This window comes from Patiria miniata, unplaced genomic scaffold, assembly GCF_015706575.1.
Source record: "Patiria miniata isolate m_02_andy unplaced genomic scaffold, ASM1570657v1 HiC_scaffold_24, whole genome shotgun sequence".
Lineage (NCBI taxonomy): Eukaryota > Metazoa > Echinodermata > Asteroidea > Valvatida > Asterinidae > Patiria > Patiria miniata.
The window spans coordinates 17,402,472-17,473,343 of NW_024037063.1; the positions used below are offsets into that span (position 1 = coordinate 17,402,472).

A 70,872-nucleotide genomic window follows, 5' to 3' on the forward strand; every position below is an offset into this window, starting at 1 on the left:
TGATGGGATCCCATCTGAGGTGTTAAAGAACTGTGACCTGGATGGCATCCTGCTGAACATTTGCAACACAGCGCTGATGAAGGGCGATAAGCGGGAACAGTGGTCCCTTTTGAACATAAATCCTGTTCCGAAATCCGGCTCGCTTACCACAAACCGACACTTACCGTGGCATCAGTCTGATCTGTATCTCAGCCAAGCTCTATAATCGGATGATCCTCAACCGGAAAATGGTGGCAATCGACCCCAAGCTGAGATACAACCAGAACAGTTTTCGCGAGAAGCTGTCGCACAGATCCAGGCCGTTCGGAGAATAATAGAGGAGGTAAAGAAGAACAACCTACCAACTATCTTGACCTTCATCGATTTCAAGAAAGCATTCGATTCTATTCATTGGGGGGGAAATGATCAAGATACTAAAGGCATACGAAATCCTACGGAAGCCCGTTAGGGCCGGGTACCTCTTTCTCTTTTACGTCGGAGCGTTTCTTTTTCACGGTGCCACAACTTATTAACTCGCGGCCGTCACTTAATTATGTCGCCGCCGCGACATAATAACTCGCGGCCGCCATTTAATTAAGTCGCGGCCGCAACATAATTAAGTCGCGGTCGCGAGTTACATGATATGAAAGCGAGGCCAGCTGCCATGAAAAAGAAATGCTCTGCCGTGAAGGAGAACGAGGTACCTGGCCCTAACGGGCTTCCGTAGCATCCCGTCTTCAATCCATCGAGCCATTGAGGCCACCTAACAGCACCATGGCAAGAGTGATCACCCCAGATGGTGAGACCGAAGTGTTCGAGCTACAGGCTGGGGTCCTGCAATTAAGGTGACACGTTGGCAGCCTTCATCTTCGTCATGGTACTTGATTACGCCCTCCGGCAAGCAGTTGGAGACCATGAGGAGCTTGGCTTCACCATAACACCAAGGAAGTCAAAGAGGGTTGGTCCATTTATACTATCTGATCTGGACTTTGCCGACGACATCGCTCTGCTATCTGACGAAATCAGAGATACCCAGGCCTACCTTGTCAAGAGTAGAAACTGAGACTAGTGAAACAAAGTCGGGCGGCACCTCAAAGCCAATAAGACAGAGTAGATGTCCTACAACGTAGGACCGTGAGCCACTCAAGACCATCAAAGGTTCCCCACTCAAACGAGTTTCCGACTTAAAGCACGTCGGATCACCAATGGTGAGCTCGGAAAAGGACATCAATGTGAGTAGAGGTCTTGCCTGGAGAGAACTCAACGTCATTAACAACATCTGGAACTCCAACCTCTCCAGGGGACTTAAAAAGAGAATCTTCTTAGTAGCAATCGAGACAATCCTCCTTAACGAGTGTGAAACTTGGACCCTCACTACGTCCATGGCCAAGTCTCTCGATGGCTGTTACACCAGGATGCTCCAGATGGCCTTCAATGTCAACTGGACACAGAGGGTGACCAACAAGCAACTCCATGGTGGGCGATCGACCTTCCTAAGTTGAGCAACAAGATAGCATGGAGACGGATGCGACTGGCCGGGCACTGCCTGCGACACCCAGAGTTTCCCGCCAGCAAAGTCCTCATCCGGCAACCAACCCATGGGAGGATGAATCGTAGGCGCCCGCACAAAACCTGATCCTAGTCCTGATCTTATACATGTATATCATGTCCGTCATACATGAACATGTCCGTCATCATAGGACATTTTTTCTCCCGCTTTTCGACCTTTATGTTCAGGCCTATTTATCGTTTGCAGCAATTAGAATTTAATATTTCTTTCACATGTTTTAAGTTATTTCGACAGCAACAAACTACAGCGGATCTGTCCAGGTGCATTCCATGGAGTAAAAGAAATCTACAGCCTGTAAGTTATTCATTCTAGTACAGTTGTATATCCCGCGAGCACAAGTGGAACATAGCCTTGACCAAGGCTATCAGTTTGTTCCCATACGAGCTTGTTCCCGCTACCGCACACCGCGCGCGCCGCGACACAATCACTAGTTGTACTATACCGTTAGCCTCAACGACCCTTGCGTGTGATTTGTGTGCATGTACGTACGCCCCACACACACTTCTGCAAACAGCCGTACAGTAAGTCGAGGCAGAAGATAGCCTTGACGCAACCGTAGCGAATTCTTATGTGTTTCTTTATAGTTTCGACCGAAATCGGCCGAACATTTCTGATGCGCATATATTACACGATATCCAATCAAAGCCCGTAAACTTTGACCCGCGACATACATATTCATGATCCCGCAAATTACTACACCACGTACATGTACCGTGTACATGTATGTTCACTCAAACCATGGTATGTCCAGGTATTTTAAACCCATTTTAAACAATTTCTCCAGTTTTATTACAAACAAATGAGATATGCCGCTATATGAGTGAACAATTGTTCAAAATGATACTATTTCCAATGTATTGAGAATTTTAAGTTCAAGACAGTCCGCCGACGTTTTGTCGGTGCAACAGCGTTCAGTATCTCGCCGCTACCTGCCCGTGCTATTCTGACAGCGAATTTAGGGAACAGGTCAACTCGGACCCAGGCCAAATCGTACCCATTTAATCGAATGCAGGTTAACTCGTATCTATAAGCACCCGTATGAATTAACTGCAAGAAACGAGCTATTGACTTTGGGATGGAAATATACGAAACTGTCAAGTACATGGTGAAAAAAAAACTCTCCCTGAATTCGTACCATGTGCAACATACATCTCATACGTACGACACATGTATTTTAATGCGTACGTATGAATCATATGTCGTACCTACGACATACGTACGACATGTAAGTCGTAGATGTAAATCGCATGAGATACAAGTCGTTCTCACAAGATATGTTGTATGTACGACATAATCGACAAACAAGTCGAACATACCACTGGTTACAATTCATATTTTGTACACACGAGATATTAAGTCGTACTTACATACGACTTTGTCGTATGCGCGACATATATCGTACCCTGTCGACTCGACTTAGGCACGACATATATGTCGTACCGGCACATGTCGACATTATGTCATATGTTTGATATGTCATACCCTGTCGACATATATGTCGTACCCTGTCGATGATATTAGTCGTACCCTGTACGAAATATGTCGTACCCTGTCGATATATTAGTCGTACATACAACATATAACTTATAAGTTGTTCATACAAGTTAAAATCAGTCTTACAGAATAAGTTTGCTGAAGGTGAGATATTTTTTCCCATATCCCCTTGACAGCTTAGAAGAAATCCCCCCCCCCCAAAAAAGTCAACGGTAGATATACTGAATAGTGTGAGCGCTTTAAAGTTTTTTGCCGCTGAACGTGAAAGCGCAGCGTGTCTCACTGAATGGCGCCAGCCGGGCCGGTGCCTACAGTGGACGGCCCCCAACGTGGCCTCTGTGCATGGTGACATCGTTTTTGCCGGCGTGCGGTTTTGTACCGTTTGCCGTTTTTTGAAGGTCTAATTTTTCATCCTTTTCATTTCATTTACGACCCAAATTATGTGTAACTTTAAAAATATTATTCTACTATTATTTAAGATTTTAAGGGGGTGTTTTACAATAATTATTGTTTCCACAGGCCGTCTGGTTGGGTTTATAAACCTTTCGTCGTATTATGCAATTAATAAATATTCATTTTTTTGTCAGCCGTTATCCAATGAGAGAAGACTATTTACCATAGCGCGTACTAATTATCATATTCAGCATACACGGTTGCGTCAAGGCTATCTTCCGCCTCGACTTACTGTACGGCTGTTTGCGGAAGAGAGTGTGGGGCGTACGTACATGCACACAAAGCACACGCAAGGGTCGTTAGGGCTAACGGTATAGTACAACATTGTGTTGCTGCGCGCGCGGTGTGCGGTAGCGGGAACAAGCATTTTGAAGATTGCACGCCGGGCGCCCCCATAATGCGCTCGCGTGCTTTGCATGTACGAAACAAAAGATTAGGATTCAAAAGTCGCGATGCCTGTACGATATGGATTATGTCAGCCGCGTTTTTCGCTAAAAAAAACCCTGTATCTGTGGTGGTAAAGGCACGAAAGGGGTACGTACATTTAATACAAATCTTTGCTAATTAACAAAACGTCCAAACGTTGTGCTTGAAAGGATTGATTCTTCAAAATCACAACTTTTAACATTTTAAAGACGGCGTCGGCACGTAAAACGGATAAACTGCAGCCCTAATTATAATGTACCGTATTTTGGCACATTTATATTACACAATTCCAGGGGTGCGTTTTGGCGGTCATAACCAAGAATTGGTTCGGTGGTTTCTCTTTGGTTAATTGTTTTTAGGATTTGAGTACTACATGATCATGCGTAATTTTAACCCAATTAAAATTGCTGAAGAAATTCACCGACAAGAAACAACCGAACCATTTCTTGGTTATGACCGCCAAAACGCACCCCAGGGGTTACGATCGCGCAAGGCATGATGGGAAACAACATGGCGCTGCAAGATCATACCCACGGGGCACGAGGTTGAGAGCGGTCATTCCATAGAGATCATAGGCACAGTATACATTGAGTGGTTTACCGTAAGAGTGCTAAATGCAACTAGGGTTTAAACGACTGGAAAACGGTTGCTACCCCCAATCCACCATACAACTAAAAGAATTCTCAAAGTGCATTAAACGAAAACGTTCGGAAGGACATTATGTCGGACGTCCTTCAAACATTCAACATGACGGAACAAGTTTGAAAATATTATATCAAAATGCGTTTTTAGACCCTTTAGATACAAATAAGGTGTTTAAGAGAACATGTTTAGAAAGTGTGATTGTTTTTTAAAATCTCCTTACATAATGCACGCTTTGATGAAACCCATTCCAATCTCTACTCCGGCTTCGTCGTCGAACACATAAACTGGTTCCCGTACGTAGTATGTGCATCTAATATATTTTTTTTAAATGACTCGAGACTTAACTTAAGAAAATTGACTTGGGACTTGACTTGACTTGACTTGTGAACAATTGACTCGAGAATTCACCTGACTTGGAAAAAAAAAAGTGGACTTGAGACTTGACTTGACTTGCTAAAATTTGACTTGGACTTGACTGGACTTGGGAAAAAAATGACTTGGTTACAACTCTGACGCGCACCCCCACACTCATTAAAGTCACGGGTCATAGTACTGGCCAGGAACCCGGGTCACATTAAGATCCATTCAACCATTCATTCATTCACTCATTCTTTCTTTCTTCCTTTTGCAGAAGACTTGAAGGAAACCAGCTTACTTTTCTCCCAAATAACATGTTTGAAAATTCGACAAAAGTCGGAATGTTGTAAGTGTACTTCCATTCCCCCTTTTTAAAACAAAAAAAAGAGTTTATTTTATCGGATCTAGGCTGTTGTTAGAATATGGCTATTGCTTCAGACTATCAGAGACAAAAAAGTGTGCGAATTCTCTGAAATACCCAAAACACAATGAATTTCGATTCGGCTTTGTTTAATATCAATAGTAACATTATGATGCACATAGCAATACATCTGGGATAGCACATAACATAGCCCATTTTGGGATCCATAAAACATAATAAAAAAAAATATACAACACATAAAATATATCAATAACACCTAAAACACCAGAAAGAAAATAAAAATATATTGGCAAAAAACATTGTTGATAATAATTTTTGATCATCGATTTTAGTAAACTTTCGCAGAACAAAATCGACTCACGAGGCCTTCCAGAGGATGCGTTTCACAACATAACAGTGTATACTCTGTAAGTGTATCAACGTATCAGATATTTTTTAAAATAAAGACTCTAATGAGGTATGTTTTCCAGATATTCTGAAAAGCAAAGTAACTGTCGGCATTATGACGATGATGCTTACGTTACATTGACATTGCAAAACAAGTGTTGTTTATGATTTGACGAATTTCTTTGCAACGCGAGTGGACGGCATTGGAAACTTTTCAACGAAAATGTTGTTTAACGTGTGAATGATGTTTTTTAAATACTCGCCTGTGTAAAATAAAGTAAATCAGCTTTTACTCTATCCTTTATTGAATGCTCTGAATGATTTAGAGCAGGGTTCAATAATGTTATGCTGACGACAGTTTCTTACTTTTAGTTATTTATGTTTGCTTTTAGGGATTTGTCGTCCAATCAACTGACTTATATTCCAACTGGACTTTTCCGGTCGCAGACTGTGCTCCGATATCTCTACTTACAGCGGAACCAAATCAGTGTCCTGCATGATAAGGTGTTTGCGGGACTTCGCTCGCTGAAAGAACTGTAAGTCAAGTTCGTTCTTCAATATACCTTATGCACAAGGAAGCCGTTTTTGATCGGGTTCCCTGAATATATTGTATAGATTGTAAACTGTTGAATACGATGATGCCAGACTATAGTTATGCGTTCCAAGCCTCACTTTTTTGAAATGTGGTTTAAAACACTAAGGTATGGTTAATCACAAATTCTAAATGATTAATCTTAGCAGACTGGTATTTAATTCATGTCATTGCTTTCATTTATATTCGCAAGTTCCAAAAATGAAGATTTTACCTGGCTAATACCTTACCTATACGTCGCTGTATGCCGTGACGTCACTATCGGCTCGTTGCTATAGCAACTGTTCCCGTCGAGACAGTTCCTGTGGCGATTGTTTTTGTTCATTCCTGAATAAACCCCGTCATCTGATTGTTGATCACGTCACTGACTACATGCTATTTGTCCCAATCCACGACCCAGCTGCGCCGCAAAAATAGAAGTTCTACTACGCTCAGTTCGCGGCAAAGAAATGTTCTACTGCCCGGTCACACTACTGGTGGCACAGACCAAACAGATGACGAGAATTTATTCAGGTGTTGTTTTGAAACAAAAAGTTTGAAACAAGTGCAAAAGAAAAAGACTAAATTCGTATGAAATGTTCGGCTTTGCCTCATTGAACATCCATGTGTCGTCCCATCTGATTCGCCATGTTGAATGGTACATCCACCTGTCATCCTTACCAAAATTCTTGCAAATAAAACATCAAATACACAATATACATTCATTTACTATCGCTGTATCGAAACATGACACAGAAAGAAATGATACTATCCAGGAGTTATTACGAGGTTGGCAGTTTCGAGGGAATCATTGCAAGGTGCGTACACACTTACTTTGTGTTTTCCAAGGGATCTGAACTAGGGATCTGGATCATAGGAGTTTACGGTATTGTTTTTTTTTCATAAATGAACACATTCTCATCAAAACACCGAATCATTCCTGAATGGCTTCACCGCCTATGGGAAAAAATGCGGTCTGCTCTGGCAAGTGTAACGTACAGGTGTATTAGGTATCAGGTATTCGTAATGTTTAAATTGTTTTGCATATGCGTCCACTGCCTTTTCGTATCCAACTGTTTGAACCTAGCTTTAAATAGAAAATTACATAAAATAAACAAAATTGTTGGCGAAGGGCAAAAATCCAATATCAAAAAGCTTGATAGCTTTTAAACTTCGACTTGACTAGTTGGGCCCAATTTCATAGCACTGCTTAACAGCTGATTTTCTGCTAACCGAGCCGCCATCTATTTCATAGACACCGTAAAAAGTAAGAACAGCAGAAGCACGCTTAACGCCTGAGGAACGTTAAATCAGTGACGCAACAATAGAAACCTCCACGGGCGCGCAACCGCTAGCTCATCCGCGCCATGAATTTCTGCTACAGTAAGCACAACTTGTTCTGCCTACTGTTAAGCAGTTCTATGAACTTGGGCCCAGTAGGCCTATTCAACATTTAAATTCCAATATTTTCCATTTTAGGATGATATTTGACAACCCAATCACCGAGTTAGTGGACTGGCTCTTTTATGAGACCAAACTGACACACCTGTGAGTATACACATCTTGTCATCTTGACATCTAAACATCGGGAATCGTTATTTGTAGATCAAACTTGAAAAAGCAAAGCTTTGAAATATTTTCAAATAGACGATACACATGGGTATACAGAAACACAGACACACACGTTTGTTTATGGTGTGAATTTAGGATTTTCTTTTGTTCTTATTCCCTTTTCCTTTGTTTGTACCTTAGCTTTTTCGCAACAGCTCTCATTGGTTTTGTACACGTTTATTAGTCGATGTCGTCCTCGATTTGGTCCCTTTCATCGATTCACCGATGATGTTGCACGTGTGTGTCCTCGATTTACACCATAAACAAACTTAAAGCTTCATTTATCTTGAACACCAGTGTTTTTCCCAATGCACTACATTCTACACAAATTAATTAAAGTAATTCTTGATTATTTGAATATTAGGTACATATTCCAGACTCAACTTTTGTCGATAGGGGAGCGGCCATTTGCGACAATGAACCACACTCTGCAACATGTGTGAGTATTAAAGCTCCAACCTTCCAACCTTACGATGTCAATCGGGCAGATAAATATTTTCTGAGACATTCCCTGATTAGAAAGACATTAAATTGAAGTATGTATTACTTTTTTTTTCAGATCAATGTACGACAGTCACTTGAAGAACGTTTCCAATTCTGTCTGGCAGGATCTGGGTAACTCCTGTTACGTGTAAGTCAATTTCAAGTTTCTGCTCAAGGAAAGACAGTCTTGGAAAAATATAACTTTCTCCTTGCTCGATTACCTTAGTATGACGTCTTCAGAACTATAGACACCCACTAGTTCCTAGCAAGACAAACAATTGGTAGATTCAAAACAACTTTAGGTCAAAGGTCCACCGGACTAAATAATGATCGTATTAATAGAAGTTTAAGTTAGGCTGTTGGGTTTAATCGGGCGTTTTGATAGATTTTTAAGATGTATTTATTTCTTTCAGCAAACAGCAAATAATCACCACCTACAGGCCGAGTAAAAACATTCAACAAATAATTATTACAACACAAATTTAAGATAAAAATACAATTTATATTGTTTCAAAAAACGCCCAAGTGGGCGCCTTTGCCTGCCCAACTTTTTAGCCTCTTATGACCTCATCTAAAGTCAAAAAATGCTTCCATTAACAAGTTGTCATATAAACGTGTGCAAAACACAAATAAACACTTAAGAATGCATTGGTCCATGAAGCAGCCGTTACATGCGGCTCAAAAGTAAACATAAAACAGTATTAAAACCAGACACTCGAGAAGCCGTACAGATGCAATCGGCACGTCCCGTTTCGACAGATCGTATTCCTGTTTTTATTCTCTTCAGAGCAATCGAGAACATTTTGGAGTTTGCACCAGTCACAAACAGAAATGACCTCAAAATGTGAGTATTACAATTAGGAACAGCTTTTGTTTTTGATAAGATATATTTCCCCACTTTTTTTCCAATATGTTTTGTATACGTTTTCATTCTGAAAATTCTTTAGGACTACAATTAATCCAATCACTTTGTATAATTAAAACATTCATTTATATAACTGTCATCCGAAGATGTTTGCCGAAAAATTATGTCATCATGACATCATCAGGAATCATGTAACAAATTAAAAATTTCTTTTTTTTACAGTCTTATAGAACTATTGAACCGATTGATCTCAAAGTTTGTAGATATATCGAAAGGAAGCTGTTTTAGATCAGCATTGATTTGACGCAAAATTTGACATGAAATATTTTTTCAATCCGATTCACTTCAAACTGCAACACAAACTTCAACACATACTTAGACCAAATTCTGAAGTTGTATGCTGAATCATGACGTCGTGTTGACGTCATCAGAAGCCACGTTAAGTTACATTTTTGGCATGCAATATCTCCTGACTTACATGTGTTATATGTCAAAATTGAAGTCTCTTCATGATGACGTCATCACAAAGTAATATATGAATAATTACCTGTTAACATTTGTTTCAAGATATCTACTTAACAAAACAACATTTTTTCAAAAACCTGTCTGATGTATGGTTGGTATGTCATACTAATATTGGGACTTTTGTGTTTCGTTATCATGACGTCAATTTGAAGGACATATGCTTTGTCATCAGATTGTCATGAAACTTGCTGGGTACTTGACATAACCTGTCTTTGTAGTAGCAAGTATAAAGTGCTGTCAGGATGACGTCATCCTTTGATTTTTGTTAAATTAAATTTAGATTTTTTTTTCAACAAGCAATGTTCGGCGTTATTTCAAGTCCAATCCTTTATTAATCATTAATTTACATTTACTTCTCTTCATTCATGTTAAAGTAACACGTGGTTAGTCAACTTGAAAGGCGATCTATTTGTGAGATTAAATATACTTCCCTTTTCAGAAGCAGTCCATTTCAACGTAGTGTCATAATACTGGAGTGAATTGTACATGTACTTCTGTGGTTTCATTTGCCGGTTTTGCAAGAAAATGCGTCTAGTATTTGTTTATATGTCTATGCTCCAATCTGGTCACTCAAAAACTGATAATGATGTAGTGATTAGAAATAGTTTATTTGCTTTGCCCATAAGGTCAAATGAGGGCGCTGTTTAAGTTAACTGGTCAAACTTCCGCGAATTTGTTGAGGGGTTATGAGGATATAGAAATAGTACGTTCATCAGCCAAGTAAGGGGATATTTTGACGATAATAGATAACTAAGGGGTTCTATCTCTCATGAAGTGCTGTATTCTCAGAAGTAAATGTCTGTTATTGTAAAATATGTGAATGTAGGATAGAGCAGATGATGTTTTTATCGTGTGCGCCTTAATACTAAACAACTGTTTACGTAAGCGGGTTTGGCGGGCACTGTCTCCGAGGTCTGCGTTTCTGACAGCTGCAGAAAGCTTGCTTTAGCAACTATTATCAGACCAATTTAGCCTGACAGCCGATGGCTGGGATGTACATTTAGACATCAGAGGAAGGAGAGACAGCCCTGGAGCCCGTGCACTGGCTGGTATGGAACAAATTGAATTATTTTCATGTTATTTTGGGGGTTTTACTATCAATGAAAGTGTAATTTCCAAGACGCCGACCGGGTCAGAGGTCACATGTCATACATGTATGTTAATGTGGGAAGGCCGTTGTATTTGCAATGGAGTTCTTTGTATCTGGGTTGGACTATGTAATTTTCTAGGGTTAATTTATTACTTGTACACACATGTATTGTGATTAATGGGATACGTGCACATGTATGTGAAGTTATGTGAGTTTATATTGATTTATTTTTAATGTATTTGATTACTAGGTTTTTTGTGATGAATGGGAGCATAGACGACTAATAAATTTGATGTGATCGAATCATCACCCCTGAACCTTGACTCCACACCGAGTTTCACTACAAAATTGGTAACACGGATGGGGTGCTGAGTGCTGACTTAATGACCTGACTGACTGAACGGGTGGACGGTGACCTGAGCCTAGCGTAGGAGAACTGCGGGGAATTACATGCGTTTGCTGGGGAGGCAACGTGGACGGATGCCGTAACAGTACCACTACCAGGGAGTCTGCAAGGGAACTACAGACAGTGGTTGCGGTAGGCAGTTTGGAGTCATACGCATGGACTGTGTCATGTTTACTCGTACAGTTTAAATGTAAATCAGTAGTTACATTGTAGATTAGGTTGCCAGCAGTAAGTGGTCGTGATAACTGAAGAAACAAAAACAAAAGCCAGCCAGTGCATTATCGGTTGAAAATATTGGGTAATCTGCCAGTTAATTGGACCTAGTTTAATTTAGCCGTGTTGATTGTAGAAATATTTTAGGCTGACCTTGGATTTTCCTTGTGGGGTTTTGTGTACCGCGTTTCTTGTGCTATGGCTGAGGCGGAGGCTGGCCTGGTTGAGCGCCTTGTTGCAGGCCTGACTGAGGCCATCAAGTCAAATCATAAGCCAACCACACAACGAGCGATTAAATTAGCTAGGTTTAATGGCCGTCCAAGTAGGGCAGGGGATCCTACCATTCTTGAGTGGATTGATGAGGTTGATATATATTGTCAACAATGCCATATCCCTGACAAAGAAAAAGCGCAGGTTGTCTATAATCACTTAGGGGGGTTGGCCCGGGATGAGGTTAAGTGTAACCCGTCAGTGAAAGGCGATTATAAGGCCTTGATGAGGCTACTTAACAGACAATTTGGGGCAGATGAAACTGTACAATCGTTGCAAAAGTCACTGTATGAGCGTCATCAACTGGAAGATGAGTCCCTCATGGACTATTCACGGTCTCTTATTAGGCTTTATGATCGTATAATCGAGGCTGGGAGTGAGGGAGAAAAAGAAGGATTGAAGGGACTTAAGGATAAAGTCCTCATTAATCAGTTTGTAGCTGGGGCCAAGAACCAAAGCATGCGCTTAGAGCTACGACGTCTTGAGTTGGCCACACCAGGGCAAAGTTTCAGTGCGCTGCGAGATGCTGCTTTAGACCTATTCAGGGATATCGATAGGCCAAAGGTCAAACGAAGCCAGGTACGCCAAGTGGGCGTGGCACCGTTTGATGATCCTGATGAGGAAAATCAGGGGGGTTTGAATTGTGCTAATGATGTAGTTGAGGTATCAGTGGAGGGCGTGGCCGTTCGTACTCCTAGTGGGGGGCAGTTTCAAAAAGTGATGCAACAGCAAACAGAAATGATGAAGTGCATTAGGGATCAACAGGAACAGATTCTAAAACAACAAGAACAGCTCACAACCTTGATGGAACATGTGATCAAAGGGTCAGATCCAAAACCATTTAATGTTGGTCAAGGGGGACGGCGCGTGGTGTGTTTCAGATGCAAGCGCCCTGGGCATATCAAGGCTAATTGTAGATTCGGTGGTAGTGGCCAAAGTTTGACAGCTAGCAGTAAGTCCTCTGGGGGACAGGGGCAATCGGATGGTGTGGGGTCACCATGTGATAAATCCACGGTTAGTGGTGAGTTAAACACAAGTCCTCCATCACTGTAGGCCAAGTGATGGAGGGAGTCTCTGAAATGGCCTCACCTGGGGACAATGTGCATTGTGAAAGGGGAGAATTGTCTGAGCATTCGGTAAATGAACTTCTTACTCGCCTGGTACATAAAAGCCCTTCAGTTAATGTGACTTTGGCTGGAGTTCCGGTAACTTGTATACTAGATACAGGAGCTGAAACCTCCCTTATGAGCTCATCTTTTTTTAGCAAACATTTGTCGGATAAGATGAGTGGGCCCGAACCAGTGGGCCGGTACCTGCGGGTATATGGGGTAGGTCACTTAGAGCTGCCTGTGGAGGGATATGTGGAGGTCCCAATGGTGGTGCATAACCACACAGTAATGGCACATTTCCTAGTTGTGAGAGACCCATCACAGTGTGGGGTGGGGGGCCGGAAGAGCCCGGTACTAATCGGTTGTAATGTACTAGAACTGTTGAGGGGCATAGCGATTGACTCAAAAGTGCAAGATGCAGAAGCTTTGAGTGTTGCTCTGCAGTGGTACCGTCTCGCAAGAGAACCACGTGATCAAGATCGACACAAATTTAATAAGGGATCAAAGAAACCGGTGTCTGTGCGCACTCGTGGGCAACAAATGACTGTCCCTCCCAGGCAGGTGCAAACCATTAAATGCCAGATTAGAGCCCCAGTTGAGGATTTCAGAGACAAAATGATTCTTGTGGATAGTCATTTGACAGAGAGTGGAGAAATAAATGAGGGGAGCGAAGGAACAACAAACGTTTCCCCAACCCTTAGGGTATACAATTCTTGTGGGATTACTGATGGTCGCTTTGTAAATATTCTAGTTGCTAATCTTGGGACCCAGGCATTGGTTATTCCTCCCCACACAAAGTTGGCACAAGCTACTGTGGTATCCTCTGAACAAATTGGGCTGGAGGAAGAGATAAGTGCATTACAGGTATCTGTGCATGAAGTTTTGGTTGAAGACGTAGGTAGTGACCATGTTGAGGTTGGGCCCACGCCCAAGTCTGATGTGTCAGTGGACACATCAGAACCTTCCTCACAAGAGACTTTTGTGTTTAGGGATGGAACCCAATACCAGTTACCCCCAGGATTAACCTTTGCTTCTTGTAGTTTGGATGAAAATCAGAAAGAGCAGTTGGTGCGGCTAGTGCAGAAACATGACACAAAATTCTCTAAACACCAGTATGATGTAGGCTGTTGTGATACGATACCTCATGTAATTCGTACTGTAGACAACATACCCATTGGCCAGCCTTACCGTAGGATTCCACCCAGGGATTTGCAGGAAGTGAGGGAATTCCTGCAACGACTACTAGATCAGGGCATCATAAAGCGCAGTGCGAGCCCATATGCGAGCCCGATTGTACTTGTTCGAAAAAAAGATGGGAGCCTGCGATTATGCATTGATTACAGGCGCTTAAATGCAAAAACGGTGCGCGATTCGTTCCCCCTCCCCCGCATAGAAGAGTCCCTGGAGGCACTCCAAGGTGCCAAGTATTTCTCCTCCATGGATTTGGCTCATGGCTACCACCAGGTAGTTATGGATCCCAAGTGCGTGGAGAAGACTGCATTCAGGGTACCTTTCGGACTGTTCGAGTTTACCCGTATGCCATTCGGGCTAGTCAATGCCCCTGGAACGTTCCAACGAGTGATGGAGATGTGTCTTGGGGACATGAACTTGTCAGAGCTCCTCATTTACTTGGATGATATACTTGTGTACTCGTCCACTTTTGAAGAGCACCTTCAAAGGTTGGACAAGGTGTTCACACGCATTGGGGAGTTTGGGTTGAAAATAAAGGGCAAGAAATGTCAGTTTCTCCAGGATCATGTTTCATTTTTGGGCCATGTGGTAAACAGCCAGGGAATATTGGTGGACAATGACAAAATCCAAAAGATTAGGGACTGGCCTGTGCCACAGAATGCAGAGCAGTTGCGATCCTTTTTGGGGCTTGCAGGGTACTATAGGAGATTCGTCCTAAACTTCTCCCGTTTGGCAGCACCGCTACATGCAATAATACCTCCAGTTCAGTGTAAAGGGAAAGTGCGGAAAAGTGTCCGAAAGTTTGAGTGGAGCACTGAAGCACAGGGAGCCTTTGACTCGCTCAAGTTGGCCCTCACTCAGGCCCCAGTGCTTGCATATCCAGATTTCTCACGTGCATTTGTTCTCGAAGTTGATGCTTCTCTACAGGGTTTGGGTGCATGTTTGGCACAAGACGATTTAGAAGGAAAAAGACACCCTGTTGCATATGCCAGCCGTGGTCTGAGGGGGGCGGAGGCTAATTACCCAGACTATAGCTCATTCAAATTAGAATTACTGGCTCTAAAGTGGGCTGTCGTGGATAAGTTTAGGGACCATCTCTTGGGGGTGCCCTTTACCATACTCACAGACAATAATCCACTCGCACATCTGCAAACCGCCAAGTTAGGGGCAAGTGAATTGCGCTGGGTGGCGCAATTAGCTGCATTCAATTTCGATGTGAAGTTTCGCTCGGGTCGTAGTAACCGGTGCGCGGACGCGCTTAGTCGCTATCCTAGTCAGAGCACTGCAGAGGTAGAGACAGTCATGCAGAGCAAGGTCCACTCTTGTGCAGTTCCAGTCCATGTTGCTGCAAATGCAGCCACTGTTACGCAGTCTGGTGGAGACGCTCCTCCAGGAACTGCTGGTCCCCCAGGGTTGTTTCCGTCGTGGTCATCGGAACAAATGGCATCCCTCCAAAGGGATGACCCAGAGCTGGGGTTGGTGTGGGAACTGTGGGACAAAAGGTGGACCCCGGGAGAGGTAATGCCTTGTGAGTTTACTACTTCACCAGAGTTGAAACTGTGGCTTGGACAGTGGCCTAGGTTTGTTGAAAGGAATGGTGTTCTGTGCCGGAGGGTGATGGACCCTGTACTTGGGGAGATTTTCCAAATTCTCCTACCCAAATGTCTGCAGCTTAGGATAATGAAAGGTTGTCATGATGGCTGGGGTCACCAAGGGGTGACCCGTACCTGCTCTTTACTGAGGAGGAGAGTGTACTGGCCTCGAATGACGGCAGATGTCCGTCGTCATGTAAGCCGCTGCAGACTGTGTATAATTGCTAAGGCTTCACAGCCGCAACCTAGAGTCCCAATGAGGCATCTAATGGCATTCCGACCACTCGAAATATTGGCGGTGGATTTTGTCAAAGTGGACAGGGGCCGTGGGGGCTACGAAGACATCCTCATCATGACGGATGTTTATACCAAGTTTTCACAGGCTGCACCCTGTAGGGACCAGTTGGCTGTTACTGTAGCGAAAGTCCTTAGGGACCAGTGGTTCACCAAATTTGGGATACCCAGTAGACTTCACAGCGATCAGGGACGCAATTTTGAGGGAGAAATCGTGAGGGAATTATGTTCATTGTACGGGATTAGAAAATCCCGTACCACACCCTATCATCCGGAGGGAAACGCGCAAGCAGAGCGTTTTAATCGTACACTGTTCGGATTGATTAAATCCCTCGATGAGCAAGACAGGCACAAATGGCCTGACCTTGTTTCCCATTTAGTTTTTGTATATAATGCTACCCCCCATACAGCAACTGGCATTGAACCGTATACCCTGATGTTCGGAAGAGAACCACTGATCCCTCTGGATCAAATGTTGGGCAGAACTGACTCAGATTGGGGACAAGAATTTGTTAGGGAGCAATCTCAGATGTTGAACCGTGCCTCGGAAATTGTGGGGGATAAAGTTGCTAAGAGGGCAAGTCAAAACAAGGCAGCATATGATGCTAGGGGGCGCACAGCAGTGAAACCAGTTGTACCAGGCTCGCAGGTACTCATGCGCAGATGTGCATTTGGGGGCCGTCACAAAATTCAAAATAAATACGAGAGCGATCCGTATATCGTGGTATGGGTAAATCAGCAAGGGGATGTGTGTTCCATTCGACCGGCTAAGGGAGGCGAACAGAAGACAGTAAATAGGAAATATTTACTACTAGACCCTTTAGCAGAACCGGAGTCTGACAGTGGGGAAGAGTCCGAGGAGGATTCATTATGTGATGTTGTGTCTGACACGGGTTGCTTGCCAGGCCGGCCTCCAGCTAATGGCTCTAGGGAAGTAGGGAGTGGAAAAGTAGGGGAGCCAGCTCAAGTCACTGGCTCAAGCTCTTCTGTTCCACTAAGAAGATCCGAAAGGGTGACAAAGGGGGTACACCGAAACCCATGTCGACTTCCCCGGTCAGCATTGCTTTGAATTTGATAGAATCTTGTGTTTACTGTGAGGTGACGACATCAGTTGGTGGATGGGTGTCGCTGGGGGTCTGGAACGTTTTGGGAGAAGGCTGGGGTATCCGGTTCTCTTAAGACCGACCAGATCCAGCGCTGCTCATTCGTACGATGTCGTCGCAGCTTTATTTTCACTATGTCAGATGACAGAGTTAAGTTAGTTAACTGGTATATTTCCTATATGTAGGGGTCCAGGTTGGCTCTCCTTTTTATTCATGTTGTATTTACTATGAGTTTTGTGCTATTTGGACATAGTTTTGTTAAACGCCTTAATAAAAGGAGAGGATCTTTTTATGTAGCTTTGTCAGGTGGAACGTACGAGATTAAGTGTCTGGGGGAAGGGGGTCTCACTATAGACCGAATAGAGAAAAACCCTCGACGATATTTGAGACCACTTGGTATGATATCACCAAAGGTGCTGGTCCTCGACTTAGGAACTAATGATCTCTGTGCAAGAGAAAATCAACCTGGGATGGTGCATGCCTCCTTATGCAATCTTATTAACGAATTTCCTAGGTGGAATATCAAACCTGAGGCTATTGTATTTTTGCCTGTGCTGGCCCGCACTGGGGCCATGCGAAGCTCACAAGTCTCACTTGATGAATTTAATGCAAGGGTTGAAGCATTTAACAGGTTGTTGGAGGGTTCCACATTTGTAGAAGATAGATGGTGGGTGTGGAAACACCGGGCCTTAAAGAACCCTGAGTACATCCTGGATGGTGTGCATCTGAACCCTGCAGGCATGGCTCACTATGAGAGAACCCTCAGACAGTTGATCAAGTTTTTTGAATTCAGGATTCTGTGATTATAGTAACTTGTTTGACGTTGCTAGGAGTGACGATGTGTTTGTCCTAACTCAAAGTATTGCTATAAAAGTTCAGTTAAGATTTTGGAAAGAAGGGTATATTTATATTGTATATGAGACCCGTCACGACGGAGGGCCGTTTAAGTTATACCCTGCCAAAATTAACATTTTTGTGCTTTAATGAAAGAAAATGTAATGAGCGTTAAAATGATGGGTCAGACAGCTCAATAGATAGTATGGTTTTAGAGTTATAACAATGTATGTAAACAGAGCCAGATTGGTCGCATTATGTTTTCTTGTTAACTGATCCCATTTTATTGCTGTTTTTAAAAAAGTGTTTTCCTAAATTGATCTCCAGGAGTAGATCATCAAAAGAAGGGGAGAGATGTAGTGATTAGAAATAGTTTATTTGCTTTGCCCATAAGGTCAAATGAGGGCGCTGTTTAAGTTAACTGGTCAAACTTCCGCGAATTTGTTGAGGGGTTATGAGGATATAGAAATAGTACGTTCATCAGCCAAGTAAGGGGATATTTTGACGATAATAGATAACTAAGGGGTTCTATCTCTCATGAAGTGCTGTATTCTCAGAAGTAAATGTCTGTTATTGTAAAATATGTGAATGTAGGATAGAGCAGATGATGTTTTTATCGTGTGCGCCTTAATACTAAACAACTGTTTACGTAAGCGGGTTTGGCGGGCACTGTCTCCGAGGTCTGCGTTTCTGACAGCTGCAGAAAGCTTGCTTTAGCAACTATTATCAGACCAATTTAGCCTGACAGCCGATGGCTGGGATGTACATTTAGACATCAGAGGAAGGAGAGACAGCCCTGGAGCCCGTGCACTGGCTGGTATGGAACAAATTGAATTATTTTCATGTTATTTTGGGGGTTTTACTATCAATGAAAGTGTAATTTCCAAGACGCCGACCGGGTCAGAGGTCACATGTCATACATGTATGTTAATGTGGGAAGGCCGTTGTATTTGCAATGGAGTTCTTTGTATCTGGGTTGGACTATGTAATTTTCTAGGGTTAATTTATTACTTGTACACACATGTATTGTGATTAATGGGATACGTGCACATGTATGTGAAGTTATGTGAGTTTATATTGATTTATTTTTAATGTATTTGATTACTAGGTTTTTTGTGATGAATGGGAGCATAGACGACTAATAAATTTGATGTGATCGAATCATCACCCCTGAACCTTGACTCCACACCGAGTTTCACTACAATGATGCTAACCGACTCTTTTTACCGTTGCTTTCTCAGCGAATTGGTTGGTGATGGATTCGCCCAGCCAATACTGGTGGCGAGAGACATGTCCTTGATATTAAGCAAGTCGGGATTTAGGTGTGGCGAAACTGCTAATCAGTATAGGTGCACGCCCTGTCCACAGGGCACGTACGGAGCCTTTTGGAGTGAAAACAATTGTTTTGACTGCCCGCCAGGTAAAACAGCCCATTATTATGACAGACAAGCTCAAAATAAAAAATTCTATTAAAACACGGCATCAAGGAGACTGCAAATTTTCTGATCCTTGTAAGCCATAGAAGAAAATGGGGAAAGTCATTGCAGCGCATTGTGTTAAGACCTACCAAGTCCAAGTATAGACAAAAGCAGTGGTGTAAATCCATGCCGGCGAGTGGCGGTATTGGGGAAGACTGAAAGTAAAAGATCACGCGGCAAGCTTCCGGACCCCGTACACGGCCCGCCTATGAGCATGTACCACTGGGCTGCCCTTTCACCTGCTGTGATTTATAATCGTAATCATCCCCAAAACATTCATGTTGGAATTTTATCTTGGTATTCCTCAAGGAAAAATGTTAAGAAATAACATCGAGATCGCTTAAAACGAATTTTACTTACCACCTTTCACATCCGAAATTTTCGTTCCTAGGTCTCCAGTACTTGCGTGAGAACGAAAATGTATAAGGACTAGAAGATTTACCTACTTACAGCTGATGGGTTCTAGATTAGTCGGGCTGGTTTGAATGCAGTCCTTATCAACAGTGATAACCTTGGTCGAGGCGTTCGTCATTATTCGTCCCTACGCGGTGTTACGATCGGCGGCATATCCTTGTTATGCAGTGCATTATTCAGCGCAAACAGCGGCCTCATGCGGCTACTATTTAATGCAAATTATATGGATCCAGACGAACGCCTTGTTCCAATCGACCATATGAGGTTTTGGGGTTGTTGCTCATTATGTTAATAGCCTAAGCTGACCTTAAAAAGTCGTTTTCTTATTGGTCGATTGTTGCGTGGTGGAAACTTGCATATATACTGTTGAGACATGTACTGTTTAAACATTGTGTGTCGATGTCTCACATTACACACAGCGTTAATGCACAAAAACATGTGGTTTCTCACATGTTCGCAAAGGGCAAACAGCTGCAAATAATTTGATGACGTCGAGATTTACCAAGGTGTGATTGCAAACTCCACATATTAGACCCGCCTACACTTATCTGTATTCGCGTATTAGATCTTGCAATGGAAATCTAACGCAAAATAAAGAAGAAAAAAAAAAAGCTTTCGCGGATGATTGGACCAAGGCGTTCGTCGGGATCCAAATGATTTGCATCAAAAAGTGGCCGCATAAGGTCACTGTTTGCGCTGTATTTTTAATACACTTCAAAACGATATGCCGCCTAGCGTTTACCGCTGACCGTTTACCGTTGACTGTTTTCTATACCGTTGACCAAGACTACAGCATTGATTGTATATGTTCTTGTAAATGGTAATAAGTCCTTCAAATTTATTCCAAACAATTGTAATTTCAAGACATTTTAATCTCCATTTTAACTTTCACTTTTCACCGAATGACCACTACACAATTATTTGATAAAATGTCATCTTTGAACAAAGGCCTTTTTCGAGGGCGAATTTCGTTAAAGTAATCAATGTACCTAAAATAATTGCAAATTTTATAGTTTTTTTGCACGCAAATGTTTTCTATTCGAAGGCTGAGGATCCGGAAGCCAGCTAGCAGGTGGTGGAATTTCAGGCTCTATTTCCCAGTCATGTAAAAAAAGGAGGGGCAGGGCATCTTGACACCCCATGGAACTAGGGCGGGGGGGGGGGGGGGAGGGAGGGGTCATGATACAACATGCACACCTTCAATGCAAACAGGCACGTGTACAATACGTCGGGATGGGGCGCTGTTCGTTTTCGTTTTTAGTGTTATTTAATACATTTCGCCGGTTGGAAAGTTAGAAAATGTTTTGTGTCCTCACCACAAACAAATATGGGGGTGGAGGATCCAATGGCCCATCCCGGTTAAAATATTACTTTGTGGTTTATCCCCATTGTGTTTCTGTCATATCGCTTAATCGATTTTGTCTCGAATTTTCGTTTTGTCCCGGCAATTCAGGCGGCTTTTACCAAACCAAGGCGGGGCAAGTGATTGACTCACCTCAAGCTATCAACTGTCAACGATGCAACAATGGCACCTATGTCACGCCCCAGGCGCACCCTGGTATCAGTCCTACGAATTGCACGGTGTGTCCTACGGGTACCAATAAGAGCCTTCACGCTGGCTTCCGCGCCTGTCCATGTCTGGATGGTTTCTACCGTACTGACCGGTTCGGTGAATGCCATCCGTGTCCAACCGAAGGAGTCAACTGCTCAGAAGAGTACCAACACCTCCTGCCTGGCTTCTGGTGGACCTGGGAATGGGGTTTATCGGATGACAACTACATTTCCTACGAGCGATTTGTCAAAAATGTGTGCACTGAAGATTCCAGATATGACAACACAAGCAATTTCCGATTTGGGGGTGTGTTACCCAAAGTGCATAAATGTCCTCGCAATGAGTCGTGCGTGAATGCTGTTCTGGGTGGTATCAATGCAACATGCAAGGAAGGCTATACGGGGTGGCTTTGCTCCCAATGCAGTCCGTACTATTACTCGTGGTTGGATCAATGCTTCGAGTGTCCCAAATGGTGGTGGTTCTTGTTTGAAGTCATTGCTGTATGCGTGGCTATTGCTCTGATTGTCATCATCATAGCTTGGCAGGCGCGCAAGGTCCGAAGAAACGGTCGGTCTGCCGTCAGCCTGCTGCTTGCTCGAGGGAAGATCCTACTGGGTTTTTACCAGGTCATGGGGGAGATAATCTCAGCGCTGGATGAAATTGCATGGCCGAAGACATTAACAAGTGTTGGTTCTTTCTTTAGACTGTTGGAAGTGGACATCGTGCGGATGTTTATCAGTCCCAGATGTTATGTCCCCAACTTCACGTATCCTAATATTTACATTGAGTTCTTGGCAGGTATCATTTTTGTGGCGTTTGTTCTTCTTGGTGGCTGGTGTTTTTACAGCTCCAAGATGTGTTACCTGAAAGCAAAGACAATTCCGCGTGCGGAACAAAACGCTCTTATGTTGCAGACCAAGCAGAGGTGTTACTTGTTTGTGGTGATACTGCTCTTTATTTCCTACCCCAGCCTGTCTAGTGTTATTCTCACATTATTGCCCTCTGGGTGTCACGTCTTCTACGTGGATGAAAACAACACCCTCAATGTGACCAGACTTCGAGCCGATTACTCGATCGATTGCAAAGAGCAGCGGCATGTTCAGTTCAACTACTTAGCTGAGGCCTCCCTCTTCTACGTTGTTGGGTTTCCCTTAGTGTTGTTTCTCCTCTTGTGGTGGAACATCAGAAAACGGAAAAAGACCAGGGCTGTCAGTGGTAGACAGGAAAGTGAGGATCAGCCTTTGCTCGATGCGGGTAGTCGATGTCGTTTGGATGCCGGTCGTGTCGCCAGTTACATAAACAACGTGCCTGATGAGACAGATGACGAACTTTTCCTACACTCGGAACCATGCCATGCTGAATTCAATTGGGAGAGTTTCTTGTGCGAGAATTACAAGCCAAATTTCTGGTACTGGGAAATTCTGGAGCTGGCCCGCAAGATCGTCCAGACGCTTTTTGTGCTTCTGTACGGGCCTGACGATCATTTTACCATGTTCGCCACCATAGTCATTTCGGTGGGCTTTCTGCTCCTGCACGCTTACGTCAAACCCATGAAGGATGCTGCCGAGCATCGTCTGCAGATGTGCTCGCTTGGTACCATCTTCCTGAACCTGTTGGCTGCGACGCTGCTTCTTATGCCAAGCGAGGATGCTCAATCCAGCGAGAAAAGGAAGGATTTCCTTTCTGTTTTTCTTGTGCTGATGAACCTCAGTATCATCGTTTTTGTCATCGGTAAGAATTTCTTTCCATCTACCTGTTGCATCTCAACGGCCTTGCAGCTGACGCAAGGATTCTCAGTATATTAAAAAAAAAAAATTGTTAGGCATTGAATTTTGGTTCTCTGGCCTTGTAGCTTTTAAAATCAGAATATGATAAAAAATACGTTCTGGCAACTAGGTACACGAAAAGTGATTGCGTTCTCTCTGCTTTCATCGCTATAGCTAGCTTGGTCTGGACCAGTGTGAAGGCCTTATGGCGTCATGGATGCTTGCGTCGCTTAGGATCGTGCATCGCTGGGGAGTGGAGCTGGTGTTGTAGATCTCGTCATCGTGGGCAAGAGGTGAATAACCATCTTTACGATGACGGCAACGAACAGGACTCAACCACCATGACAGTTAACTTTGAATAATAGACCTCAGAACAGTTGGATAGTAATGCCTCAGAACAGTGTTACTCATCAGTGATGACGGGCAGACGGGGTACAAGGTTTGTTTTGGAACTAGGTTGCCTGGTATCATCGCTGGTAAATTGTGGCAGGACGAAATTGAGCAGAATTACGCTAGATCATGATTTCCTTTTATAAGTTTTGTAATTAAAAAAACAGTGATAAAAAAATCTCATACTTCGAACTTTGAGGCAAATTGAAACTTAAGTAAGTAATTCAAACGTGACTTCTCGCGCTTACTCGAGCCTGGCCCAAGTAACCGACTCGCCGAGCCGGTTACTTGGGTAAGTATCCCATAAGGCCATGAAATAAACATGAATGCCAACGTGACGTCTGGCAGGCGCCTCAGGCCGTGTCCGAAACGGGCGGAAAAATGTTGCAACCTGACGCCACTTTTTTTCTTCATATATCATCTCAATGAAGGTCATTCATTGCAAAAATGAAGATATGACGTGAATCTGGGACTGAAATTTTTTTCTAGTTTTGTTAGGAAATAATTAGAAAATTTTCTTGACTCTTTAGACTTTGTAAACGAACTGCTGAAGTGTCGTCAGGTTGCAACATTTTTTTTTCCGAAACGGGCTTCCAGAGCTATACGGCCACGTCTTTTGTCAGTGCGTCCCTGCGTATTTTCAATGAGTGTGGACCGATACATAGCTCTAGACAGTCGATTGGGATGCAGCCTGTGTCAAGTTAAAGTTAAACTTTCCAGCTCTTGTATATTTAGCTCGACTGCGCATGTCTGTCATCACGCTAGGAGCCAGGAGCGAGTAAGCTGGGGGAAGTAATCGAACGCACTCATTAGCAGGCTGGCCCCGTCCGTGAGCAGCCGAAAAATCTGAAACGTTTCTGTGTGTTCGATATTTAAGCACAATAACGTTGGTGTGTCTGAACCCTGTTAAGATTTTCTTTGATGGAAATTGATGTGAAGGACATTTTAAAAATGTAATCTCTATATAAAAAAATTTAAACGGTTACGCGATCTAACTAGATTAATAGAGAATATAGTTGATAGAAGTAGGTTAATGTTATCGTTTAAAAAAGTAATCTACATATTTTTATAGCCAGATGTCACAAAGTGTATGCGTATCAGTAGACATAAAAGTCTGACTGATTGCTGTGAATATAATTTTTGCTTGCAAGTAGTGGATACCACTGTGGGGCTAATGATTGCTTTGCGGTATACACTATCAGTAAATAGTTCTATTTTTGTCTGATTTGCGTTCTTTTTCCTGTATAAATGTTTTGCATGTTAATTCAATATCCAGGTTTAATTCACAACGTAAAATTGGAATGGCAGATTTAGCTTGAGTGAGTAACAGTGTCTGGCTCGGTACCGGCACCCTTCATAGGCAAAATAAGCCCCGCCCACTGCTTCCTCAGACTCAATCTGCCACTGTTTGTTTGTAGTAATATTTGTAACACTTCGCTCAGATGCTAATAAAACAAGACGACGCAATTATAGTACAGCTGGTCCCAGTGTGCTCGAAATAATATTCAATCCTTTTAGAATGGTCTAGTACAGAAATGGCAGGATTTACCACTTCCATTGGTAAATTACGGGATAAACTTTGGGACAAGGTGAGAATTAAGCAAGTCTAATTCACACGTTACATCCAGTCAGTCTTCAGATAAAAGAGTACTTCTATACTACCCCGCTTTTCGAATTTGTACTGCCGGGGAATTTTTGGATTTGGGTCATCCCCAATCCCACACTGCCCGGCACAAATTTACGCCGCTGGACAAGGGCGTAGCAAGGTCCTTTTTGGGAGGAGGAGGGTAAACAATCTTGAAAAGGGTATTCGCACACACGGGGAGGGGGAGGAGAGGGAAGGAGAGGGGAGGGGGCGTTCCCCCCCCCCAAAAAAAAAGAGAAGAAGACAAGGTGCGAAGTCATGTTCTGTTTCATTTAATGCACATTTAACAACATAGGCGTCCGCGGGGATGGCAAACTGGCAATTGGAAACGCCCCTCTGCCCATTCTCGAAAAATGATAAATTGAAAATATGCTAGAGAAATACAAGGATTTGGAAAAATAATGTGCTTTGCCCCCTCTAGAAAAAAATCCTGGTGACGCCCATGCATAGAGCCAATTCATGTAATTCAATACAACTGTCAATACAATAATCATTACCCTCAATCTCACTGTGGGCACGGCTTACCAGTGTACCGCTGTTGACCTAGTGACGTCACGGGGTCGCATGGACACATTTCCATGTACCCATTGTTGTTGTTTGTTTCGCATGCAATCGGATAGTTGCTCACAGAAACCAGTCAATCAATAAATAGGGGAAAATACTGTATTGTGTCTAAATCATGGGTTTGCATTTCAAAATAAAACATCGCCAGGACGTATATACTCAAAACGTACTGACGTTATAGTTTATAGTGGACTATATCGCGGCAAATGGAAAAACCCAACAGTGCGATCACAATGGTTGAGCTAATTATAGGATTCTACGAACCGCAGCAAGAATAGCTCGGGATTTCCATACCTTGCCACACGGTTATCATCTGCAGGGGATTCCCGCTTAGTTGAACTTTAATGGCTAAGGTGTACCGTTAAATGTTGTTGTCCTTAAAATGTTGAGCCGCAGAGGACACAGCGCATACTCAGTACACAAATCTGAATTAAGCTAATGGTGTTAACATTCGGGTAGGGTAAAGCTTAGTTGTGATGAGTTTTTGCACGGGATTTGAATGGTGTAGTTGTGGTCCCATTTGCAGAGAGGGGGCACTTGAGCGGTACTCTCATTTTGTGTGATTTAAACAACAAAAAGCTAATTTTGGTCTTCCCGAATTCCAATTGGGCGCAGGGGAGGGGAGGCCGAGGGCACGAGCACGCGAGGGAAGGGGAGAGGTTGCCATGTTCCCCTCTGAGGCTGGATCCAGAACACAATTTTTGGGGGAGCAAGTTTTTCCCCCGAAAAAGTCTGTCCAAAATATCCGCCCCAAATTTAATATAAAAAGCAAGGGGACACAAGGACTCTTCATGGCATTGGTACATGGTGCTGTACGCAGTGGCTGCCTTTTTTGCGACGTAACTTAAAAAAGAAAAATATGTTCATTGTTTTTTCAGGGGGGCGTGCCCCCGACCCTCCCCTGTATCCACTGTTGCTCCCCCTAGATGTGCCACTCTAACAAGGATAACAGTATAGTTCAGATTTCATTGAGGCCATTTTTTACTATGACACCACTTAATGATGGCGCTTGTCAACAACAAAAACTACCCTTTGGATAACTAAGCGAGCCAGGTGTCGCGATACTCAATTTCATCACCCAGTACCGACAATAACTTGCGTATTAGTTGCCATTTAAGCCGTCATGTTTGTAGGGGTGCGAGTTGTACGAGGCCCGGACTGGAAATGGGGCGACCAGGACGGGGGGAGAGGCTCTGTAGGCACCGTGGTCCCTGCAGAGTCTGCGGAGAGTGGTAAGCATAACTGTTAAACACCATTAAATAAATTCTCATGTCCAAGGTATGCCCCAAAGTTGAGTTCGTAGCGTGTTATTTTAAGACGTACAGGGTGTAAAATAAAGTGCGCCAAGTCTATATTTGGTACGGACAAAGGATCGACACAGAATGCAGAATCTCAAAATCAAATCCTGTATTCTATCGAGTAGGGAAATAATTGGAAGTTGGTATTTCAATTCCTCGAGTTAAGTCTGCTTTATGCCTTTCTGTTTATGGGAGACACTACTTGTCATGTTTCAGCCAAGGGTGTCTGGGTGCGATGGGACGCGGGCAGGAAAGCAAACTACCGCGCTGGTGGAGAAAAAGGCACGTACGATCTGCGGATTTACGATAACGCCCAACAAGGTAAGACGCTGAGGTTGTTTAAATGTTCATTACACCACGGATCCTACACACAAGGACCAACGACTCGCCCAACTCCTGGTTAGACGCATGATAACGGCCCGTATACGTACCGGTGGCACATACCATGAACACTTGTCAACAAAGACCACTGCGCGCGGTGGTTTTCAGATTTGCAGGGCTCTGCGCCCGATCTGGTGTCGAAGTCTGTCAAGCCAGCTAATTATATTTTTGAATACTCATGAGTCTACGTTTATTGAATTTTGATAAGTGATAACTGCATAACCCTGTTATACCGAGCACAATATCTTAAGCTTGGAATATTGGAATAGAAGCGAAGAGGGGATTTCAGACTTTATACACGAGTCGGCCATTTTAAATTGAAAGCGAAGTAAATTTTTCATTGGTTTTTTAACTTGCAAGTAGAAATAAACACAATGACATAAAAGTTCATTACAAATTACAACCAGTGTGCTAATGTGAATAGTTTAAAAGCTGTGATTAAACATACCCTAATGTTTTAAGCCCCACCTGAAAGGGAGGCTTAGAACGCACTCCAATCATAGAAATAGTCTGGCACCATCCCATTTAACAGTTTAAAATTTATAAAATAGATTCAGGGAACGCGCTCGAAAATGGCGTCCTCGTGAATGAGGTCTATTCGTCAACAGTTTGTTTTTTAAATGTCACATTTTATTTAGGAGTGAAGCATCCGAATGTCAACTGCGACTGCTGTCCAGAGGAAGGCATCCTCGGCTTACGCTGGAAGTGTCTAGAGTGTCATGACTTTGACTTGTGTCACAGCTGCTATAATGAGGGAAAGCATGACCTGGGTCATCGCTTCACTAGGATCGAAACCAACTCAGTTCCAGGGTGAGTTGGTTAGGTGCTGCATTTTCGTGTAAACTGAGTGGACATTAAGAATGTTCACTTCTCTAGGTTGCAACCAAGTAATTACTCCCATTGACACCTGTGATAAATTTCCATACTTGAAAACTATATTAAAGGCCCTAAATACTCAAAACTCTCACAGGTGTTCAGGCTGTAAAAACATATGATGATTAACATGTCGTCTTTCATTTTCCTATCACCTGAAGCCGACCACTGTTAAAACGAATAATATTTCCAAAACTGGAACAGTAGCCATTTTCAAAAAGGATGCCTCCACAACATGGCTTCATAGCGCCACTTCAGTACCTGATTGAATCCAAAATGCTAAGAATTGGAAGCCCAAAGTCCAGGCCAGAGGTGCAGTGCCACATGTCTTCAATTCCCCCATTCCATGGCTCTCAGAACTGTCGCATATAGAATAACTTTTCATTGGTTGCACCATCTAGGCTTCAATAAAGTTATGCTTTGTGAGTCGGTACCATCATCCCGGTGGTTATTATATTTTGATTGTCGTCCATTCCCCGGATCCGTAGAGCTCCCACTTCTTAGTCTGGTATCCAGACCAAATGATTTCAGCCTATTCTGTCAAATCTTTGGTTAGGATCTTGCCCATCATTCAAAAAATGCACTTCTTTGACAATCGGATTTGTTCGAAATAGCTGTGATATATCCCGGTGTAAAATGGTTATCTAACAGCATAATACCTGTCATGCTTGTTTTCAGCTTTGAATATAAATTCATGGTTTGCATTTAAGAGTTTCAAAGCCAGGGGAGTGGTGTTTATCTGCATTATGGAGATATCTTGTGGCGGTTCAAGTGTACTAATTTTCATCTACAACCGGATATAGTCAATTACCAAAATACGTTTACGTGAATGATATCAAGTGATTGAAATAATGTTCACGTGATGCTAGGTTCACGAATTCAACTGACACCAGTGCATTATGTCAAGTGACTATACTTGGTTGCAGAAAAAAAGAGCGCTAATTGCACCAGGTATTATTTAGAGCAGAGTGTACCTTGGACTCATAAATTGTGTATTCAAACATTAAACCAGCTGGTCCGATCCGAGTCGGACTTTGGAACGAAATGTCTGTAGTGATAAAGCAAAACAATGACGACAAGATAATATCGCTCCAGCATTCTGTCTAGCATTATGTTGTCATGTAGGTTCAGCCAAAATGAAAACAGCAGTATTTCATCAACAACTATTTTTATCACCAAAACCAAAAAATCGAATGCAACTGCCTCCAGATTAACTAGAGTGACTGCCTTGACTTTATTATGATAGTACGCATGGGCCCTTGAGATAAATTATCGCACAAAACTTAGTAAATTGTAATAAGTCACACCATTCCGGAAACGTGTGTAAACCTGACAACTAAATGTGCACGTGAGAAACGGGCAATACAAGTGGTCAACAGAGGGCGCTATTTAAGGAAACTGAACAGGCGGTCCAGAACACTTCCGCTCGACGTCTTTAAGATGACCCTACTACTGGAACATAATACACAAAGTTCAGTCCTCTCTGTCTAGCAGCAGTACAACTTATGAGATAGGTCTCACAAACTTCTTGGTGGTGCCTTGCGCAGTGACCTTCGCTTCTATGGTGCGGAACTTCCCGTCGTCTCCTGTTGAAGGATATTTCGCTGACCCTGTAAGGTGGAGAGGTACTCGCTGCTCCAGCGGAACCAGAATTTACTAACGGGATTCTGCACTTGTTTCCACTGGCTCTTGAACAAGTCCTTGTCCGTGAAGTCGGCAGGAGGAGGAGGAGTGCACCAACCTTTTGTGTATCAAGTTAAATGGTGAGTTCGGATCGGTAGCGGTCTGGCATTGATGATGGCTGTGTATGTAACTTTAGCTAAGAAGGTGCATAAGACTTCATGCGACAGGCGAGATTTGTTCTGTAGCAGCAAGGATTCTACGCGCTACTCAATTTAATCTGCTCCCAGGCACCTCCCGTGTGTGAGAAGTCGGGCGGGTTGAATTCCCAAGCGCAGTCATGTTCGTTGGCTGAGGTAGCATTGAACACTCGTCACCTGCTGCTGCTCCTTTCAGATTTGCAACTCTTTACAGGTTCCGACGAAAGCCGTAGGGTAATCTGATCCCAACTGTTTTGCTGGTCCACGGATGGCGAAGAATCTCCGGAGTGCATATTGATGTTACTTGAAGTGTCCATGGCTTCTATGACTTCTGTGTGGACTGCTCTTGTGCCCATGCAAGCGAATTACTTCGCCCAGCGGTTGCTTTGAGCTTGACATCCTCTGGTGCGGCAGATGACTGTCCGACATTGGTGAAAGTTTGAGCCCCTCTGGAGGTAAATCTCAAAACAGATGAGCCTCTCGCCGCCAATAATCCACAAGCCTGATGCTCGGATGGCTCCTTCAGTGAAGTGGCGACCTTGATGCTTCATGTGCTCACGGTAGTGTCGTACCATTAGTGCGGAAACATAGTTGCGTCTTGGTAGGAGAATGGGATTTTTCTCACTGTTGTCCTGCTGCGCATGCTTCAGACAGCCTCCTACTTTGATGAATCTATCTTCTTCTGTGGGACTCAGCTTTGAGAGTGAATGGGAAGGAGAAACGTCTCTCTTCCGGTGAAGAGAATCAAGCAAACTCCTCGGAGTAAACTTCTCCCTGAACTGACTTGATGATGACATTCTTGGCTTAAGACAACTCAACTGGAACGCGTGGTTTGTTGCTTTGATGCCAACCTTTGAATTCGGCAGACTGATCTGCCTGGTCCTTGCAGGAATGAGTGATTGTAACTTTGCGATTGTAACTTTGGCGATGAAACTTCTCTACTCGGGCTGGATTTCCGAGTAAGGGTCCGAGTAAGGGTCCGAGGGCTACCAGCTCGATTATGATTATTTGTTCTCCTCCATAGCATTGCCAGGTTTGTGTAGAAAGGCTAGTCCTGTGAACCACGGTGTACTGGTGAGCTGGGATGCTTGAACTGTTTTGGAAACGTGGTCAGCTGGGTTGCGCTTGATAGGAACGTTGATTGGTTTCATTGTATATGTAACTGAGCACGACTTAACTGTCACAGAAGAAGTTCAAGGCTTCTAGCTTGATGTCAATTTCATCTAGTATGAGTTCTGCTATCTCTACTGCCAAGACTGCAGCACACAGCTCTAGATGGGGTATGGTGGGTAGCGAATGAGGAGTCAACTTAGCTTTCCCAAGAACGAAGCATACTTCAACTTGTCCAGTTTCGTCAACGGTTCTGTAATAGGATACTGCAGCGACGGTGTTGGTGGATGCATCTTAAAAACACGCACAGATCAGTGTGCTGTGCCTTGGAAAACGACGTCGAAAAATAGGTGCGTGGGACGTGAAGCTGCACCCAGAAGCAAATCTCTTCATGCTTTCAATTCTTGAAGCTTTTCTTCTGGGAGGGATGCATCCCGACTGTGAGTGTCGATGGTGAGTTCCCGCTGTATATCTCTGCCCTGTATCGAGATTTAAGGTACCAGGCCAAGTGGGTCAAAGAGACTGGACACCTCGGTGTGTGAGTGGTTTGTCACCACTCCTTACCTTGAAGGTGAAGGTGTCCGCTTTGGTCTCCCGGGAACTCCTTGACTGCGTTGGTCAGGTTCAATCCTATCTCCGAAGCACAAGTCTTTATGGCATACTCTTGAGGGGGTTACTGCCTGCATCACAGTGGTGCTGTTCGAAGCAATCTTGTGAAGCCGTTAGTTGAATGTTTGGTTCCTTCAGCAAGTCGATGGCCCGTTCATCCGTTGGTTGATACTTGAAATGTCTGTAGCCCTGTATACAAACATAATCCAAAGTATTGCTTCCTGCAAGTCCACCAAATGGGATTATATAAAAATGTCTTATTTAGCAAACTACTAAATTCTTGATACTCTAATGACCAACAATGAATAAAGGAGCGCTCAATAAAAAATGAATAAACATTAAGAGATGCACCAGGATCCTGGATTTGGGTCTACAGTCTTACTCTACTGGCAAGAGACGTCACAAAAGTTCCTCCAAAAAAGGGATAACAGTTTTCCGGGTCACCATGCAGTTCCAGACCAAGAGCTGTACTCCAGGTGCAACTAGCTGGGATCCACAACCGGTCCAGGTGACGACGGCTTGAACCCAGTAAACAGGCTCGCGACCGATCAGCAGGCTGGTGGCCGGTCAACAGGCTTGAAATCTGCTCACTTCTGCTGGATAGCTCACTCAGATCCAGTCCAGGATACAGTGGAGTTTTAAACCCCAAAACCTGAGAGCCAGCAGTCTCTCTCCTTTACCACGGGAAAGACCGATAAATAAATACAAAAATATCTTCAAAGACAGGTAATTTGGCCCATCCAAAATCTGACTTTGGGCCCCTTTTCGGCTTAGCGAAAGCAACAGTAGGGAGGTAAAATGGCGGCCTCCGTGAGAGAATCCTACACGCGCGCTAAAACAGCGGGCACAAGAGGGCGCCACTTCGCGGCCCCTAAATCTGCTGCATCGCCCCGATGCTACCCCTCCTTGTTGGGCTGAAAGAAAGGCTTACAGAAATCAGGTAGCCAGTGCTGCATGACATTGATGCTTAGCTGGTGCCAAGACGGTTGGCCCAACATCCCGTAGGTGAATCTTTTTGGAGCCCTCCGCTCTCTAGAAGTACGAGACACACCAACATCAACCTGGCTCGGCACCCCAGCGCCACAGCAAAATTTGACTCAGCAATAGGGTTGCATGGGATGGTTTGAGTTTGTGTTGGGGCACACTTATGAGCACTTGGATCAACATCTTGATCAACATTAGCATCATCAGCATGGCCACTAACCACAACCTCAGCACCAATATCCAAGTCACTATGAGGTACATACCCCTCATCATCACAGTAGGTAGCGGTACCCTGTGTGTCATTGGAAACCCCATCCAGACATGGTGCAGGAGACTCCCTTGATGTCTCACATGCAGTGTCGTCACTCTCACGGCATCCTCCTCAGAATCTCCAGGTGGTGGTTTACTTGGCACACCCACAGTTGAAGGTTCTGCACACTGCTGATCCTTGGGCTGAGCACACAACTCTGTGTGGTCTCCATTTGCCGGTAACGCTTGCACTGTCTCACCAACAACCAAAGAATTTGCCAGGTCGGACTCTGCGGAGACATTCCCGGCGGCGTCGTCGACCCCTGAAAATTCCTGAGACCTGGATGGTGATAACTGAGGAACAAATGGTTCAGCATCAACTCTCAAAGGTGACACATCAGAGGATACACATGATTCCTCATTTCTACATACCTCAGGTATACAAACCTCACTTGGCTTCCCAAGACTATCATCATGCATGCTGTTGTCCTCTTTGGACTCACCTACAGGAGGCACAGTTGTCATCTCACCGGGGTCCTTTCTCCATACGGTGATAATCACAGGATCATCCTTGTCCGGACTATCCCCCTTTTCCTCTTCTTTCGGTGTGTAATCTGAATGTTGAACTCTTTGTCGCTCCAACTGTCTGGTAACTGGTCTTCTAGGCAATACCTTCTCTCTGACAGGTTCCACTTCACCTGTAAGAACCCCAATGGCCAGGATCATGTTGCGATGCAACATTTTCGAAGGACCTCCTCCTGTCTCTGGTTTCAACCTATAAACAGGAATAGCATCACTTGGGCGGTCTGCAACTCGGTACACTGTGTCTCTCCACTTATCAGCAAGTTTATGTGGACCCTTGAATCCCACATTTCGGATCAGCACCCTATCCCCAACATTCAACTCACTGCCTCTCACCTTGAGGTCATACCGCTTTTTATTTGAAGCAGCCGTCTTTGCAGATTCCTGGGAGGCAAGCTGGTAAGCATGTTCGAGACTCTGCCTCAAGTCCTGGACATATTTGTAGTGGTCCTTGTTTTTGATACCATCAGGGGTAGTTCCAAAACACAGATCGCGTGGAAGTCTCGCCTCTCGCCCAAACATGATGTAGTACGGTGAAAACCCAGTACTATCGTTGCGTGTGCAATTATAGGCATGCACAACAGGACCTACAAACTTGCTCCAGTTCTCCTTCTTGTCACTTGGCAGAGTACCAAGCATACTCAGCAATGTACGATTAAATCGTTCCGGCTGAGGGTCACCCTGGGGATGATAAGGCGAGGTTCTGGACTTCTTCACTCCAAGGAGACTGGTGAGTTCTTTGATCAACCTGTTGTCGAATTCACGCCCTTGATCAGAATGAATTCGCTTCGGCAATCCATACGGCAAGAAATATTTCCCCCAAAGCAACCGAGCAACAGTGCGTGAGGACTTGTCCTTTGTAGGAATAAACGTGAACAATGGGCATAACGTGAACAATGATCTGTTACAACCAGAACATACTGAGCTCCACTTCGGTCTGGCTCCAACTTCCAAAAGTCGATGCAGACTAATTCTAGCGGATAGGTAGTCGCGATGTTCACCAATGGAGCTGCAACTTTCTGAGAGGTTTTGTAGGACACACACCTAGCACAATTCGACACCCAAGCCTCTATCCTCGCTGCCATCCTTGGCCAATAGAATCTCTGGCGGGCCAAGTCCAATACTCGCTCGGCCCCAAGATGGCCTAGGTCGTTATGAAGTCCACTGATGGTCTTCTCTCGGAATTTTGCGGGTAGAACCAACTGAAACAACTCTTTCTCACCTGAAACAACTCGCCTGTATAACACTCCATCCCTTAACACTAGCTTGATGTATTGTCCCAGCATCAACTTGATCTCGTCTGGAAAATCTGAAAGGACTTTGGGTTTTCTCCCCTCAGAGACAAATCCAACAATCTGCCTGACATCGTCATCCCGACCTTGCTCCTTCTGCCAGTTGACATCTCCATCTCCATCATCTGACAACTTAACTGAACAGTAGTCCAATGGGACAGCCTCGGCACCCAAAGCCAAAGAATACACCAATGAACGACCTCCCGTCTCAGATGGCTCAGTCAAAGCAGCTTCCCCAGAACTAGCCAGATGTGTTGCACAAATAGCGTCCATGACCTCCCCATCAATAACTGGGCAATCGCCATCAGCATCATCTTGCAGTCGTGCCTGGAGGTTATGTATCTTCTCTGTCTGGCCACGTTCGAAGGGCTCTACCTCTTTAACATCCTGAGGCCGTCGAGAAAGAGCGTCCGCATCCTGATTAGTATGACCCAGTTTGTAGTGGATGGTGAAGTCGAAAGTTGTCAGAGCTGCCAGCCAGCGATGCCCTGTTGCATCAAGCTTCGCTGTTAAAAGGACATAAGTCAAAGGGTTGTTATCAGTAAAGACCCTGGTTCCTCGAGCTGCGTACAAGTAGTCCCTAAACTTGTCTGAAATCGCCCATTTAAGGGCTAGGAACTCCAGTTTGTGGGCTGGATAATTCTTTTCAGAGGGTGTCAACCAACGGCTAGCATAAGCAATGGGACGCAACTTCCTCTCCGACTCCTGACACCACACCGCACCCAACCCATCACGGGACGCAGCTACATGCATCACAAATGGTTGGGCCACATCTGCGAATGCCAGAACTGGGGCTGAGCACAACCTCTGCTTCAGAGTCTGAAAAGCCTCCTGGCACTCGGGGGTCCACTGGGATTCAAATGATGCTCTACAAGCTCCACTCTGGTCTCACTTCTTGATTGCTTTGAAGAAGACCTCTTCTTTTGATGACCAGGTATCAACCCATGCAAAGGTTTGGCTATAGTAGAAAAACCCTCAATAAACCTCCTATAGTACCCAGCGAGTCCAAGGAAGGCCCTTAACTGTTTGATGTCTTTTGGAGGCGGCCATGACCGAATGGCTTCCACTTTCTCGGGATTAGTCCGGACTCCCTCACCAGAGACCACATGACCCAGGTACTTTACCGAGGAACAACACAACTGACATTTCTCCGGCGCCATCTTCAACCCATACTCTGAGAGTCGGCTGAAAACCCTGCCCAGACGTTCTTCCATCTGTTCCAAGGTAGATGCAAAAACAATCACATCGTCCATATACACTAGTACCTCCGCCAGATTTAACCCTGACATGCACTGCTCCATCAACCTTTGGAAGGTGGCTGGGGCCCCCTTCACACTTTGTGGCATTCTTTCAAACTAAAAGAACCCGGCGGGGCAAATGAAATCTGTCTTCTCTTTGTCAGATTGTCTCATTGGGATTTGATAGTAGCCTGACTTGAGGTCAATTACAGAGAACCACTTGCACCCATGTGGACAGTCCAAGGCCTCCTGCACCAATGGAACATCGTACTGGTCAGGCACCGTCCTTGCATTAAGAGTCCGATAGTCAATACAGAGTCTTAGGTTGCCATTTTTCTTTCTCACGATGACTATCGGAGAGGCATATCTACTCTTCGACTCTGTTATTATCCCAACGTCAAGCAAGTGCTGCAGGTGGTCTCTGAGATCCTGTAAATCAGCTGGAGAAATTCGTCGTGACCTTTCCCAGAATGGCTGTTCATCACTAAGCCTGATTTCATGTTCGATACCACTGGTTAGGCACACATCCCAGTCATGGCGCGAAAATACTTCCGACTTGCTAAAGGCCAAGTCCAAGATTCTAGCCTTCCACTTCTCGTCAACTGGACCCCAAACAAACGGTAGTTTCTGGAACTCCTCTTTGATTACTTTGGTTGTTTCACCCTTGTGTTGAGCAAAATGTGCAGAAACTGAGGTTGACTTGCCACCCAACTCATCACTGTGACCACAGATTGATGCAGGTATAGAAAAGCATTTGCCACAATACACCTATTGGGTAGGCAAATGTCTTGGTTGGTGTGGTTTTGAATGCAGACCTTCACCCTCTGGAACCCAGCATTTATCTTGACCAATGAGCACAAAGCTTCAGCACCACCAGGCAACTGGCGTGGAATGGTATCCTCCATCAAAGCTGTCACAGCCTTTCCAAGTCTGTTTCGAATGGTACAAGACACCAAAACATGCGAGTTAGCAGGGACGACATGGTCACGCCCAACACACCTAACTGACCCTATCTTCCCATCAAGTCCTGCCTTTTGTGACACTGAGAAATCTTGGTAGATCTTTTGACACGTTGCACTTATCGTGGCAGTTTCCACTCTTTATTTTGCAAGCAACCCCTGCGAGAGTTTCAAAGCAGTTCCTCAATGCCCCCGAGTTAGTGCCAACAATCACTGAGTACTGCGAAGATTCACGACCATCTGGAACGACCAATGCCAATATGGAAGAAGTTGTACTGGTGCCACAGAAATCAACACGGAATCCGACCTCCACCTGCACCCAACCAAGGTAAGGTATCTTGCCTCCTCCACCATGCCAAAGAACTAAGTCTTCTAGTGGATTCAACTGCTTGCCCAACTTTTGAAAGAAGCTCGCATAAATTATTGTGACTTGTGATCCGCTGTCTAACAGACATCTTGTCCAGACACCACTCAAACAGCAATCCTGTACAAAACTGTCCCAGGCGGAAAGGCAACATGTTCTGTGGGACCTACTGCTTGGTCTCGGGCTCCTGACTGGCCCCTGTCAGGCGCCCCTTGTCGTTTCCCTGTCCCCGAAGGAAGTGAATGAGCTGTTCATCAACTCGCTTCAGGTCTGCATCATTTGGGCAACGAGATTTGAAATGGCCTTCCTGGCCACAGGAAAAACAGAAATTTGGGCTCTCCCTCTTCTGTTGGTGGTTGTTCCTCTGAGTCTTATCAACTGAATGGGTAAAACTCTTCGCTGGCTTTGACGGTGCAACTGTAACTGGTTGAACCTTAGGTTCACGATGTGAAGCTTTTGCTTGTTGTTCCGCCTTCTCCCGCCTCACCATTTGTAAGAGCCTCAAGTAGGCAGATGGATCATTCTTCATATCTTTGAGACGCAGATTAACAAGCAGGATTTCATCATACAAAATTCCTTTCACAAACTGGGCCAGAAGCAGCGAATTAACCTCCTCCCTCTTGGTGGAGCCCTTCCTCACCAACTTCCGCACTACTGCCTGGGGCCGGGTGAGAAACTCCGAGGGGGTTTCACCACGCCCCTGATGCATAGAATGAAACTGCACCCGAAGCTCTTCGGGTGAGTCATTGCTGCCAAAAGCTAGCTCTAGAGCTGCTAAGTAGTCTTCGGCTGTAGCCTCCGGCTGGTCCCGATGTAACTCTGTAATTATGGTAGCGGCAGGTGGACGGAGTGCTTCCCTCAATCTTCGCCGCCTTTCGGCATCCTCTGGTTCTTCTTCCAATTGACCCTGGACAAGCTCATCCAGGTGTCAAAGCTGTCTTCATCCTTCGCAGGCACTTTGGCGCCCAAGAATGGTCGCAGTTTTCGACTGCTGGAGATACTGCAAGCTGTCAATGCCTTGGCCAGTGGCACTTCTGCTTGTTTCTCTCTTGCCTCTGGGGAAACATCTGTGGAAAGATCCCTGACCAAAACTCTACTTTTGAATACACTAGGGGCCAACATCTGACTTCGAAACTGAAAATCAGAATCATCAACATATAAGGTCAAGACCCCCCATGGGGGAAGTACAACTTCCTTCACTTCCCTATCAAACTCACACAGAAGGAGTGTTTTGCCATCACGCTCCTGTCTTGACACACCAACGAGATGTCTGACCGTCTTTGCCAGGCTAAGAGTCACTGCCTCCGTGGACGCATCAAGCACATCATTACCCACAAGAAGGAGAGCATTACCTACTCGGATGTCATCCTTTTTACACCAGTCGCGCCCCAAGCGCAGCAGCTCTTTACCATCGGCCATGTTTCCTGCCTGCAATCAGCTATACCGCACTTATAATTTACAATAAATCAAAACTCAAACGATAATACACCTGCAATAAGAAGACTGAAAAATAATGTTAAGTTTAGAGATGGTGTGATCAATGCGGCACAAGAAGGAATTAAACTGCCGGCTCTCAAGAAAAACAAATTCAAGCACTTAAGCTTGAACACGTTACAATGAACAAAATTTTACAAGCGTTATATACGGTTGGGTCAAGCTTATGGAAAATTTGTGTTCGTATGCAAAAAAATCTGCCCTGGCAAGGTCGCCAAATATGTAGCCAAATAAGTATTGCTTCCTGCAAGTCCACCTAATGGGATTATATGAAAATGTTTTATTTAGCAAACTACTAAATTCTTGATACTCTAATGACCAACAATGAATAAAGGAGCGCTCAATAAAAAATGAATAAACATTAAGAGATGCATAAGGATCCTGTATTTGGGTCTACAGTCTTACTCTACTGGCAAGAGACGTCACAAAAGTTCCTCCAAAAAAGGGATAACAGTTTCCCGGGTCACCATGCAGTTCCAGACCAAGAGCTGTACTCCAGGTGCAACTAGCTGGGATCCACAACCGGTCCTGGTGACGACGGCTTGAACCCAGGAAACAGGCTCGCGACCGATCAGCAGGCTGGTGGCCGGTCAACAGGCTTGAAATCTGCTCACTTCTGCTGGATAGCTCACTCAGATCCAGTCCAGGATACAGTGGAGTTTTAAACCCAAAAACCTGAGAGCCAGCAGTCTCTCTCCTTTACCACGGGAAAGACCGATGAATAAATACAAAAATATCTTCAAAGACAGGTAATTAATTTGGCCCATCAAAAATCTGACTTTGGGCCCCTTTTCGGCTTAGCGAAAGCAACAGCAGGCAGGTAAAATGGCGGCCTCCGTGAGAGAATCCTACACGCGCGCTAAAACAGCGGGCACAAGAGGGCGCCACTTCGCGGCTCATGGGCTACATGTCTCTCCAGGAACTCGCTGTATCTGTACCATGGTCTTGTTCGCCTTCTTGCGCGGCTCGTCTCAGATCGAATATTGCAACCGTGGGGATCTGTACCACAGGAATCTTACGTTTTTGCGGTGGCCGGTCTTCTCTCACAACAAAGCAGTGGGACATTCTGCTCAATGTCAGCTGTGTTCGCTCCGGGTTCTTTCCTGAACCGTATTAGGACTCCCGGCAGGCTATTGTTTAGATCTGGGCCGGTTAGTAGAACATCGTTGAGAGAGAATCCATTTTATCGTGCACTAGAGTCGAAGACCACCCTGATTTGGCCCGGTTTCTGAGGATGGTAGACTCCAAAGGTTGGTAAGTACCAACACTATTCTCCATCTTTCAAAGGAGGTGCTATCTCTGCATGATTGTTGTTGAAGAAATTCTTCGTAAAGACGATAAACTGCTCTTTCATCTCTGGCTTCTTATATAAGCTGTGTCGTAAAGATGCAGGAGGGGTGAGTGCATGTTTTCGTTTTTTTGGCAGATGATGTCTGAGCATACTGAGTGGCAGTGGAGCTATAGCCCCGCTATTGGTGTCATTTTTGTAGAACTCTCCAACCATCGTCTTCAGAAAGATTGTGTCTTCTATGGAGAGAGCTGGCATTTTGTTATCGGGAGTTCTTCTGAACACTTCTCTTCAAAATTTGTCGTTGGCAGGCTCTCTGACAGGGTTACTGATGAGCGTCCGCCATGAACAATATTGCTGCTCCCCGATGTAGGTCATCCTTTCTTTCAGGCAGATGTGATTATGACATGGAGCGAGGAAAGAGGGGCATCCACTCTCAAGCACGTGCGTTCTGAAGCTGCTTACTGTTGGCAAGTGTGCATTTTCCAGACAAAATGCACCGACCAGAACCCAGCCAATAAAATCGAGTCGCTGAGCAAAGGAGGCGCTGTGTGGGCCGTTGATCTGCTTTCTCACCTTATGTACTCTGAGGATGTCTATCCCTAGAAGCAGAAGGATTTCAGCACTCGGATCCAACTCTGGGATGTGGTGCTACAGGCTTCAGACGGGCGTGGTGAAAAACTACATTGAGCGTTGATATTTCTGCTCTGTTGTTTGGGATCTCGTTGAACTCGAAGAATGAGGGAGATGCAGGCTTACTCCTCCGTTCACAGCTTCAATCTGGGAACCATCAGCTTTCCTCCCTGTCTTTTCTGTGACTCCAGCACAGGTTCTAAGGGAATACGGTGATAGGCTGCTAGCTCGGATGCCAAACAGGTCAAACAAGTCAAATCTCGCCAATGACCACGTAATACCGTCGTCAATGGTTTCAATGGTTGCGTACATCTTGACATCACTCTCAGGTTGTTTCTGTGGATACAGTTTAAACCAGGCATAGTTTGGCACATGATTATGTCGGTGCCATACATCTGTGTCATGTGAGTTGACAGCAGTGGGCTGCATTGGGCAACTTCCTCCTCCCCGCCATGCTGTGGTGCAGGGGTGGAGGCCTTCAGTGTCAAGGGGGCAGGATCAGGATGCATGGCTGTGCTGTGATGCGCACTGTTGCATTCGGTGCATTTCAGTGGAATCTTGCAGTCCTTAGCAAGATGAGAGGATGATGCGCCGCACTTGAAGTAAATTCCATATTCTCCCGGGACGGCCCTTTGCTCCTCTACGGTATTTGCTCAGAAAGCCTTGCATTTCTTGAGGGGATGTGGTTTCTTGAGCCGATGGATAGGGCAGCATTTACTAGGATCGCTCTTCTTTGCATCATACTCTGTGGAGACATCTGTCTGCGTGTACGTATATGGGTGCTCTCACACTTTTGTTTCGAGTGGTGGGTTTCTCTGCTCTCATGTGGCCGCTGGTGTTGCTGAAGAGTTGAAAATCGGGTCATTTCTGTTTTTGGCTTCTGAGCAGATGAACTAAGCAAAGAAAGAAAATGGGTGAAAGCAGGCATTGTGTTCCTTTGTGTACCTTGATCCCTGGGTTATCCATCTCTCCTGCAGGCCGTGTGACATTATTTTTAATTGGATTGACACCACGTGCCGTATATCCAGGTCGCTGAGACAGGTAACTTTCCAGTTTGCAAAAGAGGGCACTTTTGATGACCTCTGGTGCTGCATATTGCTCTTCAGCCGTTCTCATGACTTTGTCAGAGCTGTGTTTTGGGTCATTTATGTGCACAGCACGAATTCTTTTGTCGTGGTCTGATGACTCTTTCCCAAACCATTTCACAGGTAGGTTGAGCTCTTCGCTTGGTGTTATTCTTGGTGAAAAGATAACACCAGGAACAACAGCTACATAAAGCGTGACGTAAAGATGCGGATTTTCTATAAGATGTGTACATGTGAAACGTGTGTGTACGCCTTTAACCAGTTATTATATGGCTGAGCTTATAGGCTTGTGTTTACATACAAATCTTAATAACCCTAAAATATCGCTTAATTTAGCTACATAATGAGGAAGGAAATTATTTAAACTTACAGACAATGCTTGCACAGGCCATTACAGGGATAGATGTCAATCCGAAGTCACAAAATGCCGGAAACGTCTGTAAACGTGACGACTAATGTGCATGTGAGAAACGGGCTATAAAAATGGTCAAAAGAGGGCGCTATTTAAGAAAACTGGATAGACGGTCCAGAACACATGTTCTTTTTAATTAATTGAACGATGATCTTAAACTGCATTCAAATTCGCGCTAAGGAAATGAATGACTCTTAAGCTCATCTAGGTGATATTTTTTTTTAATTGAGCGGAAAACCTATGAATCTATTTGGTAACTTATACCACCGTTGAAATAATAAACTAAGTAAGGGTGCATGGTCTTTTTTTCATCGTTCATTAGTATGCAAATACCTTTCCAATTTGCAAATAATTGGTTCAGATTTAAAGCCTGTGGCATTATGTGACACTGTAAAATCGGAGATTTATTTTGTCGTTTCAGAGTTGAGGTTCCATGTCGATTGGGCGCCACCAAATGCCGCTCTTTGGGCATTTTTCCCGGTGCCCGAGTGGTGCGCGGGCCCGATTGGCAATGGGGAGATCAGGATGGTGAGGAAAATAAAAGGAACTTGCAAATATTCTGCCGTATCTTTACGTCGAAGGCTGCAAACTCAATCAACCTTTAATATCATAATAGAACCTGTTGCAAATTTTGTTGCGTAATACGAAATTATCCATCAGCGATCAGCTTGGGTCTACGATTGCAACATAAAAACAGAAAACCTTGCGAGTCCTCTTAATTTGTAAATAGTCAACTGTCTTTTTTCAGTATTTCTTAAATGAGCGTTTTGTCGCTTTTAAAAATATTGCTAGGAGGAGAGGGGAAAATTGGTACCGTAAAAGAAGTGATTAGTGCAGAGGGAACCCATCGGTCCTGGGTCAAAGTTCAATGGCCCAACCGCTCTACCAACCAGTACCGGCGGGGTCACGGAGGCAAGCTGGACATTCAATGCACGCAAGAAGACACCGCTGGGGAATTCTACATCGAACATCTTCCAAAGCTCGGTAAGAAATGATAAAGTTGTACCAACTTGGCTGCGAAGTAGTGACTAGGGAAATGTTCTGCAATGTATTTGATGAATATAGAGATGTGATATGTAATTTCCCTGAATAATGTACAGTGAAGCACCGTTGCCAAAATACCTGCAGTGACGTAACTAGTGATGGTGGTGGGTGGGGGGGGGGGGGGGGGGGGCACGAAAGGGCACGACCCGCTTGAGATATTGTATACATACAAATACAAAAGTTATATGACAGCTTTTGCCGACACTGCATAACTTCAAGCCATTCACACATACGTCGCTAGCTCATTTTATTTTAAAGGCTTGAGACATTAATGCATGATGGCGTTAAAACGCCACATTTCTCCCGTTGGCAGTTATGAAGGCGTTCGGGATTAATCCGCTTTCGAGAATACATTTTCCTTTTGGCAAAGTTTCTTTACCCATCCAACATGAAGTATCACCCTAAATGTCTTTATGAGCAAAATTCAAAGGGGATATTTTGGGAGGATTGAACTGTTCACAATGAAGGTTCAAACACGTGATAGAAGTTGCAAATAGATTCATCAAGTATACACGGAATACAAAAAATATATCAAATCAGTATATACACAAAGACTTATATACGTTTCCCTCCCAGGGGTCACTTTTTATCGAGGTTGAAAGTAATCCCTATGAATGAGGTTGCTTGTGCTCCCAATTCCTCCGAAAGACAGAAAATAAAACCCATTGGATGCACCTTAAAATTGGTGAAATCTGTTTCACCAATCCGCCCAAACAAAGGTGCTGTTCAGATCCTGCACAATAATTATAACTGAAGATGAAAACTCCAACATCGAATTTCTCAAGAAGCCTATGATTTCAAATACGATTTTATACACAGAAGTGCGTAGGCTTTTCAATTATTTGAAAAGAAAAGTTGATTGCTTAAACGTTGAAGGCCGACTGTCGAGCTGAGTCAACTTGGGTATCATAGTGGGATCTTCGGATGGAGAACGCCTTATTTTCTTTCTTGGGTGTTTGCGCCAATACAGATGCCACCAATGTCCGGACTTACTTGGACACCGGAGATAAGGTCCGTCTGCTGGACATGGACCCTGCGAAGCTCAAGGAACTGCAGCTAGAAAGTTGTGGCTGGAACGAAGAAATAAAAAACGTAAGTTCGACTGCAGCGTATAGAGCCGACAATAACTGGTCAAAGCCATGTCTCAGCACGTTCGATGAAAGAGGTATTTTAACGGTCTGTGCAATATGGTGAAGTGTCGAGCACAAACTATGAGGGTTTAGTCATTGGGTAGTTGAGTAATGAAAGTGGTCATGCACATACGGATGGGGTATATGGGGTCTTAGACCTGGGTTCGACCTTAACTTTTTTTTCACCATCCAGCTGGGCTACTGAAACAGACTCTTTACTAGCCTGTGGGCATTTTCACTAGCCCGAATGTTTTGTTCTTTTGTTATGTGCCTTCATTTAAAACGTGTCTAGAGCCTGAAAGGTGGCGCGCTTCAGGGCCCCTCGAAAAGAAAATGTAATGTGTACAAGTCAGAGTTTTTGAAATTAGTTTTGGTACATTGATTTCTTACGAAAATCTCCCTCGAAATTTTATGGAAACTGAAAAATCGCAGGGTGATTCAGAACGATCTGGACCCAAATTAAAGAAAAAATATTAAAAATATGTAGCAATTATCAAAACAAGTGTAAATGAGATGTGTTATAGGCTGCTATTTTGGACATATTTGGTGAAAGTTTCAGTATATCCATTATACCATTTTGAAGAAAAGCGTTGGCAAAGAACACATGCTAAAAACACTCTGACCATGGTTCCATGGTTCAACAGATTTATTGAAATTGCGTACTGATGTGAAGCAGTGTAATAACAAAGAAAAACCTAGTCATGGTGACTGACTCACTCGAAGTTACTGACATATTAAAAAAAAAAAAGGCAAAACCAATTCGGTGTTCAGACTGGAAAATTTAAGCTACTACAATGAAAATGGCCTCACCACAGGCACTAATTTGAAATTCATGTGGAAGACAAGGTAATAACCATTCATATGAACACTCAGTTTTTTTCTTAGTATACTCTATTTGCCACAACAAATGGTGACTTTCATTGGGTCCAGATCATTATGACTCGCCCTGTATATCCCTCTGTTTTAGGATTTCTCTCGCAGGGTACCGTTTTACAAAGACAATTATGGAAACAAAGTTTTCCCTGAGTGGAGTGGGGCTCGAATCTCGGTCAGAGCATAATTATTTTTAGTTTTAAGTGTGTATTTCCTTACTTTTACATTTTGAAATCAAATCCTACTTTTTAGTGAGGTAGATTAAAAAAAATTCTCCTGATTTATGGTTCTGGAGGATTTTTTTTTAATGAAAGTAAAGTCTGAGAATCATCCGGTTGACAAAAACTGATGCACGCAATGGTCGACTTCCATAAAATAGCAACAGCGATGGCTAATTCCGGAAACTCGGCAAACATATTTATGGTGAGAAAAACACACGATGCAATCCTTGTTAACATAATTACCAATCTAAGCAATTTCAATTTGGGTCCCGTAGTACAGAGGCAAAGTCGGTGAAGTCATTGTGGTCGACAAAGATGGCGATGTCAAGGTCGACTTTGGGGGAGCGTCGTACTTCATTCATCCCCTGTGTCTCGTCAAGGAGAAGAAGGAAGCTGAAGAGGCAGGAGGCAGTGCTGGAGGTACATGAGATAATTTGGCAAATATAGACATTCATGGATGAGTAGATTACTGCACTAATGTACCGATTAAAAAATGTAGGGTGATGACATCCACACAGCTGTGCATCGGGTTTTAGGATCCCACACGAGCTTCAGTTTCTAAACCGATAGACCTTTCTCATACTGCCACCATTTGAGTCATGTTGCCTGTATCCAATAAGAGTACTGAATGATAATTTGTTTGTACAAAAAGGACCCAGAATTTTTTTCCTACCAGCCTTGCTTTGGTTACGTTGATTTGAATGGGAAAACATTACGATGCCCGCAACATGATAATTGTCTATTGGCTGCGTTTGTGAAGCCAGTACCTGATGCGAGAGTCATGATTTCAGACAGGGCCCATTGGGGACATTTGTTTTAAAGTTTACCAAGAAAAGTACAAATTCGGCAGATAAGCTCGATAAAAAGGTTTGTGTGGCAGCAACATTTCATTGCGATTTCACATATTGTCCAGGTTCAGAACTCAATGTTGGTGGATTATTGGCCGCTCTTCTCCTGAAGTCGGAGCTGGAGAAACTCGGATCCCTGCTTGGCGGATCAGCGGGTAGATCAAGCGGTGCTGTTCTCTTCCAGGCTGCAGCCACTGGCGACACCAACAAAGTGCGAAGGATCATCAATGATCACCCAGACGCGGTGAGAAAATTTCGACAAGAAAATACGTTAGGCCTAATCTTCTTGGCACCATGACAATCTTGCGCCTTTTATAAATAATGTAAGATGACCGTTGGTTCACCAGAGGCAATAATGACATATAGCCGCGTCAGAAGTATTTGGCAACGACTGGCATTTACAAATGTATATATATACCTATGGAAGCAACGGAATTCATTTTTCATGATAGACACTTTTTAGCTGCGGCTGAGCAGCTCTAGTTCTACACTTAGTCATGTCTCTGTGTTGGTTAGTTAGTTGGTTTATAACGAACTTCAGCACATGCCGTTTTGGCCTTCAATCACCTAAATTGTCCCTTATGCACTCGCAACAACACTACTTCGGGTTCATGGCCCTGAATGGTGACAGTTACATAGGTCTTCTCTGACCAGCAAATAACTCATTGTAGTTCTGGAAAGTGGGTCACAACAGTCAAAAACAAGGTGTTTGTTCTAAAACACTTTGCATTGGGACTGCCACGTACTGTACACACATTCAGTGTTCCACCTGTGCTATAGCATACAGAAAACACTGCATGCACCTCGAGTGACATTCAACAACAAAGACGAATCCTTTATTTCAATTGATAGTCAAAATCACGTGAGTATAGTGCATTATAAAAGCAGACTTTCACAGATTCACATGACTTATAGGCGACACAGGTCTACAGTTAGGCTATAGCTTTCGAGATCATTTTGAGTTTGCTTTACTGCCGGTATGGCCAGATTTTTCTCCATTGTGTCGGACGCCGACTATGTTAAGAAGTACACCGACATTTGTAATATTTAAGGGCAGGAAAATACCTAAACTCAGGCACAGATGACAACTTAAAAAGAACCATCCACATGAAAAACGAAGCAAAAGTCTTGGTGTCTAGACTTGAATTGTGCGTTTCCTGACGGGGGCTGAATATCCAGGGGACACATTCTCCGTTGAGGTAGGTGATAGAATATTCCAAAGAGAGGCACTATTTCCTATTGGAGATACTGTCCAGAAGATAGCAAAATCAGAGGCAGAATCTCCTTCTTCATCGGCCAAGACAGTTGAGCAAGGACCCGTTTGTCCATGGTTTCCCTTATTTATCATCAGCGCTATGATGGTTACAAAGGAAGAGTTGCAAAAGAACTCGGAGGGCCATTCTGAAAACGCAATGCTGATGTCCGCCTGACGCTCACGCGAAGACGCTACAGGTTTTCTTTTGGGGGGGGGGGGGGGGGGTACAAGGGGGGTACAGGGGCATCAGAATATCACATATCGCAAAGTTCCTAATGCAGTTTTTACCAGTTGGGCCCCATAATGCCTCGCTGTGTCCATTAACATAAACATTTGTAAACAGTAAGCCTTTGGCTAACTTGAAAGAAAATACATCTTACAAACACTTTTTGGGTGGCGAAAAGGAAAAGGGGCATTATCAGTATTATGGTGGGGGCACCTGGGAGGCACGGAAAATTTGTCCCCCCCCCCCCGCCTATTTACTCTCAAACCATGTTGTATACAGTGCCATAGCCATATCATGGAAGTTGACAACGCTCTTTACATAAGACAAGTTGGAGAGATCCTAAGATCCATGTTCGATTTTCTCCCCTCAGGTCCAATTTCATAATGGCAAAGGACAGACGGCGCTGCAGGCTGCCGCTCATCGTGGTCACGTGGATGTGGTGAATGTCCTGATACGGTATAAAGCGCCGCTAGAACACCGCGATGAGGACGGAGACACTGCGTTAAATTATGCTGTGCTTGGGTGAGCATCGTTCCCTCCCCTTGCGCTATGTTAAGGATTCCAGGTTACTTTTGTTGACGAAAATGTTGCTCAACTAAGTAACAAAGCACATATAACAATATGACCAGTTATAAGAGATGATATCTTACGTCGCATGTTACTAGTTAACCATTCGTGATTTGGACACGAGATTTAATGAAATGGCAGCTTCATATCTGGGGTCACATTTGTAGGAGACGGGTTACAATAGGTCTCATCATATCTTTCAAAACAAAACAAAGCTATTTGCTGCCTTTTTCAAAACATTCAAATTTTGTGGATTTCAGGACGCAGTGCCCCTTAACAGGACAATAGTAGGCCTAGGCCTACATTAATTCGCAACCCTAAAGGAAATATACAACATTTGCAAACGTCACAAAACAAACTACCTTATTATTATGACATACCTTACCTGACTGTAAGTCAATAATATTCTCAAGCATACTGTGAAATCATGGAATTCATTTTAAAGAAGCCAGAATTTTTTGTATTAATTTCCTACTATGGTTGGCCGACCATTGTTGGAAAAATAGTGATTGTTTTTGTTTGTTCCAACACTACCCCACATTAAGCAAAGTTCGTAAGTCCACATTTTGTTTGCAATCGGTTTGCCAGCTACATAGATCTATTTTGTCTGAAGTAGGGTCAGTGAACCCGACTACATACAAGAACAGCTTCTTTTTTTTTTGATGTTTGGGTTTTTTTTTGGGGGGGGGGGTTGGGGGGTTCTTATCCTCTATGGAAGCAAACTGTAGACAGGTCAGTGTACCAATATTTGCTATAAAATACTAACCCCCAATTCCATCCATATAAGGAAATTGGAGCAAAAGCAAAATGTTGTATATCGATCTCCTTACAGGTATGCGCATGTTCGCTATATAAAGCCCGGTTCATGCTCTGCGCGAAAGCGAATTTGTGACGTCTTGGCAAGTATTCATGCCGCGAATTCGTGAAAGTTTAACATAATTTCAACTCGGGCGAATTTTGCAGCGAACGTTTCATGACGTCAAATTCACTTTTTTCATTCGCATTGGCATTTGGTATGAACCGGACTTTATACTTGCGTGCAAACCCTTCGCTCTTTGAAGTGCAGTTTTAGTAAAGTACTATTGAATTTCTCTGATTTTATTTCTACGTGATGACAGGTGGTTGGCATTTTCTTATTCTCATATTTAGCAACAAACCGGACATTGTCCTAAATCTTCTTATTGCTGGCAGCAAGATAAACGCAGCCAACAACAAAGGTTTGACCCCACTCCACTTTGCTTCTAACGAAGGTCACGAGGCATGCGTAGAGGCGTTGCTCGGTAAGCAGGATTGCGACGTCAACTACCAGGTAAGTTGCTGTTTATAAATTGCATAATTATATTCACATCATTAAAAACAATTTAACTTGTTATAACAGTTATTTCAATGCAAAGTGAAGCTTTGTCTGTCAGACAGTGGTCAAAATGGTAAAACAAAATGGATAATAATCGATATTCACATTGCGAATGTGTAAACAAGATTCATATTGCATGCAATCAAAAAGACAATGAAAACATTTGTTCGCACAAAGTTTGGGGGATATCATATATAAAACACTTCGTTGTCAACCGTTATGAATTTTGTGCTACTCCAGAACAAGACAATTTCTTTAATTTTATATTGATTTCCAGAACGGAGAATCATTATTATTTTTTTATGTGCACATACGCAGCTGGAATACCGAACAAATTTGTTACATATATAAATATGTGGCCATGCTATAATACTATCACTAAAAGGAACAACCCTAAGAAAATAGCTGTGTGCATGCAGAGTCATCAATAAAATATGTAGAATAAATATATAAATTGTGCATATGCTTAAGATACTGTGATACCCAGTATTTCCGGGATATAATTAATCGGAAAAAGAAACTAACTAAGCCAGACAGTAAGAACTAAAGTAAATGTATAAAATGTACATCACCCAGACGCAAAATTCCATCGTATGAATAAATGCCCAAAACTACACAACATGACAGCCAGTTTATATGGAATACGCAAATGTTCTGTGACAAAACATGGTCAATTTAATTTTAAAGTAAAATTACAGACAAAGAGCACAGAAAAAAAACTTGGTTAGTTTCCTTTCTTTTGATAGGATAGTAGTGGCAACACACCACTGTTTCTCGCCATTGGCAAGAAGAACAAGCAGATCATCCTTTGGCTGATAAACAGCCAACGCGTTGACCTCCGTCAGGTGAACAAGAGAGGATTCAACAGTTTGCATCATGCCGTGCTTTCCGAAAACAATTTGTACGTGTATTCTTTTTCTTTTCCCCCTTAATAATAGTTTTTATTTGAAACTGCACTTATGTATTTTTATTGGTAAAGTTTCAAATCAAACGCGCAGCGCGAATAGTTTTCACTTGACCTCACAAAGTCAATTTACACTCCTCGTGCTATGATCTAGTTAAATTTCGGGGGGGGGGAATCGTTTTCTGGTTTTTTATTTAATTTCCAAAAACTTATTCATTTTTGAATGAGAACAACCGAAAGAAAATCGTCCCGTGTTTAGTTATTGAATAATTACTTTACAATTTCGAATTATTGGCTACCACACAATCATTCCCTTCACGCGAAAGGCAAGCTGGTTCCTGCTGAACACTCAGTGTCAATAACTAATGTATACGGAGCTACATATGTTTGTGTCCAAAACAAAATTTGTTTTTGAGAGGGTTGCAGAGGTTTTGACAGGTTTTGGGATTGGAATAAAACATACAATTGAACAATTTAGTAATAAATGTCAAATGTGTTGAATAGCACAGGGAACGCGACTTTTACGTAAATAATCATGCTTTAATTATGCTTGACCTACAAGGTTGACCTTAGGAATGGTCGTTTACCTTCCTGTGTATAACAGTCTATGCATGTATTTAATAATTTGCTCTTAAATACTGCATTTAGTGTATTACGTCATATCAACTTATAAGCCGGTATAGCTATCTCCCATTTTAAGGCATTGATTGGACCACCTCTGCACGCGCGCGCATCATGATTTTATATTTTCACATCGCTGTGTGTGCATGGACGGCGATTGAACACACCATTATCCAAAAAATCACTCTTGTCTTACCACAACAGGTACGCAAACTCATCAGTGTCTCCATGAAGGCAATTTTCAAGTTTTTCAACTGCATAAGTTTTAAATACTGAACAGTAATTTCTCTCTTTTTATTGATATTTGCCAGAGACACTTTCGAATTCAGCAAAATCGAAAATTATCACCTCCGAAATTGCACATTTGTGGCGCGGCATAAATAGGCTGGTTGCGGGCAAACATTACCGTTGTGATTTTTAATTCAGGAGGCGGGATTAGACCTATGCACGTCATGCATATCATTGGCAAACATCAGCAGGGGATGCCATATAATGTATTCAGGATTCACTGCTAGCTACCTGTACCCATTTTTGAAGTCCGAAAGACAATAGGGTTGGGAGCCAGACTAATAAGCACGTGCCTGCATGGGTACTAATGTTCCGTTATGAAACAATCGAATTTCATTACTCTAGTGCTGTGGAAGCGATTCTACGAAAGTCACCAAGCATGATCAATGTTTCCAAAACTGACGGCTTTACAGCACTACACATCGCCGCCTTAAACGGACTGACCGAAATCATCCTGATCCTCGTCAAACAGGTGAGGTTGTTAATAGCATGATTTGAATAAAATGGAAAACAAAACAAGACAAAACAATACATTAACAACGCTCAAAATAATGACGTCAAACTGTTGCACATTTCAAGCCTGTCCAAATTCCCCAACACAGATTTTAAATGTTCGCATGTTTCTCAGAGCATCAGAAATTGGGGAGTTTTTGACAGTGATAAGATCTTTAGAATTATGTCCAACTGTGCTTACGGCTTCACTCGTGACGTTGGCAGACAAAAATCAATCATGCCTAATGACTCACAATAAGCACGAACTTTTGTCACCAAGGTGGACTGCGACAAGGAGCTGAAAAACATCGTTGGGAAAACAGCGCTGCACCTGGCCATCGACAAGACCCACAACAAGTGTATCGAGGCTCTGGTCAACAACGGTGCCAATGTGAATGCCCCGGATAACGACGGTAACACCAGCCTCCATATGATCATGATGGAAGCCTCTGTGAAAGAGATCATGCGGGGAACACCGGTGGGACAGGTAAATGTCGAGTTTTTCGTAGCATGAGTGAATATTGCTTCTCTCAACGCTTAACGCATCAACGGAAACTATTGCACTCAATAATTCCAGCGTCAAAGCAAATTTTGAAGCATTTATCACTCTTTAGTTTCACAAAGACTCTGGTGCATGCTTTCACTGTAAACAGCGTGATATTAACTCTACTTTGAAAGAAATGGTGGTGTTTAGATTTGTAATATACATGTACACAATTAACAATTGTTGACAGCTGTGATGTAGAATATATGCGCTCCGAAGGTGTTCTGAAGTTCGAAACGCCATATCCCACATCACAGCAGTCAACAATTGTTTTGTTTTACCTCTGTCTTGGATTCCTTGGATTTTGATGTAAAAATCACGAAAACAAGCGGCAGTAAACATAACTATCATGGCAATCTAACCTCAACTCACATGCATGTCGCGTGCTGATCGTCTGCTAGTTCGCTGCTCCCATGTGTGAAAATAGCGTGGGTACCAACGATACAAGCGTTTCAAATCGTACGTTCCGCATGGGCCTTATTCACGAGTTGGGCATTTTTGTCGCGTTCCCTGAACGTATTTTCATTAAGTGAACTGTTCAATGGGATGGCACCAGACTATTTATGCAGGCACAATGCAGCCTTAATTTACTGGGTTTTTTCAATCTGGCTTTAAACATTAGAGAATTACAAATTGAAACTTAATCATTGAAGCAGACTGGAATTTATTTGGAATTAACTTGCTTTCATTTCTCTTTGCAAGTTCCAAAAATTAAGATTTTACGTCACTTCAATTCAATATGGCCGACTGAAAAAGGCCCATACGTACAAAGTCATAGCACACTCCCTGTGTGGGATATCACGTACGTGATATCGCACAGGGAGTGTGCCATGAACTTTCATAAACTTAACACGTGATTGATCTAGACCAATGAAAATACAGTATTCAAGACAGAGGTATAACAATGTACTTTGTGCAGAAGGCCATAAACGAACACGCCGTTGACACGACGCTACGTCAACGCTGCAAACTACATGGCAAGCATTATTGCAGCATATAATAGTCTTTCAAAGTTTCGATGTAAAGTTTCTACATTATACACACCATCACGAGACATGTCATCAATCTGCACAATTTGACAGATTAATATATTGTAAATTTCCAATATCACATGCATGACACTTTTGGTGTGCTTCGTCATTGCAACATCACAGTAACTTTTGAGTTTCATCATAAGAATGTTTTCGTTCAATTGTTTAGTTGTTGCAGCTTGTCGAGCAGCTCGAAAACGAAGGCAGTTCGTCCGACCAAAGAAACAACCTGGTTCTCATAGCGCTGTACCTAATTAAAAATGGCGCCGACATCTACATCAAGAATAAAAAAGGACTGAATGTTCTTGATGTCACCCTCAACCCAGGAGTTGAGAATCTCATCAAAACTCTCTTCGAATTGAAAAGGTGAGACTGCTCTTAATTTAATTTACACTGTCATAATCTGTCCCGAAAAAAATACATCAGGCATACATGTATTCCACAACAGCGGCTTCCACTCGATGTTACCCTATTGATTTTGTTTGTGCTGACATTGCCATCTTTGTGTGGAACTGAAATCAAAACAGGTCCACACGATGCATGTTGTTAAAACCTTCTGTGGACTAAGCCATGTCCTCATAAGGTTTCCCCCCTCTGGGAAACAGGTTTAGAGGCATTTTTGGTTATGTTTATTGGTTGTAAAGTGAAGAGGAACACAAAGCAAATCTTGATTAAACAAAATGAGTTGAAAGAGGTTCACAGTGCGAGAAAAAAAACCCCGATTTTTTTTTTCTCCGGTGTATCTGAACTACATGAAGACAAAGGAATGTTCATAGTAGGCATGTATAACAGTGATCAGGTATGTATGGCAGTGATCGCGACTTCATGAGTATTTCGTCTGAGGTCTTGGGAAATAGTTTCCCATCGATATAACACAGACCTGCCAGCCATAGGATTAAATTGTTTATTCAGGGATCATATATTTCACGATGGATTATTAATGTCGATAATCTCATAATACGTTGTAAATACGTCGAATGAACATGTATATGTACTTGTTCTTTCAATGCACGTTTAAAATCAAAATGAAAGAAAAATCTAGTACTGGACTGCCAAAGTCGGGGTGAGCATACCCTTGGTTATAGGCAGTTTGATTAAAACCAGGCTGCGAGAAGGTTAACCCCAGTCACTTACTGACTTTGACCATGCATTTATTTCAAGCACATCAAAAAGAGTACATTCTATCTTTGTGTGTATAATTACATTTTTCTTGGTATTGTATACTGTCTATTACAGAATGATATACTAAGAGTCGAATATCAAAGTAGCTGCGCGATATTTTGTTGGTGAAGTTGCTGTAGCTGTTTTTTTATTTGTATTTCCGACGGCATCATTTGAAAGGGCACTTGCAGGTCGCCTGGCGAGTTGTTCCCTATATATGTTAAATTATACACATTTTAAAACTTTTTTAAATTAAAGAGCTCCGTGTGTGGCACATAACAAGTAGTGTGGCACATAACAGGTATCCAGTAAATGATAACAGAACACGTTGCGTCATTTCCTCTGGTATGCAGTGATTCTTACGGTGTAAAAAAGCGCCAAACTTCGGACTGTTTCCGCCCCCTCGAGTTCAGATGTCGATATTAACCAGTCTACTTTGCCCTCCCTTTCAAGGCTATGCCATCCCGATGTGCCTTTTTAAAATCAACGGATGTAAAGGGCGCTTATGGAAATGCCGTTGGGTGGTTGCTCTCTTATAGGCCTTGCATGCAGGAGAGTCTATAGTTGTTGAGATTTTCACTGAGGAGCTTACCTATCTTTTAATCGTTTCAGGACTGGAGAGGCACCGGCATCCAAAAAACGTTGCACTGTCAGCTAAACGATTTGCCGTGTAACCAGCTACACAACATCAAGTTGTGGCCGGGAGAGATCCTCCAGTAATTAACACGACCCACAATTGCAACAAGAGTAAATACTCTCTTAGGTCTTTTCGTTGCAATACATCCCCAACTGTGATGAACGATGAGCTATGTATCCAGCTATAATTAATACATATACTCCTTCCTTTTGTAGCTCTACGGGGTGAGTAAAAAAACAACAACCAAATGTCGGGACTTTTGTTTTAGTGAAGCTAACCGTGTAGCTCTTTCAAAATCAAGGATATAAAAGCCCAAATCATATGCTTTCTTTTAGTACAAAAATTATTTGAATCACTTGTGTACTTTTTAAGTTACTGAACTTTAAACACAACAACCGTTTTAAAGTTCCGTCCACGGATCACAAAAAAGGTGTGCGTTTGTCAGCAAAACAAAAACAATTCACCCACATCCCTATGTTATTTGATGTCGTTTTGCTGAAAGAACACTTACCCTTTTTTGATACGTGGACAGAACTTTAAAACGAAGGTTTTGTTTAAAACTCCGTTACTTGAAAATTACATAAATGATTCTTGTACTAAAAGAATTTTTTGAATTGTGCTTTCACATCCTAGATTTTGAAAGCGCTACATGCAGAACTTCACTAAAACAATGGTCGCGACATTTGGGTTTCGTTTGTTTTTACTCATCCTTTTTTTTTCTAAGGATCCATGAGGTGTAAAGATCGCAGCAAAAATGAACTGTTTTGCCCAATAAGAAACCTGTTCATTGAGATATAGCCGATTGGGGCGTGTAGAGAGACAGAGCAGGCTGGGCGAAACGAGTCCAAAATTTACATCATCGTTTAATGTCCTTTCGTATGTCAGCGAAACACAAAACCCTACCCAGAGCCTTGATCGAGTTGATATAAGTTTTACTCGCATCATAAATTTAATTTCAGCTATACCTTCAGCCATGTATTGATAAAGGACCTTAAAATATTATCACGTACACAGAGAATACCGGTCTGTTGACATTAACAAATGAGAAGTGCTGTACATTACTGAAAAAAATACATTTGCCCGAAATAATTATACACGCCAACCATCCTGTTTTGCTCTATTTAAGCACAACATTAATGTGACATGCCATAGCATAATGAGGAATAACCCCCACCTTTGACTTTTCACGTTATGTACATCATGTTAAAGCGCAAATCATTGGCTTTCCAATGATACAAAATTTATATCTGTAGCTTTATTTATTCCAAAGATATGCCGCAGGAACTTCAACAGTGTCCCGCCAGATTTCGCTATTCTCATTTCGAGAAAAAAACGCTTTGAAAAAAAGATACGCATTGCGTCGCCAACAGCAGTGAAAAACGTTCTTCAGTTTTTCCACTTTTGCGGGTATTTTTTCCCAACAAAAATGCATTCCGTGAATCTTGGATGTTTTGGCTACTCAACACTACAAAACAATCAATATCGATGTGGACACTATTTTTCTAGTATATTCGACTTCAGCCGTCGATAACTCAAAACAAGGTTTTGGGTGACATTCCTCATTTTGCCTCAGTGGGTCAAAAATAACACAAATCTGCCTTTAATCGATCGTAACTTGTGAAAAAACTACCATGTAATAGTATTCGATGAAATATACATGTCATCGTACAACACCATGTTAAATTGTGGTATGTAGTTTGGTGTGTAATCCACAGTTCAAACAAGGGGTGCATGCTTTAGTATAGGCTTTTAATCAGAAAGTCACTAGATCTTTATATAAAATTAGGTACGAGTGTGTATTTTGCTTTTCTGCCAATCTGTAGATTGCACTGCCCTGCAATTTTAAGACCTTAAGACATCAACGCAGGTTTGAAAAAACGGGTTGATTGTCTAGAATTATTGTGTTATCGACTTCGTGATGCTTGAAATGATCAGAAACAATCATTTTCCCTAAGACGACTTGAACCTTGTATAAATAAGAACTCATTAGAGCTTCAGACATCTTAAATACGTGTCAAGTTTAGTATTCAATCTAATTTATACACTCCTGCATGATTTCTTATCATTTCTCTTACTATATGTTATAAGAAACGATTGTATTAAAACGAACAGAAGTTCGAAGTTAACAATACTCAGAGTGCACAATTATTAATGAAACCTTAAATGCTTTAGTAAAGTTGGACCCATCGTTACCGTGGTTTATTAACATTAATGCTTGTATATGTTATTCATTCATTCATTTAGAAAACTGTGTTTTAATGTTGCCATTGTTCACAATGTGTACAAACTTATATGAACAAAAAGAAATAGATAATTTGTAATTAGAAGAGTACTTTAAACGGAGATCATAAATACTAACGGATACTGCGATACAATCAATACTGCGTACAAACCAACCCGGGCACGCTAACAGTTCTATCACGAAGGCCCCCTTCAATGGCGAGAGCATTGTGCTAGCTATTGATCAGATAATCCGTACGGAACAATTGGTTTGAACAATAGTGAACACAATGGTTTCTCCATTGAAGGAGGTCTTGTGAGTGTACAATAATCACGTGTCAGATTCGTCTATAAAAATGCTGTTCCACCCTACATGTGAAATTCTAACTTCTTGATAGCGCATAATCTGTGGAGTGAAACAATAGGACTCTTCTCCTTTCAGTATTTAATTTCGTAAAATTCGTTGTCAAGATAAAGAGGAAATCTGTTTCATGGAATTTTATCACAGAGATATCAACCAGATAGTATTATTTAAAGTATAGTGCTTTGTTGTGTGTATTTTGAGTGTGGCTGTATTGCATGGTTAATTCTTCAAACATAATTTAGGTACGTGTATTTGGTTTATGTACTACATTACCTTACTATAAAGGACATACACTTAGGACCTTATTGTTCGTATTTTGACTGTTGTTAGTCTGGAGCCTGTAACGTTTTCTTTGAAAATGCAAAATAAAAGTACAGTTTCCAATCATTATTATCTAATACACAGTGTAAGCTTCAATATCAATCTGATTGAACTTAAGACAGTGCTGTATTATAACTGCCAAAAATAAAATTTGTTTAATTCCTCGTTGACTTCTGTGTGAAACTACCTTTTTCTTTCGAAAATCCATTTCCACGGATGTGATGGCGGTATATGATGCTGGATACTCGTACTCGAGTAGGCCTACTACTCGAGTACTTTTTTTAGTACTCGTACTCGCACGCCAAAGTACTCTTACTCGAAATGATGGTATTCGTAGTAGGTCAGCAAAGTACTCGTACTCGACATTTTTCGAAAACGAATCGATCATCAAAGTACTCGTCCTCGAACAGCTGTACTAGGGAATAATTGTATAGCTTGACTCACCACGTATACGGCCTGATTTTGTTATCGATACTTTAAGTTTGAAATGGTTGATCGGCTTGCAGACAAATCAAAGTTTTCTGATTGTTCTGTAGTGCACGTCCGGACAAACACATTTAACAGCTAGCCGTGAGTGAGTCTGTATATCAGTTTGACTTGGCCTGGGCCAATTACGCACAATGAACCATTTGTCGTATGGCCGTATTTGGAAATATAGAAGCACTCGTACTCGTACAACAAATACTGGTACTCGTGTTCGTACTCGAAAGTACAAGTACTCGCACTCGGAGACCTGTACTTGTACTCGCGTGTTCGTACTCGAAAGTACAAGAACTCGCACTCGGAGACCTGTACTTGTACTCGTAAGCACTCGTACTCGTACTCGGTAACCTAAGTACTCGGCAGTACTCGATACTCGAAACAAATTTACTCCACTACACAACTCTGATCCCAACACAATAGACTAGCCAGAGCTCTTAAGGCCCCCCCCCCAAAAAAAAAGTCTCCGGTTTCTGGTAATGGAGCTTGCCCAAAAAGTGGTGGGGCGACGCGGCTTTTTTTCCTTTTTTTTTCTTCAAATGTCGGCTGATGACTGCAAATGGTGCCTGACTAAACTTAGTGCAAATATATGTGAGTCCAGAGAGGCCACATAAAGCTTATTCTCGATCGTAAGCCCATCTGAAAACACGTTAAAATTGTGCAGCAGCAGGATTCCTGTTAAACCAGTGAAATTGGCGGTTTTGAAACATCATCTTTCATTGAAAAAAAGAAGACTTTTTTCATTTTGCCGACGCGCATGGCTACGGCAAACCGGAGACTTTTTTTTTGGCCGAAAGGATAGTGAATAATTATTTTGCTGTTCGACCCCATTTCAGCTTTTACAGAATTGTGCCTTTTCAGATCCAGCTGCAGATCGCGACAGCCCGACCACCTCGTGGAAGAGTTCTGACCGGTCGTTGTTCGCATTCCAGATACCTCTCGTGTTCTTATACGCGACCAGGGCAAGCGCGGCCTGATCAAAGCGATGCGTGTACCGCTGAGGACCTTTCTGGTTTTGCGCTAGCACACTGCCTTTTGGGGCGATGCACGCCATGTTCATCGCACAGTCCACCCAGGGTCCGATTATTTTTGTCCGCACGAGGGCGCTGTTTACAAACAACAGTCGGTTGGCCTCAAAGCACATTGCGTAGCCGGCATCTGCACGGAACTGTTCCCTGTCGATGCCCAGGGCTTTGAACATCTTCGGATGGGTTCTTACCAGCATCTTGTTGGATTTGAACTCCATGATTCGTCTCATGAAGCCTTGTTGCTCCTTGAGCAGAGAGAAGAGGACCAGTGGATCCTGCTGGAAACGTGCTGATGCATCGCACCAAAACATGACACCAAATTCATCCAAGGTCTCCTGTTTGGCGGTGTAAACATAAATATGCACTTGACATTACTTTAGGCCATGCGCTGAACTCAGAACTTAAACTGCATAACATCGTGACCCTCAGTGGCAGAGACAAGGTTTTTGACAGTCACGACCATGGTATAATCTCACCAATTGAGATTGCTAGTCTTCATATTTTATCTTTTTGTCAACCGAGTTTGAACTTTCTGAAGCGCAGTAACACTCATATTAATTCATCGTCATTTAAAAAACAATTATCCAAGTGACAGGAATCAGTGTGCAATATAGCATCAGTAATATTATTTCATCGGGGGTATAAGTCCACCTGCTCGCTGTGGTTTTGTTAAAAGTACAATGCCGTCAGTGCATGATTATTTGATAAACGGTCAAATAGTTCCCGTGTGTTAATAACGCGTACCTTACTTACTTACTTAGTTAGGTTGATGGGAATAGAATAGGCTAAGCCTTTGTGACCCCATATCCTATTTCTTTCCAGTAGGTATCAAGATGGTTCTTAAACAGGTTTGTTGAGGTTGCATTCACCACATGTGATGGGAGGTTGTTCCATTCAGAAATAACTCGGATGGACAAGAAGTTTTTTTCTGCAGTTCAACCCTTTCTTTAATCCTGGTTTTGTAGAGCTTACCTTGTAATACCTCCAATAATCTCTCTGTGTTTACCTAAACGTAAACACTGTCCGAATCAATACGCGGTGAATTTAGCAGTCTATTGGAGTCATTCTTGACAACGTCTTCCACCCACCTGTATGATCAGAGGTTTCCATGCGTATGTGTGGAGATTTCTTACATGCGGCGGGTACTTGGCAAAGTTAAAGCTTCGGAGTTCAACGTTGCAGAGCCGTTTTACCTAGTACGTGTAGTAAGAGAAACAAAACCTTTAAAGGCACGCACGTAACTTCACTTGTTTTGTGAATGTTCTTGTTTGAACAGAACAATGTTCAAAATCCTAAGTAGGGTGCATCACAACACCCTTGGAATATTTAGCTCATCAGCTAAGATATACTACCCCTTTTTCATAAAACAGGAAAAAAACATATGCAAACTCATTGTTTCACGTTACTGAACTTCCGTTTGTAACAAAAGTATAAAAGTGTGTCCTCAGGCACACTTAAAACATAACCCTCAATTATATTCTTCCCTACAATACAGTTTCAGGTGGATATTTTCACAGGGTATTTTGTACCATCCATGTCCTGACCTTCAAGGTTATTCTCATTAAATCGGTACGGTAGGTCCTTTACGGGTTAATGTCAATGTTATAGTACCTTCAGTTGCATTAGCATTGACATTTCACTTGTTCCAATAGGCGTTTATGTTAAGTCATTTCCAGCATGTCTCCATATGACCATTGCTTCTTACCTGTTGGATACCAACTGTATTGAGTCCAAGGTTGTACATTACGATTCTTGTGTTCGGCAGGAATTCCTGCACGCTGGCGATCATTCCCATCGATTCCTTCAAATGATTCTGCGATATCGCATTCACTATTACCGTCCGATTCATGAGTTCTCTTGGATCCGCAGTGACCAAATCTATCATGCGCTCATCGATTCCATCCTCTTCGATTACTCCGTTGCGTCGAACTTGACCAGTATCGATATCTCTGGACTCATTGTCAATGTCTTTGATTAGTTTCCTTTCAACCGTCGAGCTGTTGCGAGGAATGACCCCAGACAATCTGACGTCATCGGGGTCACGAGTTACCTCAGTGGGTACTTGTTTCAGAGATTTCTCCATGTAGTCTGTGAATGAAACAGAAAGTTTGAAATCAATTCATAAAAAATACACCATTTTGCCTAACCCTAATCAGGCCGGGTCATTTTGACCATCTCTCAGCCGGCGGGCGGATTCCCCCCCCCTAAAATCTCAACCATAGAGTGACGAAAAAATTTGAAACTTTGTACATGCATAGAGCAACTCATCATGAACATACCCAGGACATTTCATGACTATAGGTCAAAAGATTTTGGAATTATGGCTAATTATTTATTCATAATTTTTTAATTAAAATTAAAACAATTTAAGGCTATAGCGGACAAAGTTGAGGGGGAGGACGAATTCCGCCCCGGCCCTTTTAGGGTTAAAATATGGTCATTTCGTGTACATCACACCTTGTTTCATGAAGACATGGTACCCGACAATCGCAGCACAGAGGACTATCAACACAGACAATGCGAGTTTCATGTACAGAAGAGTCTGACTGGACATCGCAACATGCCGTAGATGTTAAGCCTTGTAGATTACGTCACCAACAGTATCACAGTTGCTACACCTTGAAAGTGATATGATTGGAGAAAAGAAATTAAGTTATGTACAACCCAGAATTCCCACCGTCTTTCATTTCTTTCAGTATAACATTTACCTCTTATTTTGTGGCGGAGGTGGTAGGCCTAAATGTAGTCCGAAAATTGGGGACTCTCGATATTGTGTATGACTATGTGAGTCCCAAAACTAAACTATTGAAAACATGCAATACGAGAAAATAGACTGGCACATGAAACAACCAGTCCAACAAGTAATGCATCAACCAACGGCAGGCGCGGATCCAGAGGGGATCCCGCTCCGACACCCAACATTCGTTTGCTAGTAATAATGTCCGCCTTGCACGAAATACGCTTGGTTATGGGGTATATGTACATTATTCTGTGATATAGTGTTAATAATCGTCGGATTTCAACAGCGCCCCCATTGAAAGTATGGTATGAGGCCCCCGGCCCCCCAGCTTTTTGATGTTACGGATGCCAAGTGTCTAGAGAAAAAAAAGTGTCTGCATTTTAGATTTCTTGTGCCGATAAAAACCCCACCCTGCGAAAATTCCTCGATCCGCCCCTGAACGGTGTGAAAAAAACAAACATCTGGAACCTAGTCTATTTCTACACATTCTCCCCAGTCATTCCTCAAGACCACTGAGGGGTCAATCTTTTCAAAAAGTTTGACACGTACCTATCTAGTACACGTACCTATCTAGTACTATCTAGTCGAATAGCTTCAAATTAATTTTAAAATAATGCACACAAAAACGCACTGCTCTAAAGCCCCCCCCCCCCACCCGCCCAAAAAAAAGAGAAAAAAACCTGTCTACATTTAAGATTTTTTTGCTGATATGAACCCCCACCCAAAAAAAAATTTCTGGATCCTCCCCTTTTGTGTCAGCTAAAAAATGAGTAATATAATGTTGGCCTGATTAGGTTTTGCATGGTAGTTTTTTCTGCACTCAAGGTGCCGGTCTGTGTTAGAGCATATCTCAGAGCGTGGTCAGATGTATTTTAACATTTTAACATTTAGTAACAATGAATGCACTTACTCATGCCTATCCAAGCAATGTCAACCCATCGCCTTCTGCCTACGCCTTTAACACTATACATGCACATGTCGTCCTCTGGTTGTTAAATCAGAGTAAAACGCATTAGATCGAGCATTGGTTGTTTTTTTAACATGGAGGAATAAACACATACATATTATATTCGTCCATGATTATACTACCGCAAAGAAATGTATTATACCTGTAAAGGGACAAGCACCATGTCTTCAGTCTTCATTGGAAATTCCGTTGTATGTTAACATAATATTAATATTGCTTCAACTTCATTTAGTGGTCACGACAGTCACGCTTCGCAGGCTGTGTTTATGATCTCTTGCGACAACACTGGCCAACAATACAATTGCCAACACTGGCCAACGTATTACGTAACAACATGTAGAGAGACTCAAACATTGAAAATAAAGCGTGGCGTTGCGTCAATATAGACATAACGACGTGGCGACAAATTACAAATATGACCGCCCTCTCAACATGTTTACTTTTCCTGACGAAGTTTTATTTACATTTATTTTTAATGTTATCATAAAATATGTTTTAGTTCAATAATCACGAAAGATCACGAAGGGCCTTTAAAACCTCTGAACATGTCTGACAATACACAGACACGGATAATGGTTTTGAAGTCCGTCCTTTGCATGGAATGGTTCAACAAGCTGTACAGTTCAAGTTCAAGTAAGCAGGAATCACTGAGGCATTGAGATGCCGTGCTTCCCTGCCAGATCGTTCAATCGTTCCTAGATTACTTGCAGTTCCTTCAAATATAGTAGGCAGTGGCATAGCCGGGGCAAATTATTTTTTTCCAAAAACAACATCCACAATACATGGTGGTCTAGCGCCCTCTTGACTTATTATGAGACGTACGCAGGTATTACCATGAATTTCCTGCTCAATCGGTAGAGTCTTGATTTTGTACCGCTGGGGATCCTCGTGGTGTGGGTTCAAATGGGGTTTTTTTTTGTTCTAATCTGAAGCTTTGGAGGATTTTTTTCCTCATGAAGTGGGAATTTCATTACGTTCGAATTCATTTCTTTTTTATCATTCTATTGTTTTTGTCCTGTTTTTAATGTCCAAAATGTCAAAGCGTACACCCTTTGCGGCAGCCGGGGGTGCAGAATGGCAGATTGCCACGGGATGCAGATTTGAAAAGCAAATCGGGACGTTGATAGAAGTAAAATCAGGACGGTGAAGACGTATTAAACGGGACGAAAATTATGTTTTGCAACGGGCAAACAACACCCATTGATACACGCCTGATACCAGGGGAGGCCCTTAATAAAGCGTTTAAGAACCAGCATCGCTTTGGTTACGTTGATTTGAATGCGAAAAAATCAAGATGGCCGAAACATGATAATGGGCTATACATCTAACGGCACCGCTAAATACAGCTGATGCTAGAAATATAAAACGAAGACTAGTAGAGCTAAGTTACCAGTCATTGGGGAAGATAGGTAACCAGTCACTGACTGTCAGTGACTGGTTGCAGACCTTCGCCTTTTCGTAGCCTTGACTGGAACGGGCCACTTTAACAACGTCATTAAACAGTTCCGACCGGTCATTTTGCTCCTTGAACACACCTCTCAGATTCTTGTAGATGATTAGGGCGAGTGCGGCCTGATCAAAACGGTGCGTGTACAGCTTTGGTCCCGCCATGAATTGCCGTATGACGCTCCCATTCGGGGCGATGCAGGCGGGCCTAAGTGCACAGTCCACCCAAGGCTCGATGATGTTCCTTCGCACGAGGGCGCTGTTTACAAACAGCAGGCGGTTGGCCTCGATGCACATGGCGTAGTCGCCGTCCTTCTTGAAGTTTTCCCTGTCTATGCCTAGTGCCTCAAACATCTTAGGGTGAGTACGAATCAGCATGTAATCAGGTTTGTACTGAACGACTCGGCGCATGAAGCCGTGTTGCTCTTTTAGCAATGTGAACAGGACCAGTGGATTTCTCTTGAATCGCGCCGACGCATCGCACCAAAAGACGATGCCAAACTCATTCAACGCTCCCTGCAAATTGTGCAAAAGATATTGAGTTCATTTATGGATATTTCAAACACACTGAGTCTGGGTTTTTTTTGTATGAGAGTATTATATTATCAATGGGTTTGCGTGCATTCCTAGGCAACTGTTGCAGCTTAATAGCTGAGGGAAGGTCATGTCTGTTTACCAATTAAAATGACGGTTATACAGGGTGAGTCCAAAAAAAGCGGAACCCAAACCGCCAAAATTATATTTCATATTTGAAAAAAAATATGTAGCACCAAATATAATCATGACCCGAAAGCCAATGTCATAAGCTACTTTTAGATGAAACAAATTACTGATATTGCTCCAACCGTTCAAAGTATAAGCACAATGACCCCAAAACCTCATCCGTCCAAAATGCAATTTCAATAATCGTCGTCACAATTGTCTGCAAACTTCACCAGCGATAAAACCTTAGTTTCAAAGTTTAACATGTTCAACAAAGTCCTTTTGAAGGACCGTCTTTTAAAAAAGTGGATTTTACAAATCATATTGTTTGTCGAACCACGGTTATTAATAAAGATATTGTGAACTACAGTTGTTGACAGTTGTTCGGACAAGTATTCTGTGTCATTTTCTTTGTTGTTCCAAACAGTCAAAATACACAATAAACTGCTTTTCTTGTTGGACGAAACAGGTTTTAGGGCCATTGCGTTTAAATGGTGATATTCTTTGAACGGATTGAGCAATTTAAGTATTTTTGTCATCTAAAAGTATCTTATGAAATTGGCTTTTCAGCAAATATTATGTTTGGTGCTATGTATTTTTTAAATATGAAATATATTTTTGGGGGGGGTTGGGCTCCGCTTTTATTACTCACCCTGTATCTGGTGTCGGTCTCTGCATGATCTGCGACTTTTCGGTGCTCTGTTATGACCTATAGGTATACGATTCACAAACTGTATAACATTTCTTCTATGTCGCCATTTGAAACTGAATTTGTCTCGCAACCGAACGCCTCGGGCAATGCAGCTTAAATATGCTCGCTGCTTCAGCTCCTATTAAAACTGTATGGTTGTCTTAATGTACTTTCACTGGATTTAACTGCTGTTCTAGGTATTGACGATGGTATTGACCATATGAAACATTTCGAAAACTTCCTGTCGTTTTCATTCTGAGCGTTTGAAAGATTCACCCGAAGGAGACAAATTATAACATTTATTTTAGCCACAATCGACATTGAAAAGAGACTAAAGGAATGAAGGAGCGTGGGCACGTGAAAATCCTCAAGTATTTGTGTCATTTCTTCGGTAAAATTTACCTGAATTATAAGCGGTTTCCACGCGAACTTTAAGAGATTCCTGACGTGCGACGGATACATGCTGAAATCAAACGTTCGAAGTTCTACATTGCAAAGACGTCTCACCTAAAGATAAAAACAAACAAATGGTAGGGCTCATTTTAATGGAACAATGTGTCTTGAAGGTAGTTCAAAGGCACTAAGTAATGGCGGCATGAGTATGACACTTCAGTTAGATAGAACTGGAAGTCAAACGCATAGAACAACACAGGGTTGGTAGTCGGTGGCCTTGTTCGATGTTTTTTGTGGATTTTTGTTTTGTGTAGGTCCGAGACAAAAAAATGACGTCGTGTTTCCCAAACGAGACCCGACGGTATCAAAGGAGGGCGCTCTCTCTACAATGCGTATTCATGATGTCCAGGGCTTTAGAGAATAAGTTATATAACAAGTAATGAATGTGTTTAAATCACCAACGATTGGAAGCTGATTCGTGGACTGGTTTGAAGTAGTCCTGGCTCGGAGGTGATCCGAGTTCGAATCCCAGTGAGCGTTTTTCACTTCTTCTGATTTTACCTTTTAATATTACTAAAGTGCAGCCTGAAGGAAAATTTCTCACCAAACGTAATAGTAGGCCAGCCAAATGTGGAAAAGTTCTCTAGAAAAAAAATTCACGGCATTTTTCGGCAATAGCTTGCATCCATGCTAGATCAATTCTTTGAACCATAACAAACAAGATGTGTGTGGATGCCATCGTTAAGTTTGACCCTTAATGTCTAATTTGCATAAATCGTTAATGCCTACCATGTCATATATCCCCCCCCCCCATATTTGGGTACATTTGTTATGTTGTCTTTAGATATCTTTTACCTTGTCTTTAGATATATTCAAGTATTCTTGCTAAACCTCAGTTTTGATGAGCTTCAAAAGCACCAAGTTGCTTAATGGCGCAGTTACCCTATTAAAACCTTATGGAAAATCATGTGAGGAATAACAACATGGTGATATTAAGCCCAGCGAACAAAACGGGGAAAACGAAGTGTCCGTTAATTGGCCTAATTAGTAAAGGGTTTCCTACTTAATGATATCTGAAGATAAGGTAAATGCGCACAACAAATGGGTATAAAAGTAGCCATTTTGGATCGTTACTATGTCCTCATATGCTTAAGAAAAATGTTATTAAAGTGAGGATATTAGAAGGATGACCAGAATATACTTTTCAAAAAAATAAAAAAATAAAGAATATTATTCAAATATATGAATAAATATATTACACTGCAGAGTTTAATAATTTATGCAAATAAGGTATATTTTGGGTCAAATTAGGGTGGCATCCACCTACATTTTCTTCTCCATTCTTTGACTATTTGATCTGACAGGGTTGCCTGCTATTACCAAAATGTCGTCCACAGTGTAATATTCCACTTTGGCTGGTCCACTACAAAGCTTATCTTCGGTTTGTGGTGTGGAGAACAAGGCATTAGATATGCATGTTCGCAATTCGCAATTCGCTCCCCGCCTAGCTCCCATAAGTAAGCTCACATGTAACTAAATGAATTTCTCCCGTTTGGAAGACCGTATCTCCATGTAACTCCCAGGGTTTGTTTCCATTATAATGACTACGTGCAAAAATCGACATGTTCAGTATTTTTCTTTGAAATTGGAAATTGGAAAAACATGCTTGGGTACGTCCATGTTTTTAAGCTATAACACTGGTGTTTGCATTATATGCTTATCTTTTCAAGCCTCACGAATATTTATATGGTTCTTATCATTAGGCGTATGGTGTGCAGTAAAAATGTGCACTATCGCCTCCTTCACAATTTATTATTAATAAATATCACCCTTTTTCCCCAGCTCCCATTGGTCGGTACCGAGACCCGCGCGAAGTCACGCCGAGTCACGCTAATGAATATGCTAATCATGCGCTTCATCATCACTGTTGCGGCAAAATCGGCTAACCTGAAAAAACACGTTATGTTTTGGTCTCAAAAAGTCCTAGTCCAGTGAGGTTTGCCTTGGAGCTAGTTCAAGGGGTAATTCTAGCGTTTGCTAAAACAGATTGAGCTAAAAATTGGAATGTACGAAGATGATATTAGCGTTCAACTACTCGTGAAATAACGACTGGTGAGGATTCCTAGATATTGAGACAAGTAAAAAAATTTAGGGACCTTTTCGAATGATGTTTGCACGACATTTTAGGTCAGTTTTACCAGTGACTATGGACGTTTGGGCTTCAATAGCAGTGATTAGTTTTGCACTGACATTAAGTTTAAATTTTTTTTCGTTAAAATTTGTTCTGTTAAAATTTAACATTTCAATCATACTGAGCATATTTTCTAAAAAACAGAACGTTGAAAAAACCTTGTTTCGAGGTGCATTGATTTCACTGTTCTGTTTTTAGCGTCGCAATATACGTCATCGGATTAAATATTGCCTAAAAACGCTAGACGCGAAGCCTTTGCAACCACACGGCTAATAATACTCGATGCTGTCCAAGAGCTCGCGAGAAAAACCAACAAGCTTACTCCGGGAAGAACTCGAACCCACGACCTCCTGCTTGCAAAATGCAGACGTCTTACAACTCAACCACCGCGCTTGACGGGTCCGCTGGTTGGTTCGAGTCCCATTATAGCAACGAGTATATACCGCAATCGATTACATTTTGGTATGGAACTAAGTTTGTTTGGGGGCCATTCACTAAAAAAAATGCATAATTTGATTAACATTCTAACCTGTTTAATACCTCTTGGAGTAAGGCCCAGGTCATACATTACGATTCTAGTGTGTGGCAGGAATTCCTGCACGCTGCCGATCATTCCCTTCGATTCCTTCAAATGATTCTGCGATATCGCAGTCACTATCACCATCCGATTCATCAGCTCTTTTGGCTCGGCAGTCTCTAAATCGATCATGGTCCCACCGACTCCGACTACGTCGCTTCTTTCGTGCACTGTTTCTTCTTCAGCGTCGATTTTTGCGATGCCGGTGAAAATTTGTTGGACAGGTTGACGTTCGAATAATGTTCCGTTTCTGGTCATAACATCTGGGGGATTGACGTCATCGTCGAGGTAGCCCAATGCAATCTTCACGTATTCACTGACGCGCCCTGAAGAAAAAAAAACCCTTTTTTATATGCTTGAACAATTTCCACCTTTACCGAGTAGTTGTAACCGATAGTCCTAATGGAAAATTATACTTATAAACCGTTCATTTTCTTAAAACTACGATGTTTGGGGTAGAAAAACCAATTATGACAACCAACCCTTGTTTTCGTGATCGGCATGATCTGAAACCAGTGATCGATGGGGTTGTGCCCCCACCCCCTCCACCACACAACATCCACCCCTTTAAAAAGAAAGAGAGAGCGCGGAGAAAAGGGGAAAACAGAAAAGGGCCGATGCAAATAAAATGTGTGTACATTGCACAATAGAAACTGCCAGCAAGGTGGCAAAAACGCAACTACGCGTGGAGTACATTTTAGCAAGAAAAGCACCCGGCGTCAGATGAGGTCCAACCCTATCCCCCCCCCCCCCCCCCCCGCGCTTTTTTTTTCCAAGACGGGTCTAAAAATACTCGTGAGCCCTCAAATGTTAATGAAGTTTGGGACTTGTAAGTTACTGGTACTTTTGGAGCTGGGCAGTATTAGGCCTGAAGCTGGGACTAGCAAGTTTTAGGGGTGCATGACATTTGGGCAATTGTTATTTTTTGTACTTGTTTACTTCTATTTTATTTGTTTGTATTTATAAGTACTGTGAACTAGATTTGTTTTTTGTCTCGACTTGATGCAATCTGTGATTGCCACATCTTGTCTTTAGAAACAAATAAACCATTTTATATTAATGATATTAATAATAATTACTCTAAATGCTATAATAGGGCGACTTTCCCATAGACTTGTGCACGAACCTAAACTGTCACCTCACCCAAGTATACCTTATTTATCCTTTCTCCACGAAATTAGTTGTTTTTACTAATTGGACCACGAGGAATCGATCTAAATGGTTTG

The 70,872-nt window shown here is 42.7% G+C and overlaps 5 protein-coding genes and 1 long non-coding RNA gene across 9 annotated transcripts in view; 3 read left to right on the forward strand and 3 right to left on the reverse strand.

Annotated features, from left to right (window-relative positions):
* Positions 1-1,494: 1,494 nt before the first annotated feature.
* Positions 1,495-23,497, forward strand: LOC119732336. Its single transcript, XM_038205794.1, has 10 exons — positions 1,495-1,592; positions 5,199-5,270; positions 6,086-6,229; positions 7,744-7,812; positions 8,240-8,314; positions 8,435-8,506; positions 9,146-9,202; positions 19,092-19,270; positions 21,196-23,025; positions 23,235-23,497. The coding sequence occupies exons 1-10, from the start codon at positions 1,495-1,497 to the stop codon at positions 23,420-23,422; spliced, it is 2,784 nt and encodes a 927-aa protein (XP_038061722.1). The 3' UTR covers positions 23,423-23,497.
* A 3,236-nt stretch (positions 23,498-26,733) lies between these two features.
* Positions 26,734-28,152, forward strand: LOC119732337 (E3 ubiquitin-protein ligase MIB2-like). The gene is made up of 3 exons (XM_038205795.1): positions 26,734-26,891; positions 27,174-27,278; positions 27,977-28,152. The coding sequence occupies exons 1-3, from the start codon at positions 26,783-26,785 to the stop codon at positions 28,150-28,152; spliced, it is 390 nt and encodes a 129-aa protein (XP_038061723.1). The 5' UTR covers positions 26,734-26,782.
* Positions 28,153-40,938: 12,786 nt separating this feature from the next.
* LOC119732339 (E3 ubiquitin-protein ligase MIB1-like) lies at positions 40,939-55,810 on the forward strand. The gene is made up of 13 exons (XM_038205796.1): positions 40,939-41,045; positions 42,752-42,858; positions 43,123-43,314; positions 44,345-44,466; positions 45,874-46,018; positions 46,512-46,690; positions 48,298-48,449; positions 49,644-49,803; positions 50,595-50,749; positions 52,007-52,133; positions 52,434-52,640; positions 53,898-54,094; positions 55,502-55,810. The coding sequence occupies exons 1-13, from the start codon at positions 40,939-40,941 to the stop codon at positions 55,545-55,547; spliced, it is 1,896 nt and encodes a 631-aa protein (XP_038061724.1). The 3' UTR covers positions 55,548-55,810.
* Positions 55,811-59,684: 3,874 nt separating this feature from the next.
* Positions 59,685-63,818, reverse strand: LOC119732340. The gene is made up of 5 exons (XM_038205797.1): positions 63,789-63,818; positions 62,397-62,557; positions 61,645-62,027; positions 61,028-61,132; positions 59,685-60,274 (listed from the first exon to the last, which is right to left on the reverse strand). Exons 2-5 carry the CDS (start codon positions 62,491-62,493, stop codon positions 59,744-59,746), a joined length of 1,116 nt encoding a protein of 371 aa, XP_038061725.1. The 5' UTR covers positions 62,494-62,557; positions 63,789-63,818; the 3' UTR covers positions 59,685-59,743.
* Positions 63,819-64,136: 318 nt separating this feature from the next.
* Positions 64,137-69,844, reverse strand: LOC119731507. Its single transcript, XM_038204679.1, has 3 exons — positions 69,599-69,844; positions 66,888-66,992; positions 64,137-65,608 (listed from the first exon to the last, which is right to left on the reverse strand). The coding sequence occupies exons 1-3, from the start codon at positions 69,776-69,778 to the stop codon at positions 65,033-65,035; spliced, it is 861 nt and encodes a 286-aa protein (XP_038060607.1). The 5' UTR covers positions 69,779-69,844; the 3' UTR covers positions 64,137-65,032.
* A 23-nt stretch (positions 69,845-69,867) lies between these two features.
* Positions 69,868-70,872, reverse strand: part of LOC119731508 — a 4,152-nt gene continuing 3,147 nt past the window's right edge. For all 4 annotated transcript variants that reach the window (XR_005271457.1, XR_005271456.1, XR_005271458.1 and 1 more), the window contains exon 3: positions 69,868-69,972. This is a non-coding gene — a long non-coding RNA (uncharacterized LOC119731508). The remainder of the gene's footprint in view (positions 69,973-70,872) is intronic.

What these genes read in the sequence shown, in the direction of transcription:
- LOC119732336 (XM_038205794.1), top strand. Translation starts at nt 1,495, where the DNA reads ATGGAGACGGATGCGACTGGCCGGGCACTGCCTGCGACACCCAGAGTT. An exon ending in AACCACACTCTGCAACATGT is followed by an intron (nt 8,315 to 8,434) that starts GTGAGTATTAAA and finishes TTTTTTTTTCAG; the next exon opens with ATCAATGTACGACAGTCACT. An exon ending in CTGGGTAACTCCTGTTACGT is followed by an intron (nt 8,507 to 9,145) that starts GTAAGTCAATTT and finishes TATTCTCTTCAG; the next exon opens with AGCAATCGAGAACATTTTGG.
- LOC119732337 (XM_038205795.1), top strand. Translation starts at nt 26,783, where the DNA reads ATGTTTGTAGGGGTGCGAGTTGTACGAGGCCCGGACTGGAAATGGGGC. An exon ending in TGCAGAGTCTGCGGAGAGTG is followed by an intron (nt 26,892 to 27,173) that starts GTAAGCATAACT and finishes GTCATGTTTCAG; the next exon opens with CCAAGGGTGTCTGGGTGCGA. An exon ending in TTACGATAACGCCCAACAAG is followed by an intron (nt 27,279 to 27,976) that starts GTAAGACGCTGA and finishes CATTTTATTTAG; the next exon opens with GAGTGAAGCATCCGAATGTC.
- LOC119732339 (XM_038205796.1), top strand. Translation starts at nt 40,939, where the DNA reads ATGAGGGAGATGCAGGCTTACTCCTCCGTTCACAGCTTCAATCTGGGA. An exon ending in GGAACGAAGAAATAAAAAAC is followed by an intron (nt 44,467 to 45,873) that starts GTAAGTTCGACT and finishes TGGGTCCCGTAG; the next exon opens with TACAGAGGCAAAGTCGGTGA. An exon ending in TCCTGATCCTCGTCAAACAG is followed by an intron (nt 52,134 to 52,433) that starts GTGAGGTTGTTA and finishes TTTGTCACCAAG; the next exon opens with GTGGACTGCGACAAGGAGCT.
- LOC119732340 (XM_038205797.1), bottom strand. Translation starts at nt 62,493, where the DNA reads ATGTCCAGTCAGACTCTTCTGTACATGAAACTCGCATTGTCTGTGTTG. An exon ending in CCATGTCTTCATGAAACAAG is followed by an intron (nt 62,028 to 62,396) that starts GTGTGATGTACA and finishes TTTCATTCACAG; the next exon opens with ACTACATGGAGAAATCTCTG. An exon ending in ATACAGTTGGTATCCAACAG is followed by an intron (nt 61,133 to 61,644) that starts GTAAGAAGCAAT and finishes TACACGTACTAG; the next exon opens with GTAAAACGGCTCTGCAACGT.
- LOC119731507 (XM_038204679.1), bottom strand. Translation starts at nt 69,778, where the DNA reads ATGATCGATTTAGAGACTGCCGAGCCAAAAGAGCTGATGAATCGGATG. An exon ending in CTCCAAGAGGTATTAAACAG is followed by an intron (nt 66,993 to 69,598) that starts GTTAGAATGTTA and finishes TTTTATCTTTAG; the next exon opens with GTGAGACGTCTTTGCAATGT. An exon ending in GGAAACCGCTTATAATTCAG is followed by an intron (nt 65,609 to 66,887) that starts GTAAATTTTACC and finishes CACAATTTGCAG; the next exon opens with GGAGCGTTGAATGAGTTTGG.